This window comes from Pinus tabuliformis, chromosome 5_1 (genome assembly GCF_031772625.1).
Source record: "Pinus tabuliformis cultivar Carrire ecotype Pingquan chromosome 5_1, CPIR1, whole genome shotgun sequence".
Taxonomy (NCBI): domain Eukaryota; kingdom Viridiplantae; phylum Streptophyta; class Pinopsida; order Pinales; family Pinaceae; genus Pinus; species Pinus tabuliformis.
This window is the reverse complement of record NC_142305.1, coordinates 767631909-767703997: the sequence shown is the minus strand read 5'-3', so window position 1 is coordinate 767703997 and position 72089 is coordinate 767631909. Positions and strand designations below refer to the sequence as shown.

Genomic DNA, 72089 nt, shown 5'->3' with positions numbered 1-72089 from the left:
TTTTGTAACTCCTATTCACTTCCATATTCCCTACAATATTTCCTTCCATATTATGTCCCTCTGTTCTTTCTATATCTATGAGCGTATTCCAATCCTATGCCCTTGGTGTATATTCCCTGTAAGGTCATTTGAAGTTCTGAGAAGACCATTCAATTGTGCCTGGAATTCCTACAAACTGTGAGTGATTCTTTTGATGGTGCGTTCTCTCCTACAACAATGTTGATTTTATGCATGCAAACCTTGCGTTGAAATGTGTTGGATTGGTATGCATTAGAATGCAAGCGGTTAAAAATGAACACTATTATCAAGGAGTCATGGCATATATATCACTTTGTTGATAACCCTTGCTAATCATGAGAATTATTTAAGTTATAAATAGACTTGCAAGTCATGTGTATATATGGTTGGATGGATTTCTAAATGTTGTGGTGATTCCTTTTAATGGTCGTGAACAATGTTGTTTGGTGCATTCGATGCTCTATGTGTTGGGACTATGTTGTTGCCTTCCTAGTATCATTGCAACTAGTTTAAGGAATGAATGTTGCCTAACGTTGAGAGCCAACACATAGGCATCAATCATGTGTGTCCTTGGCCCCTGTAGAGCTTTTGGTTCGTTGATTTGAGCAATTTCTAAATTGAATGGTGGATTTGAACTACGTACGCGTTGTGTTGAATTTTCTCTAGGACTGAACACTGCATTGAGTTGGAGACTCTTCATCTGGACATTGCTAAACAATGGTTCGTTGAAATGCTACCCCTATAATTTGCGTTGATGTCCAGCAGATTCATTGCTTCATCACCATGTGTTGGTTCATCATTGTGTGTTGCTTGGTACCATAAGTTTATTGCAGCAACGCACTGCCTATGGAAGCAACATTTAATAATCCTTTATTGAAAATGGTAAAATAACTGGTAAAGGGAAATGAAAAGAACCTAAATATTCTCATTATGTTGTGGCACATTGCAACATTGGAGTAATTAAAGACGTATTTGATTCCTCGCTTCATGGAAAGATGCTTGGTTGCTTAATTCAAGAGAAACATGCCTTTCTAAAGATATTTATTTGAAGAATTCAATGATAATGTTGGTGGAGTAGTATACCTTTTAGAGAAGTCAAAACTCAAGCCATTAGGACTTGGAACCATTAGGATCAAATGTCCTAGACCTCTAGATTTTCTTCTACATGATGTTTTATACCTCCAGGAGGTGAGGAGAAACTTGATATATTGGTCCACATCCACCATTTAGGACACTCCATTCATATATTTGATGGCAAGGTTAAGTTTATAAAAGCATCAAAACACTCACTTGTCATGACTAGGATAGAAGAAGAAAGATTTTTGAAGCTGTAAGGAATCATTGCTTGTGCACATAAACTTTCATAAAGTTATCATTATGATGAAGGTACAAATATGGAATGCTAGATTTGGACATATTAAATATGATAATCTTTGTTTGTTGGAGAAAAAAGGGGTTACTAGTTTTCCAACTATTTCTAGGAAACTTAAGCAATGTGATGCTTATATCCTTGGAAAGCACAACAAATAATGATTTCATGAGTCTCATTCCAAAGCACACAGAAAATTTGAACTCATTCATTTTGATTTTTGTGGTGTTGTTCCTGTTCCTTCTGCAAATGGAAATAAATATATGATGACATGTATTGATGACTACACCAGAATGTGTTGGGTTTATTTATTGAAGAACAAATATGAAGCATTAGAAACATTTAACAACTTTCATGTATGGATTGAAAACGATGCACAATCTCATATTGGCTATATTCGTACTGATAATGGAAAAGAATATACTTTAAATGAATTTGAAAACTATCTTCGCCAAGATGGGATCAAACATCAAACAAGCGTGCCTTATAATCCCCAACAAAACTGATTAGCTGAAAGAATGAACATCGAAATCTTAAATACGATACATTTAATGATGTTTTCAAGAATTTTAAGCTAATGTTTTGGGCTGGTGTGGTTCTATGTTCTGTGTATATACAGAATAGGTGCCCATCCCATGCTAATAGAAACAAGATTCCCTATTAAATGTGGTATGGACACATTCTTTTAGTGAGGCATCTCAGGGTTTTTGGTTCCACCTATTATGCTTTCATACCTAAGGAACAGAGAAACAATCTTAGTGCAAGGAGTCACAAATGTATCTTCTTGAGGTACTCAAATACCGCCAAATCATACCGTCTCTATGATGAAATGAATAAGAAGTATATTAAATCTAGAGATGTTATCTTTCTTGAATCTTCCAAGACTGATAATGTTGTTTGTGTGGTATCTTGACTGCTTAGATAGATTTAGACATGAAAATTATTTTCGAGAGTTAGAAAATGAGATTCCACATCTTGAAGGGGGGATCCCTATACTGGATCAATTTGTGGAATAACCTTTTGAAGCACTCTCTCCCCAACTTGAGCTCCAACCACTTGTCAAGATGACACTTTGAGAGTTGTGATTGACAAAATTGGGAGGCTAAATATTGATTCAGCCCCATCTCAGTCAATTGAGTAACCTGGGCCATCTTAGAAAGGTCCTCCAAAATGGTTGGCAATGACACATGAAAGTGTTCATATTGATGAGGTTGGAGAGACATGAACAAGAATATCTACCAGACATAATGGAGGTGATGTAGATGAACTTGATTCACCTATTTATATGGATGATTATTATGATTTTGAACTAAATTTGTCTATAGGTTTTGTACCAACTTCCTTCAAAGAAGTCACTTCTCAGGATGAATTGAAAGAAGCAATGTAGAAAGAATATGATGCTTTCAGAGAAGTCAAAACTCAAGCCATTAGGGCTTGGCACCATTAGGATCAAATTTCCTAGATCTCGAGACTTTCTTCTACATGATGTTTTATACCTCCAGGAGGTGAGGAGAAACTTGCTATATTTGGTCCACATCCACCATTTAGGACACTCCATTCATATATTTGATGGTAAGGTTAAAGTTAGAAAAGCATCAAAACATTCACTTGTCATGACTAGGATAGAAGAAGAAAGACTTTTGAAGCTATAAGGAATCATTTCTTGTGCACATAAAATTTCATAAAGTTATCATTATGATGAAGGTACAATTATGGAATGCTAGATTTGGACATATTAAATATGATAATCTTTGTTTGTTGGAGAAAAAGGGGTAACTAGTTTGCCAACTATTTCTAGGAAGCTTAAGCAATGTGATGCTTATATCTTTGGAAAGCACAACAAATAATGATTTCGTGAGTCTCATTCCAGAGCAAATAGAAAATTTAAACTCATTCATTCTGATTTGTGTGGCACTGTTCCTATTCCTTCTGCAAATGGAAATAAATATATGATGACATTTATTGATGAATACGCCAGAATGTGTTGGATTTATTTATTGAAGAACAAATATGAAGCATTAGAAACATTTAAGAACTTTCATGTATGGATTGAAAATGATGCACAATCTCATATTGGCTATATTCGTATTGATAATGGAAAAGAATATACTTCAAATGAATTTGAAAACTATCTTCGCCAACATGGGATGAAACATCAAACCAACATGCCTTCTAATCCCCAACATAAATGATTAGCTGAAAGAATGAACATGATAATCTTAAATATGATACGTTCACTGATGTTTTTCAAGAATTTTAAGCTGATGTTTTGGGCTAGTGTGGTTCTATGTGTTGTGTATATAAAGAATAGGTGCCCATCTCATGCTATCAGAAACAAGATTCATTATTAAATGTGGTATGGAAACACAGTGAATCATCTCATGGTTTTTGCTTCCACCTATTATGCTTTCATTCCTAAGGAACAAAGAAACGATCTCAGTGCAAGGAGTCACAAATGTATCTTCTTAGGGTACTCAAATACCTCCACATCATACCATCTATATGATGAAATGAATAAGAAGTTTATTAAATCTAGAGATGTGATCTGTCTTGAATCTTCCAAGAATGATAATGTTGTTTGTGTGGTAGCTTGATTGCTTAGATAGATTCAGACATGCAAATTATTTTCAAGATTTTGATAATGAGACTCCACATCTTAAAGGGGGCATTCCTATACTGGATCAATTTGTGGAATAACCTTTTGAATCACTCTCTCCCCCACATGAAGCTCCAAACACTTATCAAGACAACACTTTGAGTGATGTGATTGACATAATTGGGAGGCTAAATATTGTTTCAACCCCATCTCAATCAACTGAGTGACCTGGGCCATCTTAGAAAGATCCTCTAAACTGGTTGACAACGACACTTGAAAATGTTCATATTGATGAGTTTGGAAAGACATGAATAAGAAGATCTACCAAACATAATGGAGGTGATGTAGATGATCTTGATTCACCTGTTTATATGGATGTTTCTTATGATTTTGAACTAAATTTGTCTATAGATTTTGTACCAACTTCCTTCAAAGAAATCACTTCTCATGATGAATTGAAGGAAGCGATGTAGAAAGAATATGATGCTTTCATAAAGAATGGCACTTGGAAGTTATTTTATCCTCCACTAGAAACCAAACCAATAGGCTGCAAGTGGGTCTTCAAGAATAAGTATAAAGTAGATGTCTCACTTGACAAGAATAAATCCAGGCTTGTCGCAAAAGATTTTACACAAAAAGAAGGGGTTGATTATGAGGATACTTTTTCCCCCACAACAAAATGGGCTACCATCCAGACACTCTTTTACTTGGCATCTTAGAATGGCTGGAATGTCCATAAAATAGATGTAAAAATTGATTTGTTGAATGGAGAACTAAAATAGAATGGTTTTATGTCCCAACCAGAAGGACTTGTTGTGAAGGGTCAGGACCACAAAGTATGTGAGCTTGTAAAATGATATATGGACTCAAGCAAGCACTACGAGCCTAGTATGAAAAGTTGACTAAGCATATTCTAAAACTCAATTTCAAACATTATGATATTAATGATGCAACTTTATTTGCCAATAAAGTTGGAAAACTAGTTGAGTATCTTGTGGTGTATGTAGATGATCATTTGATGACAGGGAACAATGATAATTACATTGCATCCATAAATAAATAACTGAGGAAAGGTTTTGAAATGACACATTTGGGCTATCTTCACTACTATATTGGTATTAAAGTAACCCAACATCCAATGTTTTATGTTCAACTCACAAAAGAAGTAAATTGGAGATCTGTTGAATAGGTTTGGCATGGATGAGTGAAATACTTTAAGTAATCCAATGGAACAAAATTTAAAGCTCACATCCATTGAAGGAAAAGAATTTGAGGATGAAACAAAGTATAGACAACTCGTAGGAAGTCTCAAATACCTGACTACTACCAGACCATACATTTCATTTAATGTTGGAATCCCATCCAGGTTTATGAAAATTCCTTGTGAGGGTTATTGGTTTGTTGCAAAAAAAGCTCTAAAGTACTTGAAGAGAACTCAAGAATCTGGACTCAAGTGTACACAGGTAGGTGACTTCATCTTGACTTTGATGGAGATAAAGAAACCAAAGTATCTACTTCAGGTTATGTTATGACTTTTGGATCAGGAGCTATCTCCTAGAGGTCACACAAATAGTTAGTTCTAGAAAATTCCACAACTGAGGAAGAATATGTTGCAACAACTCAAGAAACCAAGGAAATTATGTGGCTCAATAAAATTCTCGCATATTTGCAAGAGAAAAAAGTACACTCAACTCCTCTTTCGACTGACAAAACTTCTGCAATAAACTTGGCCAAGAACCCAAAGTTCCATGATTGAACGAATCACATCAATATAAAATACCATCTGATTTGACATCATGTTGACGCCAAAAAATTCCACCTATGACATTGTTCCACAAATTAGCAGATTGCAAGTCCATCTTCACCAAACGTCTTATAAGGGAATAGTTTGAAAGACTCAGAATGATTCTTGGACTCACCAACATCCCTTCAGATTGGGGGGGTGGATTTTGACACGTAATCTTTGGGATTAGTAAAAATTATGTAAATATTGTATAATATAAAAAAATAAAGGAAGTTAGAAGACGAAGAGACATTTTGAGATGAAACCAAATAGTCTCCTATCCTTGTATATATTCACATTCTCTATTAATGAAAACCATAATTTGATTTGGATTTACAAGCCTCGCTTGGTAGGAATTACACTTAGAATAATTATATTAGGTAAATGAGAGCAAGAAACATATGATTGAATGATAACTAACACAATCCTCAGACATTTTTTTCCTTTTTATGGCATTCAAAGCATCAAGGGGATCACATAATACGATTGAACAAGTGTAGTTTGAAGACAAGGGTAATGTGTAGCACATGGGAAGAACGAACTAGGGTAGCATGCAAGCATGTAGCGAGGCACCTATTAGAATGATTTGAATCAACTAGAGTGGACATGGTGGGATAACACATGAAATAGGTGAGCACAAAGGAACACAAATGATTATTGAGACGTGTCGGGACAAACTATCATTTGGGTAAAGTATGTAAAACTGAACATTGACCAATTCGAAATGAAAGGATGCAATCTTCTTCAATTTGGAACAATTGTTTGTAAATGCGATAAGGGAGCTGGCTAAGGGAGCAAGCATTTGACCAAGCACCATTTGGATTATAAGTTCTAACATGAGATGAAGAATTGGTGAAGGATTTGTAGGGGAAATGCATAAGTTTGTATAGGTTTAGATAATGTGCAATCACCCAATGTCTAGCATGATTGGTTGGGTCATTGAACAAGTCATGGAACAATTTTCTTACATGAAAAAGTGTAGGGAGATAAGTCCCTGATAGTGAGAGGCAAAGATAATAATGCAAACACAAGACAAATAAACACACAAGCTTCTACTTGAATAAAAAATTTCTATTCATTAATTATTCTCTCATATACATCCTTCGAGTTATGATTATTCTATCTTCTTGCTTCACATTATAATGGCCCAACCACAGGTATATAAACCCCAGAATTTTTAAATATAGAATCATGCAAACTCTAACTTTCCTTTCCTCATGAAAACTAAGACTTCATGCTTTAACTAAATGTTTCTAATTTTCCTTTAATTTAACTCAAAATTTTTCTTTTTCTTGACTCAACCTTACTAGACAAAGCATTAACCTTCTAAATCTAGCTCACTTGACTTCTAATATTAAACTTGAATTGATTTCCTTAACTTAACTCTACTATTCATGCATTGCATGCATATATAAGCAATTACTATCTCCTCCTTAATTACAACCATATGAACCAACCTTAACCTAATCGTGACTCAACTATGCATGCTATGCTTGCAATAAAAAAATGACTCAAAAAACTTTTTACAATGCATTTTTTCTTTTTAATTTTTTCCATATTATATACCCTTGAAACTACTTCATTTTCAATGTCACTTTCTTAATGTAAGATCCATGTTTATTAACTTGATACCACTACAATTTTTCTTTGACTTCATTAATATTTGTTCTAAAAAAGAATTTAGGATTTCACGACCTACCTTCTATAGCTTTCTCTTCATCTTCAAACTATGAACTTTGCCATGCTTCTTCCACTTCATATTCCTAATCTTCTTTGTGCCATGTTTATTGATAGTAGAATTTGATCTCTTCTCGACTCCATTGATGAAAGGTTGTTTCAATGCTTTCTTCTTCATCTTTAGAAACTTCCATGCCCTTTCCAACAACTTTTTCTTCGTCTTATCTTTCATCTATAATTGTAACTGGATTGTTGTCTTATCTACTTGCACACTCAAAATCAATGTTAAAAACATCTTCATTATGCTCAGCAGTGAGATCTTTATATTATTTTTCTCTCATCTACCTCTTCAACTGAATTGGGGATATCTTCCACTGTTATGTTATTGGTGTATATTCTCATCAAAAACTCGTGAATCACTTTATCCTCTTCTTAATCATCAACTGCTACTAGATTTTGCATTGCTTCATGAGAAATTCTAACTATCGCTTCATAACATGTTGCTATAGTAGTATCTTCAACCTTTAATTCTTCATCAAACATGGCACTTTCCATACTTCCACAATCATTCCTTGTTTCAAAAAAGAGACCACAAATTTCATCAACATAATTTTCATCCACTCTATGGTGAGATATCTAAGCATGTATGTGCTCATTAACAATTTCAACTTCACCAAATTCATCATTTGTTGTTGGATTCATGAGAGATGAACTTTCAACTATACAAACGATTACTTCATGTGAAAAACTTCCTTTTTTATTCTTAAACTTAAATGGCTCAAAATCTTATACAAAGAGTTCATCATCAACTACAATCACATGAACTAGATCACACATGTTATTTAATTCTTTATTGGAAGCTTCACCATCATCAACAAGTTCTATTGTTGGATTCACCAATTCACAACTCACTTTGTAGTCACCATTCACATGTGTCTCATCACAGTGGGATTCACCGTCATCTTCTCAATCCATGTCACAGTGGGGTTCTCGAGCATCTATGTGCTCTTGCTCTAACTCACACATAGAGGCTTCAACTTCTCACTCTACAAACCTTTTTGTGTCTTCTTCATGTTGAAAAATGTGCAGATCCAGGGTGCCATTAGAGAGATACGTTGTGCTAGTTTCATGGGATTGAGCTTCCAACAGCGAAGGCAATGCAACTTGAAACAATAAGCTACACGAGCGCTTTGAATGTACATGACAAAGCAAACCACACCAACAAAAGAAGCGTTTCCTTTGAAGTACTGTGAAATAAGATTACATCTTAAGAATAATTATTGAGTTCTAAAAACTGGGGATACTAATCGAAAATATAATAACAGTAGTAGTTACAGAAATGATGCGAGAAATTATTTTAACTACTTTAATTTTAAAAATTAAAAATAATTTCAAAGCATAGGATTAAATCAAGGATCAGAATTCTTAGTATAAAAATGGATTACTTATTAGTCAAAAGACGGATTACTATCTCATCAAAAAAATCTTAATTGGAAAAGTATAAATACATATGGAAAGTGATTATTATCCCATAAAAAAATCTTAATTGGATAAGTATAAATACCTATATATGAGTTCATAAATTATATTAATTTATAGTATAGTCTTTAAAGTTATAAATCTATCACCCGGATGCGGGTGACTCCAACGGCATTCAATGATGGAATCCGCCAAATGGACATCTGGCCTGACGGATGGCAGGTGGAAGGGAAGCAGGGTACGCGTCGTAGGATGGCATATCAAGTTCAAGGCAGAGGTATTAAATTCGGAACAGTCTCGAATTTGGTTTATCATCAATGCAAGCATGGCTGCACTGTACACAATTTGGCTCATAGGCATGGATCCGCTCAATGCTCCTGTCGCAGTTAATGACTCTGTTCATTATGTAGCAAAGTCGTTTCAGATCTCTTGTCTGGTCTTTCGTGTTGGGATGTTAGCTTGGCTTTGGGATCGCCCTGAATTATTCAGCGCTCTTTCTGTTTCTAGTCTGCTCTGTTTCAATCGTTCTCCCAGTTCTTTTGCCTCTGTATTCATCCCTCGTAGCCGAGGACTCCTACGTCGTGGAAGTCATTCAGGGAACAGAGGTCGCCCTTCTCGACCTGCTCCTCAGAATGTTGCTCCCATTGCCTTAGCTCCTCCTTCTTCTCCGCCTCTGGATCACGATAGGTTTATCCCGAATAATTCATACCAGACCTCCAGGTTTACATTCCAAAGTCGGCTCAACAGGCCTGTGGTGACAGTAAATTTTACTATATTTGTCTCAGAGGAGGAGAGCAGCCAGCTCAGTTCGACTCCTTCTGCCTCCTCACATTCTCAGGATGATAGTGTTCTGCTAGGGGACATGACAGGGATAGTGTTTCATGCGGACCACATGCAAGAGGATGCCCCTGTTTCGGAAGCGCCTCAGCAGCCTGATCCAACTCAGAAAGATGTTTTAGTCTGCGGGCCATCTCAAAGAGCAGTTAGTATTTTGAATTTGGTTACTAATCCTGATGGAGGTGCGTCGGCATTGGACGAAGACGGTCTCGTGACCTGGGTAGCTTCTACTAGTCAGGTCAAAGAGGACACGCCAGCTTTACCAGGTCATGAAGATTAATCACAGCTCCTTTCTGCCGGGTAGCCTTTTAGCTGATATGCTATGCAATTTTGGTCTTATGTCTTTAAGTCTGAAGTTAGTTGTCTATGTCTGGTCCATTCTCATGTTCCAGGCAGTCACAATAGCCAACACAGGCTTTATTTTCTGTCTTAAAAATGGCTATGCCAGTTGCTACTCTATTTTTGTGGTCAATGAAGGTTATGATGATAGGAGTCCTGGTAAATTTTGTCAGTATGTAAAGGACCAAATTCAAGGTTTGGAAGCATGTATTGTAAATCTGGCTGAAGGCCTGAACTGTTATGTCTCAGAATTTTTGGTGGAGGAATGGCCTCGGCCACCTCTGAGGTCTTGACCTCATTGTATATATTTTTTCACCTTTTTTTTTTAATAGAATTAGTATTTACGGAGAAAAAAAAAAAGTTATAAATCTATCCAATCAAAATAAATATTAATTAGATAAGTATTATAAATGCCTATATATGAGTTCATAAATTATACTAATTTATAGTATAGTTTTCAAAGTTATAAAGCTTTGGCTTACTTATGAGCCAAATGAAATTGATTACTATCATATCAAAATCTTAATTGGATAAGTATAAATACCTATATAAGTTCATAAATTATATTAATTTATAGTATAGTCTTCAAAATTATAAATCTTTTGAGTCAGCTTAGAGATTATATATATATATGTAATTAAAACTATTTATTTATATTATATTTACATTATTTTAATATAATCTGATTATAAGTTTATAAATTAAAATTAGGTTAATTTTTCATCATACAATATATTAGTATTTATTCAACAATGTTTTAATATAACTCTAAAATTTTAAATCTAATTATTTATGTACGAGCCAAACACTAAAGATGCATTAAGATTATTTATTATATATATTATTATACTACTATAATTTTATTATTTATTATATATATTTATTATACTACTATAATTTTATTTAATTTCACTTCTATAAATGGTTGTTATTTTAATCTTTTATCATAAACAATATATTAATGTGTAAGTATAATTATAAAATTATAATTTTATTTTGTTTTGCATTTTTTAATATGTGTTTAAGCGATTGACTAATAGATGTTAGATTTAGTATTTTGGTATGCCAGATTTATCTTTCTGATATGTCTATCATATAAAAAAGAGTCTGTTTATAATTATAAAATTTTAAATTTAATTATATATATATATAAAATTAAGTTTAAAGAAAGAATTATATATTATTAAAAGCAAAAATATTTAGATTTTTTTTTAGCTTAAATTTAATCTTTACAAATGACATGATTAATTTTAATTTGATCACTCCCATGTCTTAAAAAGATGTTTATTTAATCAAAAAACTCTTTTTAACAATTTATTTAAAATTATATTTGTTTATTTTTTAAATATATCTGAAACTTTGTATGTAAAATGTTTCACTTATATTTATTATAATTCAATTTGTTATTTTTTACATTAACTAAATGTTGAAATAATAAGATAAAAAATATTATTTCAATAAAAGTCTATGTTAATTATTTCTCTTTTATAACTATTTATCTTGCAGTGCAACCGATTATGGTTATGGTGGCAACCATGAAACATAATTCACCGCTATGGAGAAAGGCTTAATCATTGCTGAAAGAGAAGGATACAAGAAACTGATGATAGAAGGGGATTCTTGCCTTGTGATTGAGGCCCTTAAAAAACTCAACCAAGGTTCTAGTAGTGAAAAATAATAGTCACAATTGGAGAAGTGGCTGATTGATCTAGAATATCGACAGACTCACCACTGGGTTTGATTACCTAATTTTTCGTCCCATGTCAGACGAGAAGGCAATAGAGCAACAAATTTTATGGCAAATTGGGGATGCCAAAATACTGGAAGGATGTTGGATCGACCATGCACACAAAATAAAATAGAGAATATTCAGATTAATTGAAAAAGATCTTGAAAAAAATGCTAGTGATGGCAACGTTTAACACCAAGATCTGAATCCAAGACCCCTGATCAAGGTGACAGTCAGTGAAGTGGTCAGAGTGGGATTTGAGCCAAGGACGGTGTAATTATGAGGCATAATGCAAGGTGGTCGGGAAACGGCCCTAATTTACTTTCCTACACATGTAAGGTGGCTATGAATGTTGCAAGGAGTATTGTGAGGCGTGGACTCTCATTAGCAAGCATGTTTCAGAGGTCTGTTTCAATATTTTCAGTTTGGTTGATTGTCATGGTAAAGTTTCTCCTCCAGGTTCCAAGGGTGGTTGTAGAAGGGTGGTACCTGCACATATTTGTCTCCCAGTTTGCTAGTGTTTGTTGCAGGTATGTCCTTTTTGTTCACCCTAACTTCATCCTCCCTACTCTGGTTCATTGACATTGCTTGAACGTAAGATGACAGTTTATAAGTTGAGGATATTTGAAAGTTTCAAGGGTCTTTGAGTCGTATGTGAGACTAGAAATGTCAATTTTTATTTCCGACCCGCGCACCTTCATAGTCTCTCCATGAATTATGGTATTCTGCTTTCTCTGATGGCTTTGAATTCTAAAAATAATGTTGGGGCTTTAACTAGTGTTATGAATTTATGGGTTTTTTCTCAAATCATTTCCTTAATGATAAATTAGTTGCTTGAAGTAGTATGGGGAATATGTAAGAAGAATTACCATGACTGGCAGGTAATCCTAATTGAAAATGGTTACTCGGCATCGAAGGCAAACAAAGGAAGCATGTTGTGTTGGTGCTGGTTCAAATCAATGAAGTATACTCAGTTTTCTAAGTATCTTGCTTACTATTATGTTGTATTATGTCTTCTCCTCTTTCCAGGGATTCGCCATTTATGGTCTTGTAAAGCTTCCATGCAAGGTTATCTCTCTACGGGCTGGTTGCTAGTTTGGTCTCGCTCCTGGACGATAGGTGCTGAGGTTCTTAGATTTTGGTGTAGTGTGCCCTTATGCAGATTGAAATTCAACCCTACGGCTCGACCCTCCTCTCACAGAGGGAATGGAAGACGACCAGGCTAGGCTCAGAGTCAAAACGAAGGACGTGCTTGAGGTTGTAGACAATCTCAAACTCTGCAACCGAGGGTTTGAGGGTGTTCTGGTATTATTGGGAAGACCCAGGAAGTCGCTCAGGGTTACCATATTAATATGTCTCCCCCTGTCCGTCAGTCGATCTCAGACTGGGAATTAGAGTTAAAACAATAGGGGAAGAACACCGACTTGGATTTGGAGGAATGACACTCTTTGGTCCATGATCCAGGCCATTCTCAAGGCAAATATACTTAGTTTCAGCAAATGGTTTATTTATAATGGATTATGAAGAATATTGTGGCAAAATCAACGACATCTATTTTTGCTCGTCCATCCAAACTAGATATAGACCCGCAAGAAATTCACAAGGAATTTCAACTAATCTAATGTCAAATTCAACTCCAAAATGTTCGTCTTAGTCGGATATAGAAGCATATCCCTTGCCTCCTTCACACTGAGCAACCAGACTCTAACGCGAAAGATATGGCGCCTATTGACTCCTTTGATGGGTAATTGGATGACTAGCATGATCACTTTTGTTAAAATTTTGAGAAGTTTACATGATGACTTTATGGTTTTTCAGTTTCTATTCTAGGTACATAGCTATTAGGACAATTAAGGAGATTCAAACATATATTCCACTCCAAGACAAACTAAGACTCTTTAAATTTTGTATGGCTTACAACGCATTTAGATGGCCAACAAACTTGGTTTCCGAGTGGGTGGGTTGAGACCATCTAACCTTGTTGGATGTGTATGTATTCCCTGCATGCTTTCTGAAATGATAAAACATAAAACGAAATCACTATACTTACTAAAAAAAAAGAATATATTATTTGATTTAAATTTCAATCCTATATCATAACTATCACTCAAAATATTTAATAAAAATTAAATCCCTACCATCCATATAATATAATTAATAATTAAATTTTTAAAAACTTTATTAGAAAATAAAAATAACTATCGACTTAACAACATAATTACACCAAATACATTTAGTTACACCCTAAATGCCAAAAGAAAATAAAAATCTGACGTCATAAATTCTACCTTATTGTGTGGTAGTGGTATCGATTTAAGGAATTGTCCAATTAGTTCAATTACAGGAGGACCTGTGGTACAATTTGAACGATGGCTACCAACAATTTGTTGCTGGTTATCACGTTACTTGTAACACTCGTGGGCTGCAGAATCGATGGACATGATGAGCAGGAAGTAATTTCACAAGTTCTCATATCATATTTGAATTTTCTGGACAAATTCGATTTTGCAGTATCTAATACTTCTATAGCATGTTTATCACGTGTGCCATTTTGCAGGTTTACATTGTTTACATGGGGAACTCCCGCGACGGTGAAAGGGATTCCATAGTTAGTGGCCACGTGGATCTGCTTTCCTCTGTGATTGGAAGGTATGGCGCTGTTTTGATTGTGCTTTCCAGTGTGATTGAACAGTACTGTATTTTTGCAATATTTGAGTGCTAACTTTATCTTCCGATGGCGTGTAGTGACGAGGATGCAGAGTCATCAATTGTTCATAGCTATAGCCATGCTTTCACAGGCTTCTCTGCAGTTATGTCCAAAAAGGAAGCATCTGCTATTTGTGGTATACCATTAAATTAGGTCCTGGTTTTGTACCATTGATAGATTGAATACAAGGTATAAAATAGCTTTAAATGTGATAATGTACCTGATGGTTCTGACTGTTCTGATCAGAAAAAGCTGGGGTCGTATTAGTTTTCCCTGATCCAGTGCTCCATCTGCACACAACGCGTTCCTGGGACTTCCTACAATCTGAATCCGGCTTGGCGCCACCTTCTTATAAAACTAAGCGGGACTCCATTATTGGCATCATTGATTCAGGTTGGATACATATTGTGTATATTCTTTAGTTTAGTCTGAGTTTTGAACTCAGTTTTGGTCAAAGTAATAGTCTTCGTTCACGGTCGCTAACGTGGGTCATGTACAGGTGTTTGGCCTGAGTCACCAAGCTTCAACGATGACGGAATTGGTCCAGTTCCTTCTCGGTGGAAAGGAGCATGCAAAGGAGGACCGAATTTCAAGTGCAATAGGTCTGTAATTTCTCATCTTCTAGCTGCTCAAATTTGATCTTTAACGATTTAACAGATAAGAAAAACATGATTCTGGGGTAGGATCATAGGCGGAATTTACTGTCCACCTCATGCAACCTCACGAACATCTTGATAAATCGTTTGTTTTTTTCCATGTTTTTAGTTCGCTTCAATTAAAGGTCAATCCTTTAAAAGTTTTAATGGTATCCTTTAAAAGTTCTGATCAAATTAATGAATCTTATTCGGAAAATCTATGAGTTCAAGCTTCTTCTTCCTTTCAATCCATACTCAGGAGTTGTAATTATGTAAATATCATATTAACAATTAATAGTTGAGTATTTTCTTAACCTTAATAGTTACATAAATCTGGTTGAGCAGATCCATAGTTCAAATTTTTCATAAATCTAACGATTCCTGGGGTCAGTAAAACTGATGTAATCTCATTTAAAGATCAACAGATGAATTAGTCACAAATAATGAAGTCTGCAATTATTGCATTAAAATTTGTGTTAATATCTGGTCATGTACAAACAGAAAAATCTACGACGAGAGACGACGACGGGCATGGGACACACACAACCTCAACTGCAGCGGGTAGTGTGGTGGCGGAACCCGACTACTACGGGCTTGCCAGCGGATCTGCAAGAGGAGTCTGCACTGCTGCTGGTTGTCAGGGATCCGACATTCTAGCGGGAGTGGACGATGCCGTGAAGGATGGGGTGGATGTGATATCCATGTCACTTGGAGGCACCTTTCCCATAGAGTTCCTGTACGACCCAGTAGCGTTAGGATCATTTCACGCGACCATGAAAGGAATAGTGGTGGTAGCCTCCGCGGGCAACGACGCTCCATGGATTTTGACGGTCGCTGCGACAACAATTGACAGAGATTTCGAATCGGACATAATTTTGGGTAACGGGAAGACATTGAAGGTGAGCAATATGAGGCAACGTTTGCAATTAGAATTTCCTGTTTTATGCCAAAGATAAATTTTTCTAACCTTACCCGTTCGGAGATGTATCCTATTGTCAATTTAGCAGACATCGCTATTAATAACAGCTACCCTGATGATGCAAGGGAATCCATTAAGACAAGTGACATATATTTTAATTTTGAACCAAACTGAACCTCAAAACTTGTGAGTGGGAAAAATTTTAAATGTAGGATGATTGCATTTTTATAAATTTGAGATGAATATATATATATATATATTTTGAAAATTAAAAATAATATTATATTTTCATAAAAATTATACATAATATTAACACATTTTTGAAGGATGGAAATTTATTTTTATTTTATTATGGAGATTTTTAACTAATTAATAAATAAATTTTGTGATAATATTATTATTCAATATTTTAGTTGGTTAAGGTTTTTTATTTCAATTTAAGGTGGAGGGGATTTTTTGATTTTTTATTTTTTTTAGTTGAGGGCTTAGATTGATTCTCAAAGGAATATAGTTAAGGTTTTTTATTTCAATTTAATGTGGAGGGGATTTTTTGATTTTTTATTTTTTTTAGTTGAGGGCTTAGATTGATTCTCAAAGGAATATGCTTAGCGTACTCCCCACTCACCAATTTCATGGGGATTCGAGATTATTCTAAATCTAATAAGTTCCTCCATGATTAGTTCCTCATTATTACTTATAACATTAATTTATAATTCTTTTTTTTCTTAATTCAAAGTTGACCCATAATTTTTTTATATATGATTAATCACTTAAATCTCTGCATTAATAAGACATTTTTAGGCAATAATTTTTTTGGTTATATTTATGAAGCCTTTGGCTATATCAACCACAATAATATTAATATTAATATTAATGTGAGTGTACTAATTTATTAATACTCCATACCCAAAAACCATAAATTAATATTCTATACTCAAAAACAGTGACTTAAACTCATATGACCTTGTTTTTTTTGTAAGTTAATTATTTTAATTAAAATGAAAAAACATACATAAATAAATCTTTATCTTTGCTTTATGATTATTTTTAAAAATATCTTAAAATGTTTTATTAATATTAAATCTCTATCACTCACCTAACCTTAATTATTGATAATTAAAATTAAATTTTCTAAATAAAATAAAATATTATCAATTTATTTTTGAACTAATTTTGTTTATATTTTTAGAATTTTTTTATATTTATATTAGATATGGTTTAGATTTATTGAATGGGAAAAAAGATAAAATTTTGAAATTTAATATTAATTATACGTAAATTTAAAATAAATATACACATAAACATTTAAATTCATTTATTTAATCTATAAATTAATATTTTATTTTAACGCAAAATTAATATAAACCTAAGTTAATTAAAAGTAAAAGGTAAATTTTATCCATCTCTGGAACCATCAAGGTTCAAACTTTGGAAACACGGTAAACTTAACATATACATAGAGACATTTAAATTGAGCTAGAAGTAATTTTATTGACCGTGGTTGTTCACAGTAATTGTTATCCTGGACTACTGGATCCCTCAAAAGCAAAAGGAAGGATTGTGGTATGTTCAGGCACGAATAGGGGCATCCCTCCAAGTTCGAAGTCAGACGCAGTGCTGAGCGCACAAGGCAGAGGGATGGTTATCGTCAACGAATCTACATCAACATTAGGTTACGTCTCTGGAAGATTTCCATGGACTACACTCAGCGATGAAGATGGATCGAAGGTTTTATCTTATATAAGATCTCAACGGTACTTTACCCTCTGGATCCTTTGCAATCCATTTTCTAGCTTGTGGTGTTTTTAATGGTTTGCGCTCCTAATGTTTGTCTGGATGTGTCAGAGCGCCTATAGCGACAATTCTCAGAAGTGTGTCAGTCTTGAATTACAAGCCCGCCCCAGTCGTTGCCTTTTTCTCGTCAAGGGGTCCCGGAATATTCACTAAAAGCATCGTCAAGGTTGGACTTGTATTATAAACGACTGTCAATTTAGTCGTTCCTTGAAAATAAGCGTCGTCTATTTAAATGATAATTGTGGGTTGCTGCAGCCAGATATATGTTGAAATATTAATTTCAACCGCATTTATTGCAGCGTGGTTTGGCAAAACCACCCAGACTTCCCCGCACCACCATTCACAAAAGGTTGTTTTCGTCAGAGGGCCTCCGACACAATCCGTCGCTGCCACGCGTCCAGTGTACAACTTCGAAACCACCAACTCCCCGGACGTTAAAAGTCGTTTGGCTTGTGTGAGGTTGGTGTGCGAATTGCGTCGATCAGGTCAACGGACAAAGATCTTATTCAACCTGCCAGAACATTAGTTTTGTTTTTACCGTCGTTTTTTATTTAATGTATTTAATGCACTGTCATAGTCATAGGTAAAAGTTGGTAAACGTTTTTAATTTTATTGTTTTTTTAATTTACGGAAGTATGGGTAAGGTATCATAAGTGATATGTTTTGTTTTGAAGTGTTGACTTTGTAACTTGGAAAAGCACACGGGGATGAAGGAGAGTTTCAGCTGCAGCAAATAACAAACCAGGAGAGCACAGCAGTGCGAACAAAAAAAATTGTAAAGCATATGCATTAAAATGCATTGAAATGAAATGGGTGAATGTGAAGGATTTCTTTTACAACAGTAAATCCATGTAAATTTATTCTACAACAGTAAATGTAAAAGCTCCTTTTACAGCACTAAATGTGAATGAAGATTTTACACAGCAGTGTAAAAATCATTTGTAAAATAGAGATAGTATTTTGTTTTGGTGAAAGTTCTTGGTGAATCCCTCTAGCAGAGGAAGAAAATTGTATCAGGGAGTTTATAAATTAATATAAGTTTATTTTAGCTGAGAAACTCTGCTTTACTCAGAATTTTTTTTGGGGCTTCCCTGTGCAAAAGATCCTGAGGAGAAAAACAGAGCATTGCTCTGTGTTCAGTTAATTTGTGTTTGAAATTACCAGAAATTTCAAACATGGTATTAGAGTTAGGTTCAGGCTCTTTGAAGGTGTTCAAGAAGCTGAAGGGAGGAGTCTTTTGTTGCAGCAGTAAATCTTCTCCAGCAAAGTGAAGTCTCAGGCAAAGGATTCAGGTATTTCACAAAGTTTTTTTGTGTTGCTGAAGAAACAGTCAGTTGTTTTAAAATACACAGTCAAGAAATTGAAGCATAGTTGAGGATGCAAGGAATGGCTAGCACAAGCACTAGCATGGGTATGTTTAACACCCAGTTCCCACAGTTTAATGGGAAGAACTATGACTACTGGTCAATAACCATGAGAGCTTTATTTATCTCTCAAGATTTATGGGAATTAGTTGAATATGGGTTTGAAGAACCAGCAGATGAAAATCAATTTAACAACTTAACTCAGGCAGAGAGAGATCTGCTGAAGAGCAATAGGAAGAAGGATGCAAAAGCCATTGTATTGTTGTATCAAGCAGTGGACCAGAGTGTGTTTCCAAGGATAGCAGCAGCTAAGACATCCAATGAAGCATGGCAAACCCTCAAGACAGCCTATCAAGGCATGGAGAAAGTGAAGACAACAAAACTACAATTGCTGAGGAGAGATTTTGAAAATCTGAGCATGAAGGAGTCAGACACCATTGACTCATTTTTCACACATGTGATTGGTCTGGTCACACAGATGAGGACTCATGGAGAAACCCTTGAAGAAAGGAGGATTGTGGAGAAACTGTTGAGGGTCTTACCCTCAAAGTTTGATGTGATTGTCACCACCATAGAAGAGACAAAGGATCTCACAAACTTTTCAGTTGATGAGCTACATGCATCACTGATAACACATGAGCAGAGGTTGAGTAGAAATGAAAACTCATCTCTAGAGCAATCCTTCAAAACCCAAATGTCTTTTGGAATTGGAAGAGGTCAAGGCAGAGGAAACAAGAGAGGAAGAGGCAGAAGCCAGAACAGAGGTGGAAGGAATAGTCCAGCAAATTCTCAAGGAAGAGGCAGCAATCCAAATCAGAACGAAGGCCAAGGTAGCAGTCAACAAAGAGGACAACATCATGGTCAAGGACAAAGGTATGAAAAATCCAATGTCCAATGTTATTATTGTAAGAAATATGGGCATTATGCAAATGAATGTAGGAAGAAGCAGCATGATATGAGTAATAAATCAAATGCAAATGTCACTAGAGAAAACATCAGTCAAGATAATGTCTTGTTAGCTTGTAACATGGCTGAAACCAACAGTGAATACATATGGTTTTTAGACTCAAGTTGCAGCAACCATATGACAGAAAACATAGCTCTCTTTTCTGCCCTAGATAAAAATATGAAATCAGAAGTCACACTAGGTACTGATAGCAAAATTTCTGTTATGGGAAAAGGAGAGGTAAAAATATTTACAAAGAAAGGAGAAAGGAAAACCATAGCAGATGTCTACTATGTCCCTGGAATGAGATGTAAGCTCTTGAGTATTGGACAACTTGTTCAAAAAGGTTACAATGTTTTCTTTGTGAATGATGTATGCACCATCATGGATATAGCACCCAGCAAACGATGCATTGCTGAAGTGAAGATGACAAGGAACAGGATGTTCCCTCTTAGAATAAGAGCAGATTTGAAAAACAAAAGAGAAATTGCAGCAGTCACCTAAGAGGCTTTCCAAAGCGTGCCAAAGGATGAAAATTGGTTGTGGCACTTGAGATTTGGACATCTCAACTTTAGAGGTCTTAACTTGTTGAGTAGGAAAGGAATGGTAAGAGGATTACCATTGATAGAGAAACTAGACAGCCTTTGTGAAGGTTGCGTTTTGGGAAAACAACATAAAGAAAGTTTTTCATCAGGTAAAAACATAAGGGCAAAGGCACCCTTAGAGATCATCCACTCAGATTTATGTGGACCGATGCAAGCTCCATCATTAGCAGGCAGCCAATATTTCCTAACATTTATTGATGACTTTACAAGAAAAACTTGGGTATATTTTCTTAAAAACAAAAGTGAAGTGTTTGAAAAATTCCGAAATTTCAAAGCACTTGTGGAGAACCAAAGCGGGCTGCATATAAAAGTTTTGAGAACTGACAGAGGAGGTGAGTATATCTCCAAGGAATTCCTACAATTTTGTAGAGAAAATGGAATTCACAAACAGTTTACAGCTAGGTACACCCCACAACAAAATGGAGTTGCTGAAAGGAAGAATAGGACCATCATGGATATGGCGAGGAGCATGCTGAAGGCAAAGCATTTGCCAAATGATTATTGGGCTGAAGCTGTAAATTATGCAGTGTATATTTTGAATAGGTGTCCTACAAAAGCAGTGTTGAAGAAAGTGCCGGAAGAAGCATGGAGTGGGAGAAAGCAAGGTGTCACCCACTTGAAAGTTTTTGGATGTGTGGCCTATGCACACATTCCGGATCAACTAAGGAGGAAGTTGGACAACAAAGGGGAGAAATGTATTTTCATTGGATATAGTGAGGAATCCAAAGCTTACAGGTTGTACATCCCATCCACCAAGAAGTTTTTTGTGAGTAGAGACGTTCAGTTCATTGAGGAGGAAGCTTGGGATGGAAGCATAGAGAAAACAGTGAACGTTAAAAATTGTTTGTCTCATGATGAAGATGATGAGGAGATGGCTGAAATACATCCCCAAACAGCAGCACCAACACAAGGACAACAAGGAACACCCTTGAGGATAAATGAAGGTGCTTCTCCAAGCACACCACAAGGAGGAAATTCAAGTGCTTCTTCAAGCACTTGTACACTAAATGAAAGAGGTAAAAAATTTAGAAACTTAAGTGATATTTATGATGAAGGAATGAATTCATTGTTTGCCTTGTATTGGCATGCTGATGATCCTATTCATTTCGAAGATGCAATTAAAGATAAGAAATGGATAGAAGCTATGGATGAGGAGATGAATGCCATAGAGAGAAACAAAACATGGGATTTGGTTGAGCTACCAAAAGGTAAAGAGGTCATAGGAGTTAAATGGGTCTACAAGACCAAGTGCAATGTTGAAGGCAAGATAGAAAGGCACAAGGCAAGGCTGGTTGTCAAGGGATACAAGCAACAATATGGAAGAGATTATGAGGAGACTTTCGCACCGGTTGCAAGAATCGAAACCGTGAGAGTAGTGATGTCCATAGTAGCTCAAAACAAGTGGAAAGTTTACCAAATGGACGTGAAGTCAGCATTCCTAAATGGAGTGTTGATGGAAGAGGTTTACATTGAGCAACCTCTAGGCTATGAGAAGGAAGGTGAAGAGCACAAGTGTGCAAATTGAAGAAGGCTCTTTATGCGCTGAAGCAAGCGCCAAGAGCATGGTACAGTAGGATAAATTCCTATCTATTGGATAATGAATTTGACAAGTGTGAAGGAGAACCCACCGTCTACATCAAAGAAAAAGATGGTAAAATTTTAATTGTTGTCTTATATGTTGATGATGTTATTTTCACAGGTAATGATGATCAACTCATTGAGAATTTTAAATCAGTCGTGAAAGAGGAATTTTAAATGACTGACATGGGTTTCTTGAGATACTTTTTAGGCATAGAAGTAAATCAAAATGAAAAAGGAAATTTTATCTCACAAGCTAGATATGTAAATCAAGTGTTGGGCAGATTTAACATGCAAGAATGCAAAGCAGCGATCACTCCCATAGTAATGGGATTAAAACTCAGCAGAGAGGACAGCAGCAAGGATTTTGATCCTAGTTTGTACAAGAGTATTGTTGGCAGCCTTATGTATTTAACAGCGACTAGACCTGACATAATGTTTGCTGTTAGTTTAATTTCCAGATTCATGGAGAGGCCAAAGGAAGCACATTGGCAAACAGCAAAAAGGATTCTGAGGTATGTTAAAGGTACTAAAAGTTTTGGCATCTTATATACTGTCTCAGAATATTCAGATTTAATTGGATACACTGATAGTGATTGGGCTGGAAGTGTAGATGATCGGAAAAGCACTTCCGGTTATGTTTTTCACATGGGTTCAGAAGCCATTTCATGGGCTTCTAAGAAGCAGTCCATTGTAGCATTGTCTACAGCAGAGGCTAAATATGTGGCAACTACAGCAGCAGCATGTCAAGCAGTTTGGATGAGAAGAATGTTGAGGAGTTTAGGCCAAGAGCAGGCAAAAGCAACATTGATTTTTTGTGACAATAGCTCAGCTATTGCATTGTCAAAGAATTCAGTGTTTCATAAGAGAACGAAACACATTGATACAAGGTTTCACTACATCAGAGAATTGGTGAACAATGGAGAAATTATCTTAGAACATTGCAGGACTCAAGAATAGGTAGCAGACATTTTGACAAAGCCATTGGATCAGAAAAGCTTTGAATTTTTGAGGAAATGTTTGGGTATGAATAATAACCCAGAAGTTGAAATTAAAGGGGAGTGTTGAAATATTAATTTCAACCGCATTTATTGCAGCGTGGTTTGGAAAAACCACCCAGACTTCCCTGCACCACCATTCGCAAAAGGTTGTTTTCGTTAGAGGGCCTCCGACACAATCCGTTGCTGCCACGCGTCCAGTGTACAACTCCGAAACCACCAACTCCCCGGACGTTAAAAGTCATTTGGCTTGTTTGAGGTTGGTGTCCGATCAGGTCAACGGACAAAGATCTTATTCAACCTGCCAGAACATTAGTTTTGTTTTTACCGTCGTTTTTTATTTAATGTATTTAATGCACTGTCATAGTCATAGGTAAAAGTTGGTAAACGTTTTTAATTTTATTGTTTTTTAAATTTACGGAAGTATGGGTAAGGTATCGTAAGCAATATGTTTTTTTTTATGTGTTGACTTTGTAACTTGGAAAAGCACACGGGGATGAAGGAAGTTTCAGCTGCATAAAATAACAAACCAGGAGAGCACAGTGCGAACAAAAAAATTGTAAAGCATATGCATTGAAATGCATTGAAATGAAATGGGTGAATGTGAAGGATTTCTTTTACAGCAGTAAATCCATGTAAATGTTTTCTACAGCAGTAAATGTAAAAGCTCCTTTTACAGCAGTAAATGTGAATGAAGATTTTACACAACAGTGTAAAAATCATTTGTAAAAGAGAGATAGTATTTTGTTTTGGTGAAAGTTCTTAGTGAATCCCTCTAGCAGAGGAAGAAAATTGTATCAGGGAGTTTATAAATTAATATAAGTTTATTTTAGCTGAGAAACTCTGCTTTACTCAGATTTTTTTTTTTGGGGGCTTCCCTGTGCAAAAGATCCTGAAGAGAAAAACAGAGCATTGCTCTGTGTTCAGTTAATTTGTGTTTGAAATTACCAGAAATTTCCAACAATATAAGTGCGCCGGGCATAAACATAGTCGCAACTTGGATACCTCTTAACGAGTCTGCCGATATGCCGCCTGGAAAAAGCCTTCGCAGTTCTCATTACAGACAAGAGCATCCATGGCCGCTCCTCATGTGAGCGGCGCAGCAACACTCTTAAAATCTGTGAATCCCAGTTGGAGCGTAGCTGCCATCAGGTCCGCCCTCATCACCACTAGTAAGACTATCGCCAGGCTTTTTTCCTCTATTTGTTTATCTGGTAAAACCTCACGACACTCAAATTTGGATAACCCTAAAGCAGCTTAGAGACGTTTTTTTCAATTAACTTCATCAAATTAAACACTTTTCGGGGGTAAATGTTTAGTATTATTAATATAATCTTTATTTACGTCATTTTAATACTCATTTGGTGCTGATATAATTTGGGGTAAATGCTTGTAGTATTAATATAACTTTTATTTACATCATTTTAATATTCACTTTAAATTATGGCGTTCTCTAATAACTTGAGGAATTGCCTTCTAACAAGTTGAGGGAAGCAGGAATTGCTTTCACAGTGGTTAGAATTTGAATAAAAAATTACCTAAAATTTTGAAATTTAATTATAACTTAGATTTACAAATTTTTTTCCATATTTTTCTAAATATAACTCGAATTTCTATAATTTTCCAGTCAACTCCTTCACCTCATTAGACTACCTATAATATATTATAATTTTTAAATAATAAAAAATTTAAATAATATTTTATATAAATTCTTTTTGTTATATATATATATATGTATATATATATAATTTAATAATTATTTAAAAATAATTAGCATTAATTTATTATTGGAACCCACAGCGTCCGGACGCCATTTGTTGTTCACATAGGTGATCAAGACAACAACAAGTGAACGTCGGTTTCCATGGAATGAATCAGTGACCGCCGCCGGACGACCCTCCCTCCAGATATTCTTAGCGTTCCCGTGTTCCATTTCTTTATTTTTCCTTTGCTCTGTTGGATTATAATTATAAGTCTTTTGGATTAATTGTATCGTGATGGTCAACGTCTCGAACCCCCAACTAATGTGATTTATCAATCTGAATGAATAAATAACATGGATGTATCATTGTCCTGAGTTGTCAGTTAAAAACTAGCTATTGGTAAAATATTATTTAAGAAAGTAAGGGATTGTCAATTTAATTATTTAAAATTTAGTTTAAAAACTCATGTGATAATTAATTATTTAATTTCGATATTATAAAATAATAATTTAATGATATTAATTTATATGATAATATTATATGAAAGTAGTTAATATATATATATATATATATATTAATTATTGTTTGACTTAATAAATAGAATATATTCCATCAATGCTATATATTTTTTAGATTCATTGATTTCTCACTTTGTCTTGAAGATGAACCACATTAGTTGGTTCGAAATGTCACCAAATCCTAACGATGTGATTAATCCCAAAAACCTATATCTATAAAAGAAAAATAATGTTTATCATAATTAAAACTTTAATTTTATATAAATTTTTATAGAGATATAAGGTAACCAAAATAAAAAATATAATTTACCTTTTTGTATGTAATTTCTTCACTACTTAATATAAAGACGAGTAAAAAAATAATTTACATTTTACAAGGGAAGAAATGTAATTTTGTATATAATTCTTGACTACTTGATATAAAAATGAGTAAAAGAAATTATTTACTTTTTACTATGGGAAGCAACGTAATTTTTTCACTACTTGATACGGGGATGATAGAAAATAATATATTTGATATGACATGGTGTGTAATTTATTGTAGGTTCAACTTACATGTGACACTCAAAACAAGAATATATTAATAACAACAAATATTTTACTTTTAACCATAAATAAAATATTTCAATGCTTATATTAAATAACATGATTTTATATCTACTTTATATAGATAAAAATAAAGTAATTTAAAAGAATTTTTTCTTATATTTTCACTTTCTATATCTAGGGAGACATGTGTGATTTGTTTTATTTCTAATACGGAGTTGATATATAATGTAATGACCCTAGAGGATGTAAATGTGGAATTTTACTATGGTAAAAGATAGTATGGTAGTTGTTGTTTTATTTATAAAAAAAACAAAACTCTGATAAACTACTTTATTGAGAAATTTAAATATGTTTCTTGAAATGCTGGCAACCTCTTAAAGGAGGATTTCAAAGAAAGAAGTCATTTGTAATAACTGATTGAAACTACCCTCCCAAACAGGAAAAGTCCTGGTAGTGGGGAGGAAGTTCTGTGCTGTTGGGACAGACAGAAGAGAAATCTTTTTCAAAAGGAAAAAGGAAAATACAAGAGAAAACTGGTTAAGTCTGGTGAGGACCAGATAACCAGGCACAAGGTGCACATATCTTGTTGAGGGCTGAAGGCCTGCAAGATGGCTCGGGGGGAGAATCCAGTCTTATAGATGGATCTCATGGTTGGGTGGAAGAGCAGATTTGGCATGCAGGTGAATTTACTGAAGTACCCATTTACGACACTGGTGAACCAGGTACGAATTCATACTGCAGAGAATCTGAATGAATAAAGAATGATGAATGCACAGAGGACTTATAGTAGTCAGGGAATGACTGTGTGTTTCATTTCTTTAATTACTATCATGATGAATAATTTAGTTAAACAGGAGGTAGTTTAACTTAAATGCCAGACTATCATGAAGATAATATAGTTATGGTAGTTTAACTTAAATAACAGACCATTAATCGATAGACATATTAAGAAACAAACAGAGACACAGAGGTGGTCTCTAGTAAAGAAAATGCATACAACGAAACAAGCAGCCAGAATGCCATAGAACTTAACCAGTTATCAATGTACCGAAAGTAACATCAGAAACATTTTGAGCCGTGCAAGGAATGCCGGCCAATAAATCTCTTCTTAAACATCGACAGAAAGGAGATGAACCTACTTTAAGTTACAAGAGACTGTCGAACTTCGGAAAAATAACATATCTTTTCAGGAAAAGAAAAAAAACCCTGCAATCGCATGAGATGGTGGAACTATACGGTAACCAGATACAACCAATGTCGTTAAAGTAATGTTCGAAGCTTACAGCCAACAGAGGAATTCAACACATACAAATTTACGGAAATAAGGCATCAAACAGTGTTCATAATAGTGTTAACAACTCAGAGAATGCGCTACCGCAGCCGTGAGCCCGGCTGTGAGGAATCATTCTCCGGAGTAACCATATCAAAACAGAGAACCTGTACATGCTTCCAAGTAAACCCTTACAAGAAATATAATCTAACCTTTGCAGGAAAAGGAAATAAATATGGCGCTGTTGCATAAACCGAGCGAGCACATCAATTAACCGAACCATTCAATGACAAAATTATACAGAGGTTATGATTCTATTTACTTCGAAACCAGTTAACAAGATATAAGTGAACTTGAAGAGTACTGCCGTCACAGAGACGGACAGCTGAACCATAGCCGGAGGCGAATAACCATTAGCAACAATGATAACAGCGAACCATGCTAATAGCATTCAAAACGTAAGCAACCCAGAAGGGAACTCAGATAGAAAGACAACCTTCGAATGCAAATTAGGAAAAACTCAGATAATATAACCCTGGAAATGTAACATTTATATATATAACTAAAAACACGGAAATGTATAGTCTGGTCCCGCTAACCAAAGAGTTTGGCATACAGCCAGCTCGTTACAGTTGCCATTAAATTAAGTACAGAGGCATCAGTGCCCAAAACCCCGCAATGGGTAGAAATGTCCAAACTTAAGTCACAGTAAATGAATTCGAGCACACAAGTTCCACTGTGTATCATAACTCACCGGAGCCGGACATGGCTTAAGCCTGACAACTAAAATCCATAAGCCGTGAGGTTTCCCTCAGGAAACACCTCATCAGCACGAAAACGAAAGAGAACCAGCAACAGAAGGACCAGACTGCAATAATCAAATAGGGATACATTAGGGTCGAAGGAGCCTTAGAGCTCTCGCACCCAGGAGGAACCGTAAAATGAAAGGTAACCCTACCTGTAAAATTGCCGAGGAAGCCGAGGCGTTGAGGTTACGCTGTCAAAGGGGCTCGAGCGGATCCACCTGCATGCATTACCAGCAAAGGGAAACAAATTAGTATGAACTTCTAAAAACGAGCAAACAAACTTAACCCTGAGTGCGAACAACCAAAAAAAAATGGTAGCAGATGAATATGCAGGCAGTGGTATTACGATACCTGAGCAAGTTTTGATGGGCATACCACGGCATCCGGAAGGCTAACAGGACTCGAACCGGTGTCTGAGAAACGGAGAGGAAACGACCTTGTGAAACAAATGAACCCGGCTTGCAGCATATGGGTTTAAGTATTAACCCAATACCCTTGGGCTCACCCCAGCCCTTCGATCTGGAAAGTAAATCTCGGCCGTAGATGCAGCGCGGGAAACTGGAGCGGGGAGGTCGAGAAGACGGAGCCCGAGGTGTCACATGGCCCCGCAGGTAAGCCATGCCACCTGCCAAAGTATGAGCCCAAACCATAAAAGCAACCGATGACTCGGCGCCGGCAGAGACAGCGGCCGGACCAAAAATCTCCGCGCCTATTTAATATAAGCCACGTACTGAGGGGTTGGCGAGTTTAGAGTTAAACAACATCATACGACCAACCATAACCCAAACCACCGTGCAGCATATAAAAATCAATGCAGCATATAACTATTATGCGGTAAGACATAGGTCAACATAACATATAAATTGACATGCAGCAATGCGTAAGGAAAGGGTTTATATGGATAATAGAGTTACCATATATTTATATATTTTGCATTATTTTTTTTATTTTATGTATATGTATATGAGGGTGTGACATATAAGATTTTAAAAATATCAATAACAAAGAAAAGTTTAATGTAAGTTATAAATCAAATATTCCAATATGTAGGTCCACTGAAGGTTTTAACATGAAACATATATAGAGATCGAGAGAATTCTTATTACATTACTAGTTTCTTTCTAATTCAATGTATGAGGGATATTTGCAATTCTTTTAATGATTAATATGGATTTGGAAAGTAATATTTTTTTAAATATTAAAATCAAAATAATTAAATATATGCATATAAGAACATGAAATATAAATAAAATATTTCAATATCAACTCTCTCTCTCTCTCTCTCTCTCTCTCTCTCTCTTTCTCGCTATATATATATATATATATACTATGTGTCTATCTTAATTATATATCCAGTAAGCTTCAAGAGAAATCAAATCCGTTTTCACTCTAAAATATGTTTGAAACTCAAGAAATTTGATCCTACACTTGTGCAACACTCGTGAATGCATCACTTACCATAGTGATTTTCGGTTACTTATTTGTAAATATTGAACTTTAGATTATGCTTTTATTTATTTTGATGGAAAATACATAACTAGTTACATAATTGGGGAAATGGACTAATCATGTAAAAAAAATGGTAAAGAGGAATCCAAGACTCCAAACTGTTGCAAATAGTTGGAGTAAACAATTGTGACCTTTCTCCTTTTCCTCTGGAAAAGGGAAGAAGGGGGTTGTTCCTTTTTTTTTTCTCTCTCTCTCTCCAGAAAATGAGGATTGCTTTCTCTTAGAGAATTACACTTACGAATAAACAACATCTATCTCGAGACATAAGAGTATTGTTGGCCTAAGGGTGTTGAGAGACAAGTTGGTCTAAGGGTGTTCTTGAGTGGGTCGCTAGACAAGTGGAACCCCTTGGTTGAATAATTTGAGATTTGAACATGAAAATTCCTCATGTTTAAGGTGGAGAAATACGGTGGAATCCATGCCTGTTGATGTCCTAGTGATCATGCGAGGATTGTAGTAAATCCTAGTTCTATTGATGAGGTTGAGGTGGTTTATCCACGAGAATCCCTAGCTAATTTGTTTGGTTTTGAGTCCCACATTCATACATGGAATATGGCATGGGGGTGATTTCATGGAGAGATATTTCGTTCAGCCAATCTATGGTTGTGTGGAACATGGAAGTCCCAAACTTGGTTTGCTTTCGCATTCATTAATAAGAGTTCCTTTCGTTAGTATTTTATGTGCAAATGTATTGGTTCATATGTGGCATTCATGGTTGTATCCCTCTTATTTCTGTTGTTTACATGTTGGTTATGAGTTTGTTTTGTGATAGTGATGATGTATGGTTCTCATCATGTTTTTATTCATAAATGAATGAAAAATGAATATAGGACCTAATAGATAATAATGTAGCTAATGTCATAAGGCATCGATGCTTCTTAGTGGTTCTCAGATAAGTATGAGACACTTATGCTCAGATCTATTATTATTACCTGTAGAATGCATATTTCTTACATGATTGAAGAAATGATTATCATGGCTAGTAGGGGTCCAGTCAAGTATTTATTCAAGTGTTTGAATTTGTATCATTATTTCTATGTCAATTTTCATTTTTGGAAGTTTTATGGAGTTCTGTGGAGTGACTGGGTCATAGCCCTATAAATTAGCCTTAAATATTACTGTTGTTGGCATAGCACTAGCAAAAAAAGGCTACAGTCACATCATGAAGGCTCGTGTGAGCAACTAGGGCTCTTAGTTGCATGGAGACCTTAGCAATGGAGCAACTTGAGGTTTAATTCATTGAAACGTTGAGTTCCCTAAGGGGTTGGTCACTTGGAAAGGCGGGCTAGCTCCTGGAGGTTTTGTAGGATGTGTAGAAGGTTGGATTGGCTGTTTTGTTTCAGTTCCACTTTGTTAACTGTACATGGGGAGTTGAATCAAATCATAGCAGCCTCTCGTGACATGTTTACTCGAGTTGGCCAGTTACTTGGGTAGATATGGGAGGAGGGTGTTACAAATAGTTTGGGGTGCACATATAACGCATCTAAGAATACACAATATGTGATAGATCGAAACGTACTTCATGGATAGGCACATCATATGACACATCATGTAATAGATGAATATGGGATCATGGCACTGAGTTTCCACTTAATCAACATATAGCATATGTGTTTGTGAGATACTAAAGAATAAGCCTAATTTTGATAGAGATTTATAAACACCACTAAAATAATTTCACTAAATTCCCCTTCTCAATACATCATTCTAATAAAATAATTCCTATTTTAGTATATTAAAATAAAAATATGTTTCCATAATCACGCATATAACATATGTGGCAAAATTATCCCCAACATACATATGAATGATAAAATGTTATGGGGCTTGCAAGCCCCTCAAAGAAACCTCATAGGGAAACATTAGATACATCCCACACAATGGATAACCTCTCATCAATCGAGAAAACTAGACATGCAAGCCTACATAAAGGAACCCTGAGAAAAGGGTGCATATATCAAATTCCCAAACAACGGGAAACCACTTATCAATCTAGAAAACTAGAGGCATAGACATAGATAAAAGAAGCCTTATGAAAGGGTTCATATCTCAAATTCCCAATGATAGGCATAAAACCATTACAAAATAGGTCAAACCCCAACATATAACGATGAAGAAAATGGAAAAATGCCAATAATAGAGCTGCCATGGAATAACCCAGAGCGGATTTGATAGGAACCAAAACAATCGCAAAGCTCCAACCATGGCCATCCTGATGCAAGACAACAACCCCCACTAGAAGATAAGCAAAGAAAAATGATTGCAGGGCCCATGGAATCACAACATGCTTCACATTGGCAAATCCCATCCCCAATTTTATCCATCACATTGTGCCCCAACACTAGCTCACCAACATAACAACCCATTTAGGAGAAAATTTCGTCGACAATCACATCAAAAGGAATAAATTCATTTGTCATTGTCCACTTGTTTTGTATAGCTCTCACCAAAGAAGAGGAGTTTAATCTTCTCTTTCTCAACGAAGAACAACTGTCACTGTCCTCGCCAACTACCAGAACAAACCTTGTGACCTTTGGCATCTTAACCATAACCAAACCAAAAAATGAATCCACCTCCTCTGACCATATTATTTTTTATAATGCCTCATCATGCCACAATTATGATAAAATATCAAAGCCTAGAAACCCTTGACCCTCACAGAATACCCTCACAAATTCCTCTCCGTTCACATTTGATTTGAAACGTTGTAAAAAAGTACTACTAGCACATAATCTTCTCCCTCATATGGTTGTTTCAACTCGTAACACCCTTTCAAGTGGTGAGATAAGCAACAATCAATGTGTTCAATATTTAGATTACCCTTTTATTTTTATTACTAAATAGTAAATACCACTCCATGCCTATTTTAGTAGATATCCATAGCTTGACCAAATACTCATTTTAATACCTCCAAAACCTATAATCCTCTACCCAAAATCCTCACACCCAATATCTATAATATATTGGCTCTATTTTCACAATTTTAAAACCCCCTTTATGAATGAACATGATAATTAATAAAGTGAATCCCCTATGGTTTACGGGTCTGCTCATGCAACAAGAAAATAAATAGAAAGACTTCAGATTGGAAATGTTGACACCCAATCTTTGGGATTAAGAAAAATTATGTAAATATTCTAAATAGAAAAAATTAAGGAATATAAACAATGAAGATAAATTGGGAGATGAAACCAAATAGTCTCCCTCTCCATTGTATACTCATATTCTCTTTTAATGCAAAACACAATTTGATTTAGAGTTACAAACTTGGCATGACATGGTATAAGAGAAACAAGTCCCAATTCATTTCTCTAACCCTGTAACTCCTATTCACTGCCATATTCCCTACAATATTTCCTTCCATATTTTGTCCCTTTGTGCTCTATATATCTATGTTTGTATTCCAATCCTATGCCCTTGTTGTATATTACCTGTGAGGTCATTTGAAGTCTTGAGAAGATCGTTGAATTGTGCCTGGAATTTCTACAAACTATGAGTGATTTGTTCGATGGTGCGTGCTCTCCTACAACAATGTTGATTTTCTGCATGCAAACCTTGCGTTGAAATGTGTTGGATTGGTATGCATTAGAATGTGAGTGGTTAAAAATGAACACTATTATGAAGGGGTCATGGCATATATATCACTTTGTTCGTAACCCCTACTAATCATGAGCATTATTCAAGTTATAAATAGGATTGCAAGTCATGCGTATATATGGTTGGATGGTTTTTTAAATGTTGTCGTGATTCCTTTTAATGGTCATGAACAATGTTGTTTGGTGCATTCAGTGCTCTATGCATTGGAACTATGTTGTTGTGTGTTGAATGCATTGAATATTGTGAAGTGTTGGGTTGTGTTTTATATTGGACTAAACATTTCCTTCCTAGTATCATTGCAACTAGTTTAAGGAATGAATATTGCCTAACGTTGAGAGCCAACACATAGGCATCAATCCTATGTGCCCTCGGCCCCTATAGAGCTTTATGTTCGTTCATTTGAGCAATTTTCTAATTGAATGGTGCATTTGAACTATGTATACATTGCGTTGAATTTTCTCTAGGACTGAATGCTGCATTGAGTTGGAGACTCTTCATCTAGACATTGGTAAACAATGGTTCGTTGGAATGCTACCCCTATAATTTGCGTTGATGTCCAGAACATTCATTGGTTCATCACCATGTGTTGGTTCACCAATATGTGTTGCTCGCTATCATAAGTTTATTGTAGCAGTGCACTGCCTATGGAAGCAACATTTAACAATCCTTCATTGAAAATGGTAAAACACTTGGTAGAGGGAAAGGAAAAGAACCCAAACCTTCTCATTATGTTGTGGCACATTGCAACATTGGAGTAACTAAAGATGTATTTGATGCCTCACTTGCTTCACGGAAAGATTCTTGGTTGCTTAATTCAGGAGAAGCATTCCACATGACTTTCTAAAGAGATTTATATGAAGAATTCAATGATAATGTTGGTGGAGTAGTATGCTTTTCAAAGAAGTCAAAACTCAAGCCATTAGGGCTTGGCACCATTAGGATCAAATTTCATGGACTTCCAAACTTTCTTCTACATGATGTTTTATACCTATAGGAGGTGAGGATAAAATTGCTATATTTGGTCAACATACACATTTTAGGACACTCCATTCATATATTTGATAGCAAGGTTAAGGTTAGAAAAGCATCAAAACACTCACTTGTCATGACTAGGATTTGAAGTTGCAAGCAATCGTTTCTCATGCACATAACTTTTCATAAAGTTATCATTATGATGAAGGTACAACTATGGCATGGTAGATTTGGACATATTAAATATGATAATCTTTGGTTGTTGGAGAAAAATGGTGTTACTAGTTTTGCCAACTATTTCTAGGAAACTTAAGCAATGTGATGCTCATGTCTTTGGAAAGCACAACAAATAATCATTTCATGATTCTCATTCCAAAGCACATAGAAAACTCATTCATTCTAATTTGTGTGGCCCTATTTCTGTTCCTTCTGCAAATGGAAATAAATATATGATGACATTTATTGATGACTGCACTATAATGTGTTGGGTTTATTTATTGAAGAACAAATATGAAGCATTAGAAAAATTTAAGAACTTTCATGCATGGATTGAAAATGATGCACAATATCATATTGGCTATATTCGTACTGATAATGGAAAAGGATATACTTTAAATGAATTTGAAAACTATCTTTGCCAACATGGGATCAAACATCAAACAAGCGTGCCTTATAATCCCCAACAAAACTGATTATCTGAAAGAATGAACGTGGAAATCTTAAATACGATACGTTTAATGATGTTTTTGGTTGGTGTGGTTCTATGTGCTGTGTATATAAAGAATAGGTGCCCATCTCATGCTATTAGAAACACGATTCCCTATTAAATTTGGTATGGACACATTCCTTTAGTGAGGCATCTCAGGGTTTTTGGTTCCACCTATTATTCTTTCATACCTAAGGAATAGAGAAACAATCTCAGTGCAAGGAGTAACAAATGTATCTTCTTGGGGTACTCAAATACCTCCAAATCATACCATATCTATGATGAAATGAATAAGAAGTATATTAAATCTAGATATGTGACGTTTCTTGAATCTTCCAAGGCTGATAATGTTGTTTGTGTGGTAGCTTGAGCACTTAGATAGATTCAAACATGCAAATTATTTTCAAGAGTTAGATAATGAGATTCCACATCTTGAAGGAGGGATCCCTATACTGGATCAATTTGTGGAATAGCCTTCTGAAACACTCTCACCCACATCAAGCTCCATCCACTTATCAAGATGACACATTGAGCGATGTGATTGACAAAATTGGGAGGCTAAATATTGATTCAGCCCCATCTCAATCAACTGAGTAACCTGGGCCATCTTAGAAAGGTCCTCCAAAATGGTTGACAACAATACTTGACAGTGTTCATCTTGATGAGGTTGGAAAGACATGAACAAGAATATCTACCATACATAATGGAGGTGATGTAGATGTCTTGATTCACTTGTTTATATGGATGTTTCTTATGATTTTGAACTAAATTTGTCTACAGATTTTGTACCAACTTCCTTCAAAGAAGTCACTTCTCATGATGAATTGAAAGAAGCAATGTAGAAAGAATATGATGCTTTCATAAAGAATGGAACTTGGAAGTTATTTTATCCTCCATTGGAAACCAAACCAATAGGATGCAAGTGGGTATTCAAGAACAAGTATAAATTAGATGGCTCACTTGACAAGAATAAAGCTAAGCTTGTCACAAATGGTCTTACACAGAAAGAAGGGGTTGATTATGAGGAGACTTTTTCCCCCCACAACAAAATGGGCAACTCCATGCACTCTTTTAAGATATATCATTTGAAAATTGGTTATGTTAAGACATAATTGTATGAAATGATTATCTACATACTTCAATAAATGTTAAATTTATGAATTTTAATAATCGTGAAATATAAAAGGTGACGTGTAGCATGGAATCATGTAGTTTCAAATTCAGAAAATATATGAGATGAAATGAGTCACGATGCACCACAAACCTATAGTAATGGGCCATCTAGGTGCACTAAGTGTAGGAATTTACAGGGTAAGTTCCTCAGACAGAACACCAAAGGACACCGCTCACAAATAGATCACAGATCAATACACTAGTATTTTGACGTGGTTAAAACCCTCAAAGAGGGAAACAATCCACGGCCTGAGCCAACGCGGCCACTTCAGGCAATTTATTAATAAAATAATGAAAATTTACATATGCTTCTCTCATAGACGGATTACCGTACAAATAACCCTCCATGCTCTTTAAATAGAGATCATGGACCAATCGTGTGTTAAGCCACGATCAAGTGTCGGTAATACTGAGGAGAGAATGAACCGTCAGATCACTACATATCGTGACCATCGGATTGTAAGTTACAAAATGTACATAGTAAAGAAACACACTTTACCTAACTCTATACTAGACCAAGTTGTACTTAACTATTTCCTATGTGTCGGAATATCCTAACATCCCTCCTTAAGAACAACTTGGGATAGGATTGAAGGATTTACAAATATGACACAATAGAAGAAGGAAGGAGGCACTAGAGCCTATCCCCCCTTAGTGACAACTTCCTGAACTCCAACCATAAATCGAAGTTTAGTGAACTTCGCCTCTGTGAGAGCCTTTGTAAAGATGTCTGCAACTTGATCATATTTTGAACAATATTGCACTTCAAGAACATGGTCGCGAATGAGCTTTCTGGTGAAGTGCATGTGCAGTTCAATGTGTTTGCTGCGCTGATGTTGGACTGGATCTTTGCATAGCTGAATGGCACTTTGATTATCACACCAAAGTGTAGTCGGATGCTGCTACTGAAAGCCAAAATCTGACAGGATCTGACGAAGCCACAAGGCTTCCTTACTAGCTTCTACGGCACCACGATACTCTGCTTCTGCTGAAGAAAGAGAAATGGCACCTTGTTTCTTGCAAAACCCACGTGAAAGTCATTGGAAAGCAGCTAAAATAATACTTCGTTATGTTTGTTATGCTCTGATACCATGTGGAGGTTTGTCGTTACACCAAAACCTGCAGGTGTTGGTAAATGTTACAAACCAGTAACTAGGATCCCCAGGGTGGAAGTTATGGATTCCATAGAGGTGTTGTGATTCTTCCAACACCTCCCTCAAACACAACTCAGGGGAATCGAACCTGGGTCCAAGCTCTGATACCATGTAGGAATTTACAGGGTAAGTTCCTCAGACAGAACACCAAAGGACACCGCTCACAAACAGATCACAGATCAATACACCAGTATTTTGACGTGGTTAAAACCCTCAAAGAGGAAAACAGTCCACGGCCTGAGCCAATGCGGTCACTTCCGGCAATTTATTAATAAAAGAATGAAAATTTACATATGCTTCTCTCATAGACGGATTACCGTACAAATGACTCTCCATGCTCTTTAAATAGAGATCATGGACCAATTGAGTGTTAAGCCACGGATCAAGTGTCGGTAATACCGAGGAGAGAATGAACCGTCGGATCACTACATATCGTGACCGTCGGATTGTACTAGACCAAGTTGTACTTAACTATTTCCTATGTGTCAGAATATCCTAAGTCAGCATCCGATGTTCGTGGCTATAGTGTCTTTTGAGGTTAAATATAGATATTATGCTAGAGGTACTATTTCAACGTCATTGACAATTTATTTGTGTATATATCTATTATGTGAGGAACATAAATCACATAAGGGTTATTCCCTAGTTTTAAATGTTATCAATTACTAATATCACTTGATTTCTTAATAATGCATTCAGGGTTTTCTAATTACTAGATGGAAATATTTACCAAAAAATTATTACCTAACAATAAATTAATATCAAAAAGTACTAAACTACATTTAGTAAATATATTTTTAACAATATTAGTAGAAAGTGTTTTTACAGTGAGAAAAAAATTAAATACTAAAATATTATCTAAAAAATAATTAAATTGTTGTTATTTATCTCTTTGATATATTTGTTCAATAGTGAAAAGAAAATTGAGATATGAATATAACACATGTAAGAATCAAATTTCATATTTTTCTTTTAGAAAGAAAAAATAATGTTTAAAATGCATATATTGATGAATTTGACTATTTTTTTAGATTTCTTTATGTATAGTTTTGAAATATATCTATATATATATATATATATATATATATATATATATATATATATATATATATATATATATATATATATATATAACAATTGAGAAAATATTTAATTTTCTTATAGTTATATTGTATCAAATTTCCTGTAAATTTATATCAAAGTTTTAGTTTGGAGTAATTTAAAATTTTCACATATTAAAAAAAAAAAAAAGATTATGATTCAATTGACAATCACCTTGTTATGAAGTATTACGTAAAAACTTGAGATTCAAACTTCAAATCCCCTAAGTTAGGCTAACAATTTCTTATATTTTTAGAATTTGGTACATATATTTTAATTATTTTGAAATAAAATTATCATTAATTTATTGCTTTTATGTAATTTTTAATATACTGATCAAGTAAATATACATTAAATTAAATACTTAAAAATTAGTTACAAATATTCTAACTTTTTAACCTGTTATATTTTAATTTTATAATTAATTAAAAAATTAGTATAATTAACATATTCTAATTTTATATTTAATGAAAAAAAGATTAAAGGAAAAAGGAAAAATATAATATAAAAAGAAGAAATTGTTATGATTAAATTTTATGTGATTTGAATATCTATTTTAAAAAAATAGAATGACATATAAGATGTCTCTAATCATATCTGCAAATATTAGGGACAAAAGAGGAATTGATGTTCTGGACATCTTGCTAGGATCTTCATAATGGGCTACCCACAAAACAAAGACTTCAACAAACTGTTGTCTTTATATAAAATAAAGTGAATGGTATGTGAAACAACAACATTAGTATAGGCGCATTAAAGTAGTGGCCTACAAGGTAGCAGGTGCTAAGTAATATTGTCTTAAATCAATATGGTTTTTTCCTTAATTGTCTAAATGTCTTAAATGAGTTTCGATATAAAGTTTCATCTTAAAATATTTTTGTATTACACTATCTTTGTCTTAAATATAAAGTTTTGTATTAATTTTTTTTGTCTTACACTATTTTTGTCTTAAATATAAAATTTGATCTTAAAATATTTTTCAAAAAAAAAATTAAAATGTCATTCATATAATAATAGTGCAAAATAAGATCAGTTAAAAAGTAAAACAATGCCAAAGAAAACCCGAAAAACGCAAGAATGAAACAGAGTTTGAGTGAGGTGCGAGCTACAAACAAGGAGCTTAAGTAGCAGACCACACAAGAAGGATGGATCGTTCCTTGGAATGAAATTTGTTGTTTCGAATTACAGTTGCAATTTTGGTGTTTCGTGTCACCAAGAACCAAAATTTGGCAACTTTGCCATCAATAGGTAATTTGGTGATTTTACCTTTTATTGTGGAGGAAGTTGTGCCAAAAAGTTAATTTTCACTATTGTAATAAAATAAAGATTAGAGTGCCATTTCTTAAAAAATTGAGCATTGTGTATATTTGGTGATGTTATTGAGATTTCATGGGTTTAGACTACTAGTTGAAAAAGAATTGAAAAAATTAGGGTATTTATCTATTTTCTTTCTAGTCTCTAAAAAGATAAATTGAATGCCTACCCAAAATTAAATAAATATCTACAAGGTTTCTTTCGAGACAAAACTTATGACATTCCACTTAATAATTATATCGAACATAATTAACATGTGAAGCATAATTCAGGTGGCTTAATAGTGTGTTAATACACCAGTGCCACATGCCGGATGCAAAGCCCCTAGGGTTACACATTTACATGTGACTTGGTTGTGCCAAGTCGACATGCTGCCCAAGAAAGAGTATGGGAGCGTGACACAAGGCCTATCAAATGGGGGCGTGGCACAAGGCCTATCAATGCAGTTGCCATATCGCAAATAGCCTCTTAGACATTTGTAGGTGGCATTTTTACTAATTTCTCCTAAATTACTACTCAGGAATTCTCCCATTTGAGATTACATCAAAGAGTGCAATCTCTTGGTTAAGAAGATGTTGAAATAAATTATTTCTCAATCGAGCAACAACACGGTCACTTGGTAATGCAATGTTGAAAACCATCATCCACGCAATGCAGCAGCAAAGCACTCAGAACCTTGGCATTAAAGTTTGTTTATCGTATAATATATGGTTACGATATTAATAAGGTCATTGCGATATGGCTATGATATGGTTCAGAACCTTCGATTCATCACTTGGCACATGTTCAAACTCCGACGGTTAAAATTAACCCCAATTTTAGCCTATATAAGAGTTTAGTCTTTTGTTTTGAATATTTCAAATTTGCAGTTTTATTTCCAAATTGTTTAGAGCCCATTTTGTAATTAATTTAAGAATTAGTCTTAAATAAATTATGGGACAGTTAGACTAAGGAATGTAAACTTGATTTTGCTGAAAAAATATTACAGTTATATGGAGTTTATTAAAATGTCATTTTGACTTACTCCTTTCAGTAAACATTATTTTTCTCTCTGGTTAAGTTTTGTTTATGCAACAAAATAATGTCTAGTGATCCATATGATTTTAATTAATTAGAGAATAGCCACAGCATCTTTAATTAAATAAAATTATATATTGATTGGCAAGATCACATAAAGATTATTTAGACATTAAATTGTAATTAATTACACTGAATATAATAAATTTTATCCCACGGGAATTTTTTATTATATTTATGTGATTAATTAGGATAAAATTTCATAACCTACCTACAGGAGTTATGAATTAATAAGTTTTATCATAAAGTTTTATTGAATTTGTTTGAATTGAAAATTTAGCCCACAGGCAATTTTCATGTCATTTGATTCAATTCTTTTTAGCATGTTTTACATTGGTAAAACATGAAAGTTCATAAAGTTTTATTGAATCTGTTTGAATTGAAAATTTAGCCCACAGGCAATTTTCATGTCATTTGATTCAATTCTTTTTAGCATGTTTTACATTGGTAAAACATGAAAGTTTATTAAGCCTCAACATAAGCATGTGATTCTTTATTTTGATGCAGTAGTACAACCTGCAAATTTCTCTGAAATTCGTTCTGACATTCCCGAACTTGAGGAAGTAATCTCGTTTGTTTGTTATGAATCTGATATGGTTAATGTTAATATTAACACATGGTGGATTGATTCTGGATCAACAATTCACATTTCGAATTCCTTGCAAGGTTTGCAGAACCTAAGGAAGCCAGTGGGAAGTGAGCAAAGCATCTTATCAGGAAACAAGATGGGCTCGCATGTAGAAGCTATAGGAACATGTTATTTGACTTTAAGCAGTGGGTTTGTTTTGGAATTAGAAAAGACCTTTTATGTTCCAAGTTTTTCTAGAAACTTGATTTCAGTTTCAAGGCTTGTACCTTTGGATATTCCTTAAATTTTTCAGAAAAATCTTTCAGTCTATTCTATAAATCTGATTATGTTGGGAATGGTATTTTGTCTAATGGTCTTTACTGCATTAATTTACAAAACAATGTCACATATGATTCAATGCATATTCACACTGGCACTAAAAGATGTGTTATTAATGAAGTTTCCTCTAAATTATGGCATCGGAGACTAGGTAATATCTCCATAGATAGAATTAAAAGATTGGTAAATGAAGGAATACTTAATACTCTAGATTTTACTGATCTTGAGACTTGTGTGGACTGCATAAAGGGAAAGCAGACCAACAAGTCAAAGAAAGGTGCCAATAGGAATTCAGGCATATTAGAAATCATACATACTTACAGATTTTATTGTCCATCTCACAGCACTAGGATTGTGGAATCAAGAAACGCAAAGTTTCTTGAAAATGACTTGATCAGTGGGAGCGATCAAACCAGAAACATAGTTTCTAAGAAAGATCATTCAGAATCTCAACTTTCCACTTCAAGTGATAGATTGGTTATTATTCATAGCACCCCTCAAGTACGAACTGATGTTGAACAACCAATTGTTGAAATTCCACAAGCTGCTGACAATATTCCAGTAGATCAAGGAGTTCAAGAGTTGCCAAAAACTTTTGAACAACAAGTTGAACCACATACTTCTCAGGAAGATGATGCTACAACATTAAGAAGATCTACTAGACCTAAGAGATCAGCCATTCCTAATGATTATGTTGTGTATATACAAGACCTGACATTGCATTTGTTATGGGAATGTTGGGACAATATCAGAGTGATCCAGGTTTAGACCACTGGAGAGCTGCAAAGAAAGTAATGAGGTACCTTCAAGGGACCAAAGACTACATGCTTATGTATATCCTATTTGAGGCTGCTTTACATGGTGTATGGCTTAATAATTTCATTTATGGGCTTAGAATTATGGATTCTATCTCTAAGCCATTGAGAATATATTGTGATAATTCAGCTGCTGGTTTTATGGCTAAAAAAGTGGGAGTCGAAATAAACACATCGACATTAAGTATTTAGCTATAAGGGAACGTGTTAAAGAAAATAAAGTGGTCATTGAGCACGTCAGCACTGAGTTAATGATCGCTGATCCTTTGACTAAGGGCATGCCACCGTTTAAATTCAAGGATCATGTATTGAATATGGGACTTGGTTCCATTATGAAGTTTTTCATTGTATGGACAATGATATTTTAATGAAATTCTTAATTATTGTGATGTTTTTTCTCATATTTATGTGCACTTTAAGTTGATTTGAGAAAATTCATTTAAGAAGGACCAAGAATAAACATAAGGTTTATTCATTAAGAAATTGTTGCCACATAAATTATAATAAGAATAAATGCATAGTAATACATGGAAGATAATACTCGTCATTAGAGGACTTATCGCCATGATTCATGTATCTATTACTTAATACAGATTATCAATGGTTTTTAAGTTGAGACATTAAGTTTGGAAGTATGGACCAAGTGGGAGAATGTTAAGCTCCATTAATTTTGCACTAAAGCTACCTTGATTTATGGAATTGCAGCTTTTCTTAACTTATGGAAACCAACTGCAGTAGTTTCCTTAAGTTAAGAAAATCAACTGCAATTACTAAATTTATAATTGGGAGCTACTAAAGTGGTCCATCACTTTGATCTTATCTCTACCTTGATTTGTGGTTTTTCTAACACATAGCTTTTAGAAGCTTGATGGAAGCTTAGCTATATATTCGTCTGTTTGGTCCCCAAGCTCATATCTCAATCCCCTTCAATTTTACACCATCTAGCTGAGATAGCAGAGCTTGGAAGTGCCTTCAGAATTCTTGTTGTTCTTTTTCTTTTGCTTGGATTGAAGCTGGAGTGCAGAAGAAGTAGCAGGCAAGTGGACTGTGGCCTTCATCAAAACATCACCAATGGCTGGAGGTAACTCGTATCCCTGGGTATTAAGTTTCAGTGATTCTTTTCAGTTCTTTCCGCATGCAGAATTGTTGTTTAAGTTTATTAGTTTTCTAACAGTGTGTGGCCTTGCGAGATCACGCCCATTGTGGAAAAGCATTCACAACCAACTTTACATCTGCGTCCACGTTCAAGTGCAAAGGAAAGATTGATCTCTGGAAAACCGATTTCCAAGTTCTCTATTATGTTGCAAAGTTTAAGCAGAGAGCATTAGTTGGCAGCGATTTTGAGCCATCTCTCGATTAGAAGGCGTGCAGATCCAGGGTGCCATTAGAGAGATATGTTGTGCTAGTTTCATGGGATTGAGCGTCCAATAGCGAAGGCAATGCAACCTGAAACAATAAGCTACAAGAGCGCTTTGAATGTACACGACAAAGCAAGCCACACCAACAAAATAAAGGTCGTTGCCCAGATTTCAATGAAACTGCCACGAAAGAAGCGTTTGCTTTGAAGTACTGTGAAATAAGAATACATCTTAAGAATAATTATTGAGTTCTAAAAACTGGGGATACTAATTGAAAATATAACAACAAATATAATAACAGAACTAGTTAAAGAAATGATGGGAGAAATTATTTTAATTACTTTAATTTTAAAAATTAAAAATAATTTCTAAAGAATAAGATTAAATCTTAAAAATTACCAACTGATGTGAACAGTACATAAAAATAGGCAAATAAATTGATTTCTTTATAGGCAAATAAATTGATTTGCTAGAGAAAATATAGTTATTTAAAATCAAGGACCATAATTCTTAAAATAGAAATGGATTACTTATTAGGAAACTGATTGCTATCCCATCAAAAAAATTCTTAATGGGTTGAGTATAAATACCAAAAGAAAGTGATTACTATTCCCTCAAAAAAAATCTTAATTGGATAAGTATAAATACTTATATATGAGTTCATAGATTATATTAGTTTATAGTATAGTTTTCAAAATTATAAATTTTTTTAATAAAAGAAATCTTAATTGGATAAGTATTATAAACATCTATTTATGAGTTCATAAATTATATTAATTTATAGTATAGTCTTCAAAGTTATAAATTTTTGGTTTACTTATTAATCAAAGAAAATTGATTACAATCCAATAAAAAGAAATCTTAATTGTTATACTTATATATCCCTTATATATGAATTCATAAATTATATTAATTTATGGTATAGTCTTCTAAGTTATAAATCTTTTAACTCAGCTTATATATATATGTATTTATTTATATTATATTTACATTATCTTAATATAATTTGATTATAAGTTTATAAATTAAAATTAGGTTAATTTTTCATCCTACAATATATTAATATTTATTCAACAATGTTTTAATATAATTATAAAATTTTAAATTTAATTATTTATGTATTCGCCAAACAATAAAGATGCATTAAAATTATTTATTATATATATCTAACTCTAATTATACTATTATAATTTTATTTAATTTCACTTCAACCATTTATAATCTTTTATCATAAACAATATATTAATGTTTGTATATTAATGTGTAAGTATAATTATAAAATTACAATTTTATTTTGTTTTGGATTTTCGAATATGTGTTTAAGGGATTGACTAACATATGTTAGATTTAGGATTTTGGTTTATTAGATTGGTCTTTCTGATATGTCTAGCATATAAAAATGGGCCTGTTTTTTTCCTTGAAAAAAATACAATTGCAAAGTTTTAAATTTAATTATTTATATATTTGTGATGAATGATAATTATGATATATAATTAGTTAAATAATTAAATTTAAATTAATTTAACTTTTTTATATTCTATATTGATATTTAAATAATTAAGTTTAAGAAAGAATTATATATTATTGAAAACAAAAATATTAGAAATTTTTAAATTTAATCTTTACAAATGACATGATTAATTTTAATGTGATCACTTCCATGTCTTAAAAAAAATGTTTATTTGATTAATTTTTTTTTTAACAATTTATTTCAAATTATATTTATTTATTTTTAAAATATATGTGAAATTTTTTATGTAAAATGTTTAACTTATATTTCTTATAATTCAAGTTGTTCTTTTTTGATGATGATGGTGGTGGTTAATGTCTACTGAGACCAAACTTTGGTCTAACGGACTTAAAGAAACAAATTATTTAGTTTGATTTATGATTTCATTCCTATGCTCAAAAAGTTTGGGGAGAAGCCTCCCGAGCTCACTGTAATTTTGACAACTTAAAAGGCTAGGAAGGTCAATATTGCAACAAATATTTTGAAACTGAGATCTAATGTGGTTGTACGCGGGGCGCTCTAAGAGGAAGTGATTTTCATCCTTGATGTTTGTATTCTCATAGAGATGCAAGATCCTTTCCATCCATGGTGTTTTAGGAACTGCCCAACCACCCGTTTCACTATGGAGCTCATGAGAATTCGTTCTAATCTTGGCTATATTAATTTTCTTCTTTGAGCTAGTTAAAACAGAGAGATACTTTTGATCTTCTAAGGTGGGGTTGATGACCTCCTTATAATATCTTAATTTTCTTTTAGCTACTAAATCTTTCTCACACCACATTTTTTCTTTGAACGAAGTAACAATATTTTTAATGTTTTGCAATGCAACATTCTCATTGATCTCCCAATGGTTTAACCGGGCCCTGGTGTCTTTATATAAACCTCATTTGAGCCTTAGGTGATTTTGGTTGGAATTTAACGCTAGCTTAGGAAGTCTATGGTATCTTATGTTATTGAGTCTGTTCTTGTACATCAGAAGCCTAGTCATAACTAGGCTCTCGATAGGGGAAAGACCCACTTCTATAAGGAGAAGAGGATAGGGTCTGTTGCTTTTAATTTTGATGTTATATGTTACAAAACGCTTCTAGATTTGCTCAATCCTTCTCCAGGATTCTTTATAGATGCTACAACCCCAAACCTCACATCCATATAAGATAACTAGAGTGACTAAAGTTTCAAAGAGGAACTTCTTTCTATCCCACAGTACGAGGTTTGTTGTTTTACAATTATTTTCAAGACCAAAATAAGCTTTCCATCCCCCATTAATCCTTTTCTCAATGCTATAGTTCTAGTTGAGCTTGTGATGAATATCAATTCCTAGGTACCTGTAGGAAGATACTTCCTCCAAGTTACTATTGTCATACATAAAATTAGCGTAAGTGTCCTTCTTGGATTTGATAATCATAACTTTTATTTTTTCAGTATTAACATTCGTACCCATGGTACAGCAGATATCCTTAAGAAGTATAAGTTTCTTATTAAGATCAGATGGGCACCTTGCAAGAAGAACAATATTGTCAGTGTAGAGAAGAAAGATGATGACTATCCCAGCTAAGATCGTGCCAGCACATCTTGCTTCCTCTAAAAAACCTTATAGCTTGTCGATGTAAATGCCAAATAGGGTAGGGGAGAGGGGGAAACCTTGTTTAACTCTGATATTAGACTTAATATCATTCAACCACCCCTCGTTTCTCTTTAACTTCACAATTACATTCTCGTATAACCTTATAGCGACAACTCTCAACTCAAAAGGAACATTTAGCTCATCTAATCTGTTCCAAAGGTTGTTTCTAGGAACCATATCAAAAGCCTTTCTAAAGTCCACAAAGCAACAAAAGAGATTGGATTTATCATTGCGACATTCTTCCACAATGATCCTAAGTGTAACGAGGTGGTCTGTTGTTGAGTGCTGCTTTCTAAAACCCGCTTGGACTTTAGCCCGCTTACCTTCACTTTCAAGCCATATGCTCAACTTCCTTTCCAAAATACCATATAACTTGGCTAGGAGAGGGCTGATCATAATTGTACGATAATTAGAGGGGTTATTTGTATCCCCACTTTTAAAAATAGGGATAATGAGGCGTTGTGTCCATGGTTTATGGAACCCTTGCTTGACCTATTGATTGAAAAGCTTGTGAATGTGGGGGATGAGGACAAGGCCTCCAATTTTTATGATTTATACCTGGTAGCCTTCAATGTCCTTAGCTTTCCCATTAGCCAAGCGATTATCCCCAAAATCAATGTCTTCTAATGAGAAAACTTCTTCCATTGTGAGTAGGGTTTCAAAGTTATCCATGACATTTGGAGATTCATAATGATTATCAATATAGGAATTCCAGTTGTGTAAAGAAATTTTATTATTATCTTTAGTTTTCCTAGTTAGAATCTTCCTCCAGAATTTCTTAGGAGCTACCTTTAGTTTTACATCAACTAAATGTTGAAAAAATACACTTATATAATGAATAAGATAAAAAAGATTATTTCAACAAAAGTCTATGTTAATTATTTCTCTTTTATAACTATTTCTCTTGCAGTGCAATTCCTTTCTCTATATATAAATTTGCATTTTTTAATAAATGGAATAAAATAATTTAAACATGCAATTGGAACAATTATTCCATTCAAAATTAACACTTACCTTAAAATTCTATAACAAAACTGATTTGAATTTTCATATATTTTATTTATAGATTACATTGTTGACATATTTTTTTTCTATCAATATGTTTTTAAATGCATTTCATAATACTTCCAATATTTTTATCTTATATTACTTCTCCTCTTTTCATATTGAAATATTTTGTTCATATATATATATTTGATATTAAAATATAAAGTTGATATATTGTATTCATAGCTGAGAGTGAGAGTGTTGTTTGTATTGGGTTGTAATATCAACAACCAATAAACCAAACATACACCAACTCCCATTTAAGTAATATATATATATATATATATATATATATATATATATATATATCTTTGATATTAAAATATAAAGTTGATATATTGTATTCATAAGTGAGAGTGAGAGTGTTGTTTGTATTGGGTTGTAATATCAACAACCAATAAACCAAACATACACCAACTCCCATTTAAGTAAAACGATCAAAATATGTATACTTTATTTTTATTTTGATTATAGAGGATATTTTATTTTTATTGTTATTTTAAAGGGGATACACCAACTCTACATTGAACACTCATGAAATTAAAAATCTCACTACCTCATACGGGATTGTAGAATGAGCATCTCCACTCAATTAAATTTAACCTAAACAATATAAATTAAATGGTTAGTAAATGCAGATAGATATTAATCCATAGTAGATATAAAGACATTTACCTCATGATATATCTCACACTTTCAAAATTAAAAGATTCATAAAAATTAACTAAATTAATCATGAAATGGATATATATATTTGTGTGTGTAAAAACATATAGTAAGGAAAATATAATAGAGTAGCAATAGGTAATAAGAGTTTAATGTTGATGGTTTATGACATTTTTTTGGATAAATTAAATGGGCCTTAAATACTAATATATTGAAACACTTATCTCAATACATTTTGGATTGCCAAGATTTAATAAAATTGTAACTTTGTTTTAAATCATTATTATTATTGATTATAAAAAGAATTAATATATGAGGAACATAGATACATTTTATACCATGTAGCAATATTTTTAACCATGGAGATTCGCCCTCACTTTACAATTGAGATTCTTAACTTGAATTCCATAGGTGAATACCATGGTTTACTAATACTACATGCTTAATAATTACTACTAAGAACATTCTAAAATATTCTCTAGAAGTTAAATAACTAATATTTACTTAACAATAATTAAAAATTTAATTAAACTCTGGTAAGTCTTATTCCAAAATAGACAAGTCTAAGGTCATAATATTATTTGAGATAAATGTAGAATATCCTCAAGGGAGGTCAGAAATATAAAGAACATTTTGAATGAGTTTATGCAAGCTTATGGAACTCTCACAAACAATGACAAATCCATATATTCTTCTTCAATACCCCGAAGGCCATTCAGATTTTTCTAGTGAGAACCTCGGGCTTTGGAGTTGGGCTCCTTCCTATCAAATACCTGGGCATACCTCTGGTCATCAATTCCCTAAGCACTGCCTGCTAGAAGGATCTCCTTCAAAAGATTCAAACTAAACATAATGGTTGCACATTTAGATCCATGAACCTTGTAGGTAGAGTTGTCCTTTTGAAATCCATTTCACACTAAATCTCAGTCTATCAAGTTTTGGGTTTAGCTACTCCTAAGTCCATCTGCCTTGGTATGACATAGATCTTCAAAAAAGTTATTTGGAGAGGAGCCTAACAAGTTAAAAAATTCCCTAGTATCTTATACTAACGTCATTAAACCCAAAGTAGCATGGGTTCTTTGCTTGAGAGACCTAGAGATTCTAAAAAAAATGCTTGCATCCAAATTATGGCGAGGTTGGTTAATGGGAGGCCTTGATCTCTAGAAGAATATATGGACAAGAAAATATAGTATACCGGCTTTTAACTAGACAAACTAAGATATATGAATGTCCCCAATGGTTCCTTAACTTGGAAATTAGCTACTAGCAACAAAGATCTTGTCAAACACCACACAATCTAAGAAATCTAGGATGGAAAGAGTTCCCTCTTCTCGCAAGAGGCCTGGTAAAAATAAGGGATTTTATTTAGTCGACGAGACTAGTGAAATCTTCCTTTTCACAAGTAGCCAAAATTGTGCCATAGTAGATCAATTCTGGAAACCCATACAAAATGATATGAATTAGAGGTAAGGGAAGGACTGTAATGGCTGGGTGGACCCTCCATTAACCAAACAATGGTAGGTGATAAATAAATAATTTTAGTCTAGGAAAATAACTAATCGAGATGGTGAGGACATCCTGGGATGGGGATATTCCACCAAAGGAATGTTTAATGTAAGAGAACCATATAAACTAGTAGCAGAAGACACTCCAAACAACTATAGTTCCATTTGGAGGAAAATATGGAAAGAATACCTCTTGCCAAAGGTGGTTCATCTTCTTTGGCTGGTGTGGAGAAAAAGAATCTCGACCTGGTATCAACTTCAAAAGAGAGGATTTCATGGACCATCTTATTGTATTATGTGCAACAACTAGGAATAAACCTCAAAAAAATTTCTAATTACATGCCCCTTAGTGGGGAAATTGTGCAGTAAGTTAGCTATTATATTTGTACATCTAGATAGGGATCAACACAGTATTACAGAAACTATTGAAGCTTGGCGAACATGGATCTTCCCAAGCCCAATCCTAAATAAAGCTTGGAGTTTGGCATTAAGTTTCCTCACATGGGAAACATGGAAATAACACAATAGAATAATCCTCAACGATCAATATTTAAACCTGGAAGGAATATGGAAATGAATTATTCAAAATATCAAGGAAATAATTCTAGTTGAACAATGACACTCGGATGATTGGTAGCCCCCCCAAAAGGAACAAATTCTCAATCAATTGAATTTAACTCCCAAATGATTGAACCTTCTTCATGGAATCTCGTGATATCTCCCAGATCATATTCATCCAATTACTTAGCCCCTCTTGAGGGTTTTGTGAAGATCAACTTTGATGGAGCCTCCAAAGGCATTCTTGGGGATGTTGGTTACGGAGGCATTTTCGAGGAATATCAGAACAATATCAAAATCCTTTATGCAACCGATTGTGGTTACGGTAGCAACCATGAAAAGTAATTCACCACTTTGGAGAAAGGCTTAATCATTGCTGTAAGAGAAGGATACAAGAAACTGATGATAGAAGGGGATTCTTGCCTTGTCACTGAGGCCCTTAAAAAACCCAACCAAGGTTCTAGCAGTGAGAAGAATAGTCACAGTTGGAGAAGTGGCTAATTGATCTAGAATATCGACAGCCTCATCACTGGGTTTGATTACCTAATTTTGTCCCGTGTCAAGACGAGAAGGCAATAGGGAAAAAATTTTACGGAAAATTGGGGATGCCAAAATACTAGAAGGATGCTGGATCAACCATGGCACACAATAGAAAATAGAGAATATTTGGATTAATTGAAAATGATCTTGAAAAAAATGCTAGTCATGGCAACATTTAACACCAAGATCTGAATCCAAGATCTGGGTGACACTTGGTGAAGTGGTCAGAGTGGGATTTGAGCCAAGGACAACATAAGTATGAGGCTTAATGCATGGTGGTTGGGAAACAGGCCTAATTTACTTTCCTGCACGTGTAAGGTGGCAATGAACTTTCCAAGGAGTATTGTGAGGCATGGACTCTCATTAGCAAGCATGTTTTAGAGGTCTAGTTCAAGATTTTCAGTTTGGTCGATTGTCGTGGTAAAGTGTCTCCTCCAGGTTCCAAGAGTAGTTGTAGAAGGGTGGTACCTGCACATATTTGTCTCCCAGATTGCGAGTGTTTAGTCTGAGTTTTGAACTCAGTTTTGGTCAAAGTAATGGTATTCGTTCATGGTCGCTAACGTGGGTCATGTACAGGTGTTCGGCATGAGTCACCAAGCTTCAACGATGACGGAATTGGTCCAGTTCCTTCTCGGTGGAAAGGAGCATGCAAAGGAGGACCAAATTTCAAGTGCAATAGGTCTGTAATTTCTCATCTTCTAGCTGCTCAAATTTGATCTTTAACGATTTAACAGATAAGAAAAACATGATTCTTGGGTAGGACCATAGCGAAATTTACTGTCCACCTCATGCAACCTCACGAACATCTTGATAAATCGTTTGTTTTTTTCCATGTTTTTAGTTCGCTTCAATTAAAGGTCAATCCTTTAAAAGTTTTAATGGTATCCTTTAAAAGTTCTGATCAAATTAATGAATCTTATTCGGAAAATCTATGAGTTCAAGCTTTTTCTTCCTTTCAATCCATACTTAGTAGTTGTAATTATGTAAATATCATATTAACAATTAATAGTTGAGTATTTTCTTAACCTAACGATTCCTGGGTCAGTAAAACTGATGTAATCTCATTTAAAGATCAACAGATGAATTAGTCTCATGCATAGTAGTTGACGTAAATTTATAAATGTTGAACTCTGCAATTATTGCATTGGAATTTGTGTTAATATCTGGTCATGTACAAACAGAAAAATCATTGGCGCGCGCTATTACACTGGAACACAGCCGAGAGACGACTGGGGGCATGGAACACACACAGCCTCAACTGCAGCGGGTAGTGTGGTGGCGGAAGCCGACTACTACGGGCTTGCCAGCGGATCTGCAAGAGGAGGATCTCCCACATCTAGAATCGCAGTCTACAAAGTCTGCTCTGCTGATGGTTGTCAGGGATCCGACATTCTAGCGGGAGTGGACGATGCCGTGAAGGATGGGGTGGATGTGTTACCCATCTCACTTGGAGGGCCTTACCGTTATATTTCTTGTACGACCCAATAGCATTAGGATCATTTCACGCGATCCTGAAAGGAATAGTGGTGGTAGCCTCCGCTGGCAACGACGGTCCCGCGCTATATTCAGTGTCGAACAGCGCTCCCTGGATTTTGAGGGTTGCTGCGACAACGATTGACAGAGATTTGGAATCGGACATAATTTTGGGTAACGGGAGGGTTGCTGCGACAACGATTGACAGAGATTTGGAATCGGACATAATTTTGGGTAACGGGAAGACAGTGAAGGTGAGCAATATGAGGCAACGTTTGCAATTAGAATTTCCTGCTTTATGCCAAAGATTAATTGTGACTCGTATACCAGGGAGAAGCCATAAATTTTTCTAACCTTACCCGTTCGGAGATGTATCCTATTGTCACCTCAGCAGACGTCGCATTGAATGGGAAAAATTTTAAATGATGATGATTGTAATTTTATAAATTTGAGATGAATATATATATATATATATATATATATATGGGGAAATTAAAAATAATATTGTGCTTTTGTAAAAATTATACATAATATTAACAAATTTTCGAAAGATGGAGGTTCATTTTTATTTTATTATGGAGATTTTTAATTAATAAATAAGTTTTGTGATAATATTATTACTCAATATTTTAGTTGTTTAAGGTTTTTTTATTTCAACTTAAGGTGGAGGGGATCTCTTGATTTTTTATTTATTATTATTTTTAATTAAGGGCCTAGATTGATTCTCAAAGGAATATGCTTAGTGTATGCTTAGTCTTAATGTTTATGCAGAGATGTAATGTATTAAAGTTTTTGTTAGGTTGCATTGACTTTTAATAAATATAAAAAGATATATCCTTTGCAAGTGAGTTCATCATTATTATTTATAACATTCCCTCATATATATAAGCAAATTTTATTTAGCAAGATGGTCCATTACTTTTAATAAATTTTAAAAAATAGATTCGTGCCACATGGCTCCCCACCCACCAATTTAATAGGGATTTGAGATTATTCCAAATCTAATAGGTTCCTTCATGATAAGTTCCTCATTATTACTTATAACATTCAATTATAATTTTTTTTTTCTTAATTTAAAGTTGACCCATAATCTTTTTATATATGATTAATCACTTAAATGTCTCCATTATTTTAGTTGCTCAAGGTTTTTTATTTCAACTTAAGGTGGAGGGGACCTCTTGATTTTTTTTATTTTTTATTTTTTTAATTGAGGGCATAGATTGATTCTCAAAGGAATATGCTCAGTGTATGCTTAGTCTTGATGTTTATGCACAGATGTAATGTATTAAAGTTTTTGTTAGGTTGCATTGACTTTTAATAAATGTAAAAAAATATATCGTTGGCACATGAGTTCATCATTATTATTTATAACATTCACTCATATATATAAGCAAATTTTATTTAGCAATATGGTCCATTACTTTTAATAAATTTCAAAAAATAGATGCGTGCCACATGGCTCCCCACCCACCAATTTCATAGGGATTTGAGATTATTCCAAACCTAATAAGTTCCTCCATGATAACTTCCTCATTATTACTTATAACATTCATTTATAATTATTTTTTTCTTAATTTAAAGTTGACCCATAATCTTTTTATATATGATTAATCACTTAAATGTCTGCATTAATAAGACATTCTTAGAAAATAAATTTTTAGTTATATTTATGAAACCTTTGGCTATATCAACCACATTAATATTAATATTAATGTGAGTGTACTAATTTATTAATACTCCATACCCAAAAACCATAAACTAATATTCTATACTAAAAAACAGTAACTTAAGTTCAGATGACTTTGTTTTTTTAAGTTAATTATTTTAATTAAAATGAGAAAGCATGCATAGCTATTTTTAAAATAAATTTTTATTTTTGCTTTATGATTATTTTTAAAAATATTTTAAAATGTTTTATTAATATTAAATCTTTATCATTCAGGGAACTTAATAATTATTGATAATTAAAATTAAATTTTATAAATAGTTTTAAAATGAATATAATTAACATAAAAATATATTTTACTTTTGATTCAAATAAAATAAATATTATCAATTTATTTTTTAGCTAATTTTATTTATATTTTTAGAATATTTTTTATATTTATATTAGATATGGTTTAGATTTATTGAGTAGGAAAGACGATAAAATTTTGAAATTTAATATTAATTATAGGTAAATTTCAAATAAATATACACATAAATATTTAAATTCATTTATTTAATTTATATATTTTAAAATTCTAAATGTAACATTACGCCATGCATGTGACACCATTCCCTCTAGCGCAGCTCAATTAAATAAACTTAAAATAAATTAATATTTTATTTGAACGCAAAATTAATATAAACCTAAGTTAATTAAAAGTAAAAGGTAAATTTTATCCATCTCTGGAACCATCCAAGGTTCAAAATTTGGAAACACAGTAAACTAAACATATACATAGAGACATTTAAACTGAGCTAGAAGTAATTTTATTGACCGTGGCTGTTCACAGTAATTGTTATCCTGGACTTCTGGATACGGCAAAAGCAAAAGGAAAGATTGTGGTATGTTCAGACATGAATAGTAACATCCCTCCAAGTTCGAGGTCAGAAGCAGTGCTGGGCGCAGAAGGCGGAGGGATGGTTGTCGTTAACGATTCGGGACTACACTCAGTGATGAAGATGGTGTAAATGTGTTAGAAAACCTACACAGATGAATCTAGCTAGTAAAGGTTGAACACACAGCTTTGCAGAGCAAAAACACTAAAAGAAAATCGAAAGAAGAAAAGAATGATTCATTCGAAAATATGTTACAATGCTCACGATATAGCATCACTGGGTGAAGATCCCAAGGTAATGCACTATAGTGGTGATCAATGAGAAGACTCAACACCTACAACAAGTTCCGGAGATAACTAGTCAGTTGCGGAGTTAAAGAAGGAGCAAATCAAGGAGTAAATCATGCAAAAGGAATCTTGCATGCAATCCCATGCTCTAACCAAGAGTTCGCATGTAAGTGTGTAGTAGTTCCAACATGCAAAAGGAATCTTGCATGCAGTCACATGCTCTAACTAAGACTCTGCATGTAGGTGTGTAGTAGTTCCAACACCCCCCCTGAACACCACTATGGGGAAAAATAGAAAATGGGCCCTGGCAACTAAGGCCAAAGGTCACCCAAAATACAGTGCAACTTGTACTAAAATTGAGGAAAGAGGGAAAACCTCGTGGGAAACCCCCCCCCCCCCCCTTCAAAATACAATGTAATCAAAAGAAAAGAGGAAGAAAAATACAGTTGCTAAGCAATCGTGTCCTTCACTCCAAGATGATCACGCAGAGAGCGAAACTTCTGCTCAGTGAATGTCTTGGTGAAGATGTCTGCAGTCTGTTCTGCTGAAGGACAGAACTGCAAATCAATGACCCGATCATGTACTAAGTCTCTGATGTAGTGCATATGGATCTCTATGTGCTTCATCCGCTGCCGCTGTACTGGATCCCTGCAAAATTTGAGAGTGCTCTGGTTGTCACACCAGATGACAATGGGCTGATGGAACTGGACGCCCAACCCAGTGAGGAAGTGTTGTAGCCACAGAGCCTGAATGGTGATGTTGACTACTCCTCGGTACTCAGCCTCAGCTGAAGAGAGAGCAATAGCAGCCTGCTTCTTCCTCGACCAACAGATAGGGCCAGATCCTAGACTGAGTGAATATCCGGAGGTGGACTTGCGATCAATGTTGTCTCCCGCCCAATCAGAATCTATGAAGCCAAGGAGATTCAATGCAGTGCCTGCTGCATAGTGAATCCCGAAGGTGATGGTGCCCTGCACATATCGGAGGATGCGCTTGGCAGCATTCTAGTGTAGCTCATGCGGCTTCTGCATGTATCTGGAAACTGCCCCTACTACATATGAGAGATTTGGTCTGGAGTGGGTGAGGTACAATAAGCTCCCCACTAGCTGTCGGTAGAGAGTGCTGTCAACTAATGGAGTGTCACCTCCATCCTCAAGGCAGACCCCAGACAGAAAAGGAGTCGGTGCTGGCTTGCAGTCAGTCATGCGAAATCTCTCGAGGAGATCCCGTGCATACTTAGCCTGAGAGAGTTTGATGTCTGTGGCATTCTGGCTGATCTCAAGACCAAGAAAGAAGTGTAATGGACCCATGTCCATCATCAAGAACCTATCATGCAAGGCCCTCTTGACTGTAGCAATGGCCGAAGCCGAGCTGCCAGTGATTAGAAGATCATCTACATACAAAACTAAGATAAGAAGAGAATCATGTGTCCTAAGCATGTAAACATTCGGATCAGACTTACATCTTTCATAGTTTTGTGATAAGAGAAAAGAATCCATCTACGCGTACCAAGCTCTCGGGGCTTGCTTAAGGCCGTAGAGAGATTTCTTCAGTCTGCAGACCAAAGATGAATCCTGAATGAAACCATGTGGCTGCTCCATGTAGATCTCCTCAGATAGGTCTCCGTGAAGAAAGGCATTCTTCACATCCATCTGATGTACTTCCCACCGCTGGGCAGCCATAATGGCAAGTGTAAGGCGTATGGAATCCATCTTTGCTACTGGAGCAAAGGTCTCGTCATAATCAATGCCATGCACTTGTTGGAAGCCTTTGGCTACTAGGCTTGCTTTCCGTCTGGTGATTTGCCCATCTGCAGCACTCTTGGTCCTGTAGACCCATTTGCATCGGACAAGTTTCCTTCCTAAAGGAAGGGGGATCAGATCCCAACTCTGGTTCTCGAGGAGGGCGTTATACTCCTCCTCCATGGCGGACTCCCAAGATGGATGCCCAGCAGCCTCAGCATAAGACTGTGGATCAGAAGACTGAACCAAATGACAATGCCAGGAGGGCGATGGTTCAGTGGCAGTGAGGACAAGAGGAGGCTCAATAAACTCTGAGCTAGCCCTCTGCAGATCAGAATTATCCCCCACAAGACCATTTCTAGCAGCTGGTTGGTCTTGTGCATATATCTCACGTAAGCTCCTTGTTCTCTGATTTATGATAGGGGAATATGATTCACTGCTGGAAGCGCGATCTGGGCTTGAATGTGGATCATCATTTGCATCTGCATGCTCTTCCTCGCCATCTGCATGATCTGTATCTGCATCTGAATGCACTGAGTCATCATCTCGGACATGAGGTAGATAAAAAGTGTCTGCATGGGGTGCTTGAGGTGCATGCGAGAGACTTTCCTCAAATTTGACACTTCGCTCAATGATGAGCTTGTCCGTAGAGGGAATCAGGAGTCGATATCCCTTCACACCATCAGGGTATCCAACAAATATGCACTGAATGCTCTGTGGATCAAGAGCTTTCCTCTTTTCAGAGGGGATCCGGGCCCATGCTCGAGAGCCGAAAACACGGAGGTGAGTGACCTCTGGTTTAGTGCCGCTCCAAGCCTCAAAGGGGGTCTGATCCTTGACAGACTTATGAGGAGATCTGTTCTGGATGTAGTTAGCACAATTAAGTGCTTCGGCCCAGAGGTTATGAGGCAGTGACTTGGCATGCAACATGTAGGAAGCCATCTCTTTGAGAGATCGGTTCTTTCTCTCAGCAACTCCGTTATGCTGCGGAGTGTATGGGACTGTGTACTACAACTATATGCCGGACTGAAGGCAAAGGTTCTGAAGTGCTGTGTTAACATATTCTCCCCCATTGTCTGTACGGAGGGATTTGATCTTTCTCTCTAACTGAGTCTCAACTAGTGCTTTGAAATCTTCAAAGTGCTCAAAAACTTCAGATTTGTTCTTGAGAAGATACACCCAAGTATACCGTGAGAAATCATCAATAAATGTAAGCACATACCTTGCTTTGTTGATGGAAGGATGAGGAAAAGGCCCCATGAGATCACTATGGATCAGATCTAGAGGAGAGGATGCTCTGTGAGTCTTGTCAGTGTCAAACTTTTCTCTAGGATGTTTGCCAGGAACACACCCTTCACAAACTCCTTTGGAGAAACTGATATTTGGCAAGCCTTCCACCATCTCATTCTTGTTTAGCTGCTGCATATACCTGTAATTTAAGTGACCAAACCTCTCGTGCCAAAGCCTACTACTATCATCAGCATGTGTAAGCAATAAGGAGGATTCAGATTCAATAAATTCAGAAAATGTATACAGTCTGGCTCCATTGTTTACCTCACCAGTTGCAATTTTGGCATTGCTATGTAGATCATATATGTTCACTGCATCTGGAGTGAATTCCACTCTCTTTCCGGTGCCAGAATGAGTGATCTGATAAACAAAAAGCAGGTTTATCGAAAGTTTTGGAACATGAAGCACATCTTCAAAGCTTCCGTGTAAAAGTTCCACTCTACCTTTTCCGGTGACCTCAATAGGTGAGTCATCTCCCATGAGGATGGGAGGTCCTTTGCATGCATCCAAAGAGGAATAGACTTCCTTTGCAGCAGCCATATGATGTGATGCACCAGAATCTATAATCCATGCATCAGGAGAAGAATTAATTGCAACTAAAGCATGAAAATTGTTACCTTTCCCATGTGGCGGATCCTCAGTTTTCTTCTTGGCGCCCTGAGGGATGTCGTCCCCAAGGTTGTGCTTCTGAAGAATTTCTGCCATTTGGTCAATTTGTTTCTTCATGCAAGAGGATTCTAAATGGAATCCTTTTTGACAGTAGGTGCATCTATTTCCTTTCTTCCCTTTCTCATTTCTCGAGCCGGAGGAGTCATTGAAGGGCTTGGTGTACCCTTCCTTCTTTGGATGGGAATGTGCTCTTCCTTTGTCTTTTTGCTGCTGATTTTTCTGATTTGAATCAAATCTGTGATTTTTAGTGGCTGCCATCATGCACAGCAAGTGCATGTGCTTTTGGAGGTTTGATTTTCCCCATGCCAATGAGTTTATCTTGCTCAAAAATAAGGGACTCCATAAATTCTTTGAGAGAAGGCATAGTGTAGGATTTACCTGTTGCGAGCCTTACTGAATGAAATGTAGACACAAAGACGGAGTATTTCGGTCCGAGCTTTGACATAATAGAGAGAACTTGGTGACTCTCCTCCTTGGATTTGTCAATTCCACAACCCTTGAGTTGCAACAATAGATCATTATATTTGGTGAAGAAGTCTTGAATTCTGTCATAGTTCTGTGGATCCAATGATAGCAGCTCCACTTCGAGCAGATGTCCTTTCATCTCATCCTGTTTCCCGTAGAGTTCTTCAACCTTTTTCCAAATCTCATTGGGAGTATTACAGGCAGATAGATGAAACTGCAACTCTGGAGAGATGCACATGCATATGGATCCGTGGGCCTCATCCATACGGTTGAGGTACTTGGATTTCTCTATGGCTGAAGTGGGTTCCACTTCTGTAGCCATGGTAATCCTGTACAACCCTTTATGACGAAGGTATCGAGCCATTTGGTCCTTCCATTCATGATAGTTGTATGGTGTTAGGATCGATGCTTTGGGAAACTCCATTTTTTTGTCAATCTTCGATCTCCAAGCTGTAATACTTGCAAAATATAGTACTGGTGCGCCTTTTATCTAGCAACCTGCGGGCTCTGATACCATGTAAATGTGTTAAAAAACCTGCACAGATGAATCTAGCTAGTAAAGGTTGAACACACAGCTTTGCAGAGCAAAAACACTAAAAGAAAATCGAAAGAAGAAAAGAATGATTCATTCGAAAATATGTTACAATGCTCATGATATAGCATCACTGGGTGAAGATCCCAAGGTAATGCACTATAGTGGTGATCAATGAGAAGACTCAACACCTACAACAAGTTCCGGAGATAACTAGTGAGTTGCGGAGTTAAAGAAGGAGCAAATCAAGGAGTAAATCATGCAAAAGAAATCTTGCATGCAATCCCATGCTCTAACCAAGATTCCGCATGTAAGTGTGTAGTAGTTCCAACATGCAAAAAAAATCTTGCATGCAGTCACATGCTCTAACTAAGAGTCTGCATGTAGGTGTGTAGTAGTTCCAACAGATGGATCGAAGATTTTATCTTATATAAGATCTCAACGGTACCCTCTCGATCCTTTGCAATCCATTTTCTAGCTTGTGGTTTTTTTAATGATTTGCCCGCGTAATGTTTGTCTGGATGTGTCAGAGCCCCTGTAGCAACAATTAACTGTGGCAGTCTCGAATTACAAGCCCGCCCCAGTCGTTGCCTATTTCTCGTCCAGTGTCCCAGCCAATTCACTAGAAGCATCGTCAAGGTTGGACTTGTAATATAAATAACTGTCAATTCAGTAGTTCCTTGAAAATAAGCGTTGTCTGTTTAAATGATAATTGTGGTTTGCTGCAGCCAGACATATACGCGCCGGGCATGAACATACTCGCAGCTTGGATACCTCTTAACGAGTCTGCGGATATTCCGCCTGGAAAAAAGCCTTCGCAGTTCTCATTACAGACTGGAACATCCATGGCCACTCCTCATGTGAGCGGCGCAGCAGCACTCTTAAAATCTGTGAATCCCAGTTGGAGCGCGGCTGCCATCAGGTCGGCCCTCATCACCACTGGTAAGACTCTCGCCAATCTTTATTTCCATATTCGTTTACCTGGTAAAACCTCACGACTCTCAAATTTGGATAACCCTAAAGTATCTTATTAACGTTTATTTCAATACTTTTTCGGGGTAAATGTTTAGTAGTATTAATATAATCTTCATTCGCATCATTTTAATATGCATTTAATTTGGGGTAAATGCTTAGGAGTATTAATATAATCTTTATTTATATCATTTTAACATTCATTTTATCTCTATAGGAGCTGATATAATTTGGGTTAAATGCTTAGGAGTATTAATATAATCTCTCTATTTACATCATTTTAATATTCACTTTATCTCTATAGGTGTTAATATTATTCAAAATAAAATTTATTATAATTTACTCGTTAGTTCATTTTATTTTCACTTCAAATTTATCACATATTTTAAATAATAAAAAATTTAAATTCTATCTTTTTAAATTATTTTACATGCATAGTTTTTTATTTAATAATTTTATATTTAAAAATAATTAACATTAATTTAATATTAAATATCAATTATTTTAATCTAAAAGAATTAATTATATGTGTCAACATATATTATAGTTTTTCTATTTTTGTTTATCATTAATTATGAATTAGTGTATTATTATAATACATATTATAATAACTAAAGTAAGTATACAAATTAAAAGATTAATAAATATCGATAGACATGAATTTATTTTAAGTATCAAAATAAATATTTCATGATATATCTTACATTGCTATTAAAAAAAAAAAAATAGTTATTAAAATAAATTAAATTGTAATTTTTCTTTAAATAATTATATAAATAATTAATTTATAAGTTAAATATATATACACATTTAAAAAAACATGTAACAATCTTAATTATAGAGATTTACTCTTATTTTATCATAGACATTTTTAATTTGTAAATAAATTTTATAAATAAATTTAACTTAAAATAATATATATATATATATATATATATATATATATATATATATACACATGATAAAATATTTTGATATTTATTATAAATTAATTATTTTTTAGAGGGTATTTAATTTATATAGTTATGTTTTATTCAAAAATATTTAATGGATTTTTTTATTACATTATATGGTTTTAAAAATAATTATGGATTAAGGAAATCCTCAAGACATTTAATTGGTCAAAATTATTCCTATCACATTTGCTAATTTTTTAGGATAATTATAATAATTGAATTGTTTCTTAAAAAAAATCATGATTTTAAACTATAAATAACCATTATTATAAAATTTAAGTAGCACCTTAATTTTTCTCTAAAAATTATACCATATTTGTTTAAATGAATTCTGATCATTGTTGTTGATTTAAGGTTCAAGTGCATATTTTCCACATTATTTATTTAAAACACAAATTTTGTTATATGACTTTTGTGATCTATATTGTAGATAAATGTCTTTCACATTGATCACCTCATTAAGATTTGGTCTACATTTTGAACAAACTAATGTGATTCATCCTTAATATAAGGTTGAAACATATTAATTGGTTAGAAAAATCTACCAAATTTTAATAATGTAATTAATCCAAAAAACATTTATCAACAAAATTTTTGTTAAACTAACTATTTAAGTTCAGTTTTCCAAAAATATACTAAAAATCCAGTAATATATACATAATATATAATTTCTATTTGATAAAGCTTCTCTCATACATTCCAATGTTCTGTAGGAACTCTTCCTTTCAAAAATGTAAAAAGACAAATTGATTTATCAGTGGTGTATTAAATTAATCCATTTTAGTTTCAATTTTTCCTTCAATGGATATTATCGATACGTCCCATATCATCCAAATTGGATTGAGCGCTTGGTATTCAGTTAGAAAAAAAAACGACGGTGACTTTCAAAATACAAGGGTTAACCAATCAATATAATATACACAATGAAAGACTCTGTTCGATTGTGTTCATTTTAGCGAAAGGAGGTAAAACACTGATTATGAATCTAATCTGTTAAGAAGTTATGGGTAAGGTTTTGTTTCAGGGTTCCGTGAATTGGATAAATCTGTTCTACTATATAGTATCTGGTTTTGGGCATCTCATAGCCCCCAAAAAAATGTAATGTATTGCAGATCTTTATATTTCCTTAATATAAATCCATGATGTTTTTTTTCCTCTGAAAAAAAAAGCATATCTGTTCATTTCATTTGACAAAATCTTCCTTTCATTTCTCAATTTAATTTGTTGGTTTCATATGCTGCTTGAATAATTGAATTAAATATTTCTTAGAATGGACCCTCTATAGGAATTCAATTGAATATTTGATTGAATAAACATGGTAGTGAATCTGACAATCTACAGAGGTGGCTACCTATTAAAATATTAATTTCAACCTGCTGTGCAGAAGCATTAAAACGGCGACCATAAAACCATTCCGGAAAACCATTAACTTATCGGACCACTTTTGGTTAGCAAGCAGTTTTCGTACAAACGCCCCCGATGCAATAAGATTTTGCCACGCGTAAAATGTATCTTCTCCAAAACAACCTTTCCATCGGGACATAACGTTCAGCAAATAAAGGCCTTCCAATATTCACCACAACCGTCTGATTTCTTTAGGGCAGATCAACGGTTGATGGACAACATCAGACCTGCAGCAAATGAATTTTGACGTGCCGTAAAAGTTTTTGGTTGGCCACCGTTCATCTCAGTAAAACAATTAATGCACTTTATTTGGGTTGGTAAAGTTTTTTAATTTTAATGTTTTTAATTCTTACGGAGGTATGGGCATAGTAAATGTGTATTTACGTGTTACATATGCATTGTATATGCTATGTTTTTTTGGAGTTGACAATTCGGAAAATGCAAAGGTGAAAATTCACAGCAGTGCAAAGAAAACGAAACCGGAGCAGCTTGCAAATGGAGTATAGGTTTTTCACACAGCGGTGTGAATGGGAATGCATAGCAGCGTGGTAATTTTTGTGGAGCTCATGCATTGAAATGCATAGCAATTTTATGTAATGTGAAGAATGGATTTGTAAGCTTTTATTTTACAGCAGTAAATGTAAACAAAAATTTACACACAGCTGTGTAAATTTTTTTTTTATATAAAGGAGACAGTAATTTTGTTGAAATGTTTTGGTGAATCCCTCTCAGTGAAAGAGAATGAATCTTGTATCAAGAATTTTACTTTAATGAATACAAAGATAATTAAAGCTTCCCCGTGTTAAAAGACCCTGTGGAGAAAAACAGAGCATTGTCTATGTGTTCAGTTTATTTTGTTTTTGGGATTTTACCAGAAGAATCCCCAAGAGTGGTATAAGAGCTGGTTTAGGCTCTTTAAAGGTGTTAAAAAAGCTGAAGGGAGGAGTTTTTTGTTGCAGCAGTAAATCTTCTCCAGCAGAGTGAAGTCTCAGGCAAAAGAATCCAGGTATTCCTCAAAGTTTTTTTTGTTACTGCTGAAGAAACAATCAGTGTTTTAAATACACAGTCAAGGATTTAGAAGCATAGCTTAGAATGAAAGGAATGGCCAACACAAGCACTAGTATGGGTATGTTTAATACTAAGCTCCCACAGTTTAATGGGAAAAACTATGACTACTGGGCAATAACCATGAGAGCCCTGTTTGTCTCTCAAGATTTATGGGAATTAGTTGAAGATGGATTTGAAGAACTAGCAGATGAAAATGAATTTAATAGATTAACTCAGGCAGAGAAAGACCTATTGAAGAGCAATAGGAAGAAGGATTCAAAAGCCCTTGTATTTTTGTATCAAGCAGTGGACCAGAGTGTGTTTCCAAGGATAGCAGCAGCTAAGACATCCAAAGAAGCATGGCAAACCCTCAAGACAGCCTATCAAGGCATGGAGAAAGTGAAGACAACAAAACTACAATTGCTGAGGAAAGATTTTGAGAATCTGTGCATGAAGGAGTCAGACAATATTGACTCATTCTTCACATATGTAATTGGTCTGGTCACACAGATAAGGACTCATGGAAAGACTCTTGAAGAAAGGAGGATTGTGGAGAAAATATTGAGAGTCCTACCCTCAAGGTTCCATGTGATTGTCACCACCATAGAAGAGACAAAGGATCTCTCAAACTTTTCAGTTGATGAACTTCATGCATCACTGATAACACATGAGCAGAGGTTGAGTAGAAATGAGAACTCATCTCTAGAGCAAGCCTTCAAGACCCAGATGTCCTTTGGAAGAGGAAGAGGTCAAGGCAGAGGAAGCAAGAGAGGAAGAGGCAAAAGCCAAAATAGAGGTGGAAGGAACAGTCTAGGAAATGCTCAAGGAAGAGGCAGCAATCTAAATCGGAACCAAGGCCAAGGTAGCAGCCAACAAAGTGGACAACATCATGCTCAAGGACAAAGGTATGAAAAATCCAATGTCCAATGTTATTACTGTAAAAAATATGGGCATTATGCCAGTGAATGTAGGAAGAAACAACATGATATGAATAATAGATCTAGTGCAAATATCACTAGAGAAAATATCAACGAAGATAATGTGTTGTTAGCTTGTAACATGGCTGAAACAAACAGTGAAGATATATAGTTTCTAGATTCCAGTTGTAGTAACCATATGACAGGAAACCTAGCCTTGTTTTTAAATTTAGATCAGAGTGTGAAGTCACAAGTCACACTTGGGACTGATAGTAAAATTTCTGTTATGGGAAAATGAGAAGTTAAAATATTTACAAAGAAAGGTGAAAAGAAAACCATAGCAGATGTCTACTATGTTCTTGGAATGAGATGTAACCTCTTGAGTATTGGACAACTTGTTCAAAAGGGTTACAATGTCTTCTTTGTGAATGATGTATGCACCATCATGGATAGAGCACCCAGCAAAAGATGTATCGCTGAAGTGAAGATGAAGAGGAACAGGATGTTCCCTCTCAGAATAAGGGTAGATTTGAAAAACAAAGAAGTAATTGCAGCGGTTACCCAAGAGGCTTTCCAAAGTGTGCCAAAGGATGAAAATTGGTTGTGGCATTTGAGATTTGGACATCTCAACTTTGGAGGTCTTAACTTGTTGAGTAGAAAAAGGATGGTAAGAGGATTACCATTGATAGAGAAACCGGACAACCTTTGTGAAGGTTGCATATTGGGGAAACAACATAGAGAAATTTTTCCATCAGGGAAAAGCATAAGGGCAACGACACCCTTAGAGATTGTCCACTCAGATTTATGTGGACCGATGCAAACTCCATCATTAGCAGGAAGCCAATATTTTCTAACATTCGTTGATGATTTCACTAGAAAGACTTGGGCTTATTTTCTAAAAAACAAAAGTGAAGTGTTTGAAAAATTTCGAAATTTCAAAGCACTTGTAGAAAATCAAAGCAGGCTGCACATCAAAGTTTTGAGAACTGACAGAGGAGGTGAGTATATCTGTAATGAATTTGTACAGTTTTGTAGAGAAAATGGAATACACAAGCAATTTACAGCAAGGTACACTCCGCAGCAAAATGGACTTGCTGAAAGGAAGAATAGGACCATCATGGATATGGCGAGGAGTATGCTAAAGGCAAAGCATTGTCCAAATGATTATTGGGCTGAAGCTGTACACTGTGCAGTACATATTTTGAATAGGTGTCCAACAAAAGCAGTGATGAACAAAGTGCCGGAAGAAGCATGGAGTGGGAGAAAGCAAGGAGTCACCCACATGAAAATTTTTGGATGTGTGGCCTATGCTCACATTCCAAATCAGCTAAAGAAGAAGTTGGACAGAAAAGGGGAGAAATGTATTTTCATTGGATACAGTGAGGAATCCAAAGCTTACAGGTTGTATATCCTATCCACCAAGAAGTTTTTTGTGAGCAGAGATGTTCAGTTCATTGAGGAAGAAGCTTGGGATGGAAGCATAGAGAAAACAGTGAATGTTAAAAACTGTTTGTCTCATGATGATGATGATGATGATGAGGAGATGGCTGAAATACATCCCCAAACAGCAACGCCAACACAAGGACATCAAGGAACACCCTTGAGGATAAATGAAAGTGCTTCTCCAAGCACACCACAAGGAGGAAATTCAAGTGCATCTTCAAGCACTTGCACACCGAATGAAAGAGGTAAGAAATTCAGAAATTTAAGTGACATTTATGATGAAGGTATGAATTCTTTGTTTGCCTTATATTGTCATGTTGATGACCCTATTCATTTCGAAGATGCAATTAAAGATAAGAAATGGATAGAAGCTATGGATGAGGAGATGAATGCCATAGAAAGAAATAAGACGTGAGATTTGGTTGAGCTACCAAAAGGTAAAGAAGTCATTGGAGTCAAATGGGTTTATAAGACCAAAAGTAATGTTGAAGGCAAAATAGAAAGACACAAGGCAAGGCTGATTGTCAAAGGATACAAGCAGCAGGATGGGAGAGATTATGAGGAAACTTTCGCACCGGTTGCAAGAATGGAAACCGTGAGAGCAGTGCTGTCCATAGCAACACAAAACAAGTGGAAAGTTTACCAAATGGACGTGAAGTCAACATTCGTAAATGGAGTGTTAATGGAAGAGGTTTATATTGAGCAACCTCTAGGCTATGAGAAGAAAGGTGAAAAGAACAAAATGTGCAGATTGAAGAAAGCTCTTTATGGGCTGAAGCAAGCACCAAGAGCATGGTACAATAGGATAGATTCCTGTCTATTGGAAAATGGATTTCACAAATGTGAGGGAGAACCCACTGTCTACATCAAAGAAAAAGATGGTAAATTGCTAATTGTTGTGTTGTATGTTGATGATGTTATTTTCATAGGGAATGATGTTTATCTCATTGAGAATTTCAAATTAGTCATGAAGGAAGAATTTGAAATGACTGACATGGGCTTGCTGAGATACTTCTTAGGAATAGAAGTAGATCAAAATGAAAATGGAATTTTTATCTCACAGGCAAAATATGTAAATGAAGTGTTGGACAGATTTAATATGCAAGAGTGCAAGGCAGCAATCACTCCCACAGTAATGGGATTAAAACTCAGCAAAGAGGACAGCAGCAAGGATTTTGATCCTAGCTTGTACAAGAGCATAGTTGGCAGCCTCATGTATTTAACTGCAACTAGGCCAGATATAATGTTTGCTGTTAGTTTAATTTCCAGATTCATGGAGAGGCCAAAAGAAGCACATTGGCAGGCAGCAAAAAGAATTCTGAGGTATGTTAAAGGTACTAAAAGGTTTGGCATTTTATATACTGTCTCAGAACATTCAGATTTAGTTGGATACACTAATAGTGATTGGGCGGGAAGTGTAGATGATGGGAAAAGCACATTCGGTTATGTTTTTCACATGGGTTCAGGAGCCATTTCATGGGCTTCTAAGAAACAGCCTATCGTGGCATTGTCTACAGTAGAGGCTGAATATGTGGTAGCTACAACAGCAGCATGTCAAGCAGTTTGGATGAGAAGAATGTTAAGGAGCTTAGGCCAGGAGTAGGCAAAAGAAACAATGATTTTTTGTGACAATAGCTCAGCTATTGCATTATCAAAGAATTCAGTGTTTCATAATAAAACGAAACACATTGACACAAAGTATCATTACATCAAGGAATTCGTGAACAATGGAGAAATTGTCTTAGAACATTGCAGGACTCAGGAACAGGTAGCAGACATTCTGACAAAGCCATTGGACCAGAAAAGCTTCAAATTTTTGAGGAAGTGTTTGGGTATGACTGAATGCCCAACAGTTGAAATTAAAGGGGAGTGTTGAAATATTAATTTCAACCTGCCGTGCAGCAGCATTAAAACGGCGACCATAAAACCATTCCCGAAAACCACTACCTTATCGGACCACTTTTGGTTAGCAAGCAGTTTTCGTACAAACGCGCCCGATGCAATAAGATTTTGCCACGCGTAAAATGTACCTTCTCCAAAACAGCCTTTCCATCGGGACATAACGTTCAGCAAATAAAGGCCTTCCGATATTCACCACAACCGTTCGATTTCTTCAGGGCAGATCAACGGTTGACGGACAACATCAGACCTGCAGCAAATGAATTTTGACGTGCCATAAAAGTTTTTGGTTGACTGCTGTTCATCTCAGTAAAACAATTAATGCACTTTATTTGGGTTGGTAAAGTTTTTTAATTTTAATGTTTTTAATTCTTACGGAGGTATGGGCATAGTAAATATGTATTTACGTGTTATATTTTTTTTATGTATTGCATATGCATTGTATATGCTATGTTTTTGTGGTGTTGACCATTCGGAAAATGCAAAGGTGAAAACGCACAGCAGTGCAAAGAAAACGAAACCGGAGCAACTTGCAAATGGAGTATAGGTTTTTCACACAGCAGTGTGAATGGGAATGCACAACAGCGTGGTAATTTTTGTGGAGCTCATGCATTGAAATGCATAGCAGTTTTATGTAATGTGAAGAATGGATTTGTAAGCTTTTATTTTACAGCAGTAAATGTAAACAAAAATTTACACACAGCTGTGTAATTTTTTTTTATAAAGGAGATAGAGTAATTTTGTTGAAATGTTTTGGTGAATCCCTCTGAGTGAAAGAGGATGAATCTTGTAACAAGAATTTTACTTTAATGAATACAAAGATATTATGGGTGTGTAATACTCTGTTCTCAGAAATAAATTAAAGCTTCCCTGTGTTAAAAGATCCTGTGGAGAGCATTGTCTCTGTGTTCAGTTTATTTTATTTTGGGGATTTTACCAGAAAAATCCCCAACACTACCACCACAGAACGCCAGAAATAGTGGCAAGCTCTGTAATTGAAATGATATTTCTATCTTTTCAGCCACTTTCACGAACAATGCAGGCGCCCCAATAACAGACAGTTTCAACAAAAAGGCTTCTCCTTTAGATATGGGATCCGGCGAAGTGAACCCTGCAAGAGCACTAAATCTTGGCCTCATTTACGACACAACTCTTCATGACTACCTACTCTTCTTCTGCAACTGGGGATATAACACATCAATGATCCATTCCGTGTTGGGCAACCAGAACTTCAGCTGCTCGTCAGATGCCACTGACGCGAAGATCAGCAACATTAATTTTCCGACAGTCGCCATCGCGGCGTTGAAGTCCGCCAGAACGATCAAGAGAACCCTGACAAACATAGTATCCGCTTCTGGGTCTGTCTACAAAGTAACCGTAGATGCTCCGCAGGGATTAGGTGTTAAAGTGTCGCCAAGCCAGCTAGCTTTCTCGCGCATTTCTGAGCAGGTAACATACAGCGTGAGATTTATGCCCAACAATACGACCAGCAAGAGATACATGTTTGGTGAAATTACATGGGCGGATGGAACCCACATCGTCCGGACGCCATTTGTGGTTCACATAGGTGATCAAAAGTAAGACGACAACAAGTGAATGTTTGTTTCAATGGAATGAATCAGTGATGGCCTAATTAGCGCTGCCGGATGGCCCTCCCTGCACTAACGGGTCCTCCAGATATTCTTCGCTGTCCCCTGTTCCATTTGTTTATTTTTCCTGTGCTCTGCTGGATTATAATAATTTCTAGGCTGATTCAATCTTTCTACAATTTTGTTGATTGCATTTCACATTGGGCAGATTCAACGTTTTTCTGCCCGCGTGTAAGTTCAATTTGGCACAGAAATAATAATAATAATAATGGCTTTGTAACACCTGCCTGCCACAATCTCGCTTTCCTAATAACATTTAATGTAGCTGAATATGTTCTCGCTTTTCGCTGTAATTATATTATTGTATCTTCATAAATATTTTACATTCCATAAATTAGACATGTAAATGATAAATGTATATACACACATAATTGTATTATTATATTTTCATAATTAATATGGAGATGTTAGAAAATAGTATATTTGATATGGAGAGGATAGAAAATAACATATTTGATGTGAAAATATGTGTAATTTATTGTAGTTTCAATTTACATGTGAAATTTAAAACAAGAATATATTAATAACAACAAAAATTTTACTTTTAATAATAAATAAAATATTTCAATGCTTACATTAAAAGCATGATTTTTATCTATTATATATAGATTAAAAAAAAGAAGTAATTTAAAAATATTTTTTTCTTAGATTTTTACTTTCTATAAGTAGGGAGATGTGTGATTCATTTTATTTCTAATATGGAATTGATATATAAGATTTTAAAAATATCAATAACAAAGAACAGTTTAATGTAAGTTATAAATCAAATATTCTAATATGTAGGTTGACTAAAAAGATTTAACATGAAACATATATAGAGAGATTGAAAGAATTCTTATTCCATTACTAGTTTCCTTCTAATTCAATGTATGAGGGATATTGTAATTCTTTTAATGTTTAATATGGATTTGATAATTAATATTTTTGAAAATATTAAAATAAAAATAATTAAATGTATGTATATAAGAAAAAAATATGAGCGACATGTTTTAACATTTTAATGTGAGAACATGAAATATAAATAAAATATTTCAATATCAACTATATATATATATATATATATATATATATATATATATATATATATATATATATATTACTTGTCTAGATTAATCTTAATTCTATATCTACTAAGGTCAAGAGGAATCAAATCTCTTTTCACTCTAAAAGATGTTTGAAACTCAAGAGATTTGATCCTACACTGGCGTAACACTCGTGAATGCATCACTTACCACAGTGATTTTGGATTACTTATTTGTAAATATTAAACTTTAGACTATTTTTTTATTTATTTTGATGGAAAATACATAACTAATTACATAATTGGGGAAATGGACTAATCATGTAAAAAGAAAATTCCTAAAGAGGAATGCCAAGACTCCAAACAATTGGAAACAGTTGGAGAACAAGTTGGCCTAAGGGTTTTCTTGAGCAGGTTGTGAGACAAG

The 72089-nt window shown here is 34.8% G+C and overlaps 1 pseudogene; it reads left to right on the top strand.

Annotated features, from left to right (window-relative positions):
- The first annotated feature begins 14196 nt into the window (after positions 1-14196).
- LOC149167189 (CO(2)-response secreted protease-like) lies at positions 14197-70573 on the top strand (annotated as a pseudogene).
- The last annotated feature ends 1516 nt before the right edge of the window (positions 70574-72089 follow it).